The 54,853-nt window shown below is 39.7% G+C and overlaps 8 protein-coding genes across 12 annotated transcripts; 3 read left to right on the forward strand and 5 right to left on the reverse strand.

Moving 5' to 3' along the window:
- The first annotated feature begins 599 nt into the window (after nucleotides 1-599).
- Nucleotides 600-1,488, forward strand: LOC121775890 (ethylene-responsive transcription factor 12-like). Its single transcript, XM_042172972.1, has one exon. It carries the CDS (start codon nucleotides 872-874, stop codon nucleotides 1,307-1,309), a length of 438 nt encoding a protein of 145 aa, XP_042028906.1. The 5' UTR covers nucleotides 600-871; the 3' UTR covers nucleotides 1,310-1,488.
- A 17,189-nt stretch (nucleotides 1,489-18,677) lies between these two features.
- On the reverse strand, nucleotides 18,678-19,351 carry LOC121776390 (ethylene-responsive transcription factor 11-like). The gene has a single exon (XM_042173564.1). It carries the CDS (start codon nucleotides 19,297-19,299, stop codon nucleotides 18,865-18,867), a length of 435 nt encoding a protein of 144 aa, XP_042029498.1. The 5' UTR covers nucleotides 19,300-19,351; the 3' UTR covers nucleotides 18,678-18,864.
- Nucleotides 19,352-25,536: 6,185 nt separating this feature from the next.
- On the reverse strand, nucleotides 25,537-25,917 carry LOC121777784 (glutathione S-transferase T3-like). The gene has a single exon (XM_042175143.1). The coding sequence runs from the start codon at nucleotides 25,915-25,917 to the stop codon at nucleotides 25,537-25,539; it is 381 nt and encodes a 126-aa protein (XP_042031077.1).
- A 9,432-nt stretch (nucleotides 25,918-35,349) lies between these two features.
- LOC121777500 (MACPF domain-containing protein NSL1-like) lies at nucleotides 35,350-38,804 on the forward strand. Its single transcript, XM_042174773.1, has 7 exons — nucleotides 35,350-35,718; nucleotides 36,571-36,809; nucleotides 36,960-37,164; nucleotides 37,275-37,358; nucleotides 37,442-37,625; nucleotides 37,723-37,889; nucleotides 37,963-38,804. The coding sequence occupies exons 1-7, from the start codon at nucleotides 35,440-35,442 to the stop codon at nucleotides 38,653-38,655; spliced, it is 1,851 nt and encodes a 616-aa protein (XP_042030707.1). The 5' UTR covers nucleotides 35,350-35,439; the 3' UTR covers nucleotides 38,656-38,804.
- Nucleotides 38,805-38,949: 145 nt separating this feature from the next.
- Nucleotides 38,950-40,657, forward strand: LOC121775963 (uncharacterized protein At4g28440-like). Its single transcript, XM_042173071.1, has 2 exons — nucleotides 38,950-39,346; nucleotides 40,294-40,657. Exons 1-2 carry the CDS (start codon nucleotides 39,064-39,066, stop codon nucleotides 40,485-40,487), a joined length of 477 nt encoding a protein of 158 aa, XP_042029005.1. The 5' UTR covers nucleotides 38,950-39,063; the 3' UTR covers nucleotides 40,488-40,657.
- A 102-nt stretch (nucleotides 40,658-40,759) lies between these two features.
- Nucleotides 40,760-43,342, reverse strand: LOC121775964 (protein NUCLEAR FUSION DEFECTIVE 6, mitochondrial-like). 5 transcript variants are annotated; one of them, XM_042173075.1, is made up of 3 exons: nucleotides 43,001-43,333; nucleotides 42,799-42,932; nucleotides 40,760-41,132 (listed from the first exon to the last, which is right to left on the reverse strand). In XM_042173075.1, exons 1-3 carry the CDS (start codon nucleotides 43,126-43,128, stop codon nucleotides 41,125-41,127), a joined length of 270 nt encoding a protein of 89 aa, XP_042029009.1. In that variant the 5' UTR covers nucleotides 43,129-43,333; the 3' UTR covers nucleotides 40,760-41,124. The 5 variants fall into 5 exon arrangements, with proteins under 5 accessions (XP_042029009.1, XP_042029008.1, XP_042029010.1 ...); XM_042173074.1 differs by lacking the exon at nucleotides 40,760-41,132 and adding an exon at nucleotides 41,134-41,352 and having other exon boundaries at nucleotides 43,001-43,297; XM_042173076.1 differs by lacking the exon at nucleotides 40,760-41,132 and adding an exon at nucleotides 41,134-41,352 and having other exon boundaries at nucleotides 42,799-42,923; nucleotides 43,001-43,253.
- Nucleotides 43,343-45,193: 1,851 nt separating this feature from the next.
- Nucleotides 45,194-46,224, reverse strand: LOC121777911 (protein E6-like). The gene has a single exon (XM_042175243.1). It carries the CDS (start codon nucleotides 46,158-46,160, stop codon nucleotides 45,423-45,425), a length of 738 nt encoding a protein of 245 aa, XP_042031177.1. The 5' UTR covers nucleotides 46,161-46,224; the 3' UTR covers nucleotides 45,194-45,422.
- Nucleotides 46,225-49,949: 3,725 nt separating this feature from the next.
- LOC121777785 lies at nucleotides 49,950-51,320 on the reverse strand. Its single transcript, XM_042175144.1, has one exon. It carries the CDS (start codon nucleotides 51,318-51,320, stop codon nucleotides 49,950-49,952), a length of 1,371 nt encoding a protein of 456 aa, XP_042031078.1.
- Nucleotides 51,321-54,853: the final 3,533 nt, after the last annotated feature.

Raw genomic sequence — 54,853 nt, forward strand, 5'->3', positions numbered from 1 at the left:
TTATCAAAAAGCGAAATGACTCACCTTTGTTGGGACGTCCCAAAAAGTATACGACTCAACTTAATTGGGACGGAATGAGTATATATTTATATGCATGTGATAGGGAGTTTTTTTCCATAAAAGGAAATATGACATCTTTTATGGAACAAACTAAAAAGAAAAATATAATAAGAGTTTCACTTGACATCCATAAATAAGTTATTGAGATACTTGTCGGTTATTTATTTAAGATATTCATCAACTGATCATAGCCATATATAGGAAGGGTAGCGATAAAATGCAAACTCATATAGTGTACAAATTCTAAACTTTTCAACACAATACAACACAATGTCAACATTGTATAAAATTTCATGATTTTAATGTTAACATAATTTCAACGCAATATCAACCGCTGACATTATGTTAATATTTTTTATTGCTATTATTTTATAATATCTTCCTACTTTATAATGGACCAACTCATGGTTTAAAGCGTGTAGAGTTTGCATTTCAATGCCTATATGGATGACTGTCGTTCTTCTACAAGAAATTTAGTTAGTTTTAAGTTGGCGCTATTAGTTATTTTGATGATTTGATAGAAGGGAAATGGTGGAGCGCCACATGAGTAATCACACACAATGAGTAGTAAAAAAGTCGCACGGCAAGAAATGGTCCCGCGCCGCACACGATAACTCGCAGTTGTTTATTTAAGCGGTTCGTGCCGTCCAGCCGACGATTACGGGAGACTGAGTGGGACCCCCTAAACACATTTACACGCACCACATAACATATAACTGATCAACTCTCCCTCTTCAGCTTCCCACACCTCATAAACCCAGCAGTTGCGTCACTCTCACTCTCTCTCTCTCTCTCTCTCCTCTTCTCCGCCATGGCTTCCACGCGCGAGGGCCACTACAGAGGCGTCCGGAAGCGTCCCTGGGGCCGATACGCCGCCGAAATCCGCGACCCGTGGAAGAAGACACGTGTCTGGCTTGGCACCTTCGACACCCCCGAGGAGGCCGCCCTCGCCTACGACGGCGCCGCCAGGTCCCTCCGCGGCGCCAAGGCCAAGACCAACTTCCCCCCTCCGCCCTCTTCCCGCCTCTCTGTCGATCTCAATCTCCCCTCCGATCACCACCACTGGATCGCGCCCACCAGCCGCCTCATCATCAACGACCTCCTCCACACCGCCGCCGTTTCCTCCGCCAACTGCAATGTCGCCGCCGCCGCCCCGCCTGCCGTTGGTGATGCTCCGCCCAAGTATTTCGGGATCGTGAGACGCGGCCTGCCCATTGACCTGAACGAGCCGCCGCCGCTCTGGCTGTAGAGACAGACATGCTTCCTATTTTGGCGGCGCTAGGTAGCGTTTTCCTCGTGTTTTTTTTCCTCCGACAACTGAGATTTTTCTGAGTTTTGTCGTAGAATCATGATAAATGTTCGGATTCGGATGAATTTTCTTCTTCGCCTGTGTATATTCTCTACCCTTAATTTGAATGTTTTTGATCCCTTGCATGTTGTTTAAGATTTTGTTAAAGATGGATAATTAATTTAATGTAGGTGGTGTTCGGTTTCCATGATAAAATAATACGAGATACAATCTAAGATTGAGTTGTGAGATTATTTTAGTCATAGGGGTTAGCTATTACTAATTATCTCATGATTATCCATCTATGATTGAGTTGTGGGGTTGAATCTCATGAACCAAACATACTACAAATTTAATCTCGGATACAATCTTGCAAACCGAACACCACCGTTGTGGATTAAATAATTCGATGGGCACCGCACGCGCCGACAAATGTGGGAATAATATTCACGGTGACGAGGATAGCAAGCCGTGTGGGCATAAAAATAAATAAAATGAGTTAATAATGGAGTAGTAGTATGTAACAAGGAGAAATTTATTTTCAGAGGATAAGTAGTGAGTAGTACTCCTAGTAGCTAGTACAGGATTGAGAGGCATACGATTTATGTGAAAAAACAGTATATTCATTGCGGTAGGATTTCTTTGGACGGATTAGGGTTATATTCACGTGGGCTTTCATGCTCGATTTGACCATTCAGCTGCCTGCTTTCTTTTTTCTAATTTTCAGTTTCTTGTATTCGTTTCTGTTTTTGCATGTCATCTATTATTGCTTTTACATCATCAATTTGTACTGTGAATTTATTTGGTGTCGAATAGACATAGTACTACTTCCTCCATCCCAGCTAAGATGATATTCGTCCTAGCCAAGATGACATGTGAAAAAATCTCAGTTAAGATAACACGTTCCTTTTTTTTACGTGTTTTGAAAAAATAATAATAAATAATTAGAGTGAAGAGAATATAAAAGAAAAAAGATAATAAAAGAGAAGATAGTGTCCATTCAAATGAAACAATCCGAAAAGAAATAATCCAAATGTTTCATATAAAGTTGCTAAAATGAAGTATTGGACAGCGATCATCGTATTGTCAACATAAGTAGTAGTACTAGTACTAACTAGAACTTAAAAAGAGTTTATTAACTCCAAAGAGACACTTGTTAACACTTTGGGAGTAGTATACTATAGATACTTACTGATTAAAGGTCAGCTACCTTTCGAAACCCCACACACCCATACAAAAGCAATTCGCTTTATTTGAAGCAATATAGTAGTATGAAGATAGAGGGAAGGAGTGGTTGAATAGGGTGATTGTTGTAATGTGAGGAAGATAGGCAATGGGTGAAAAGACGTGTGATAAGGGTGAAATTAAATTAGTGTAACGTGGGGGACCAAATAGAAAGAGAATAGTTGGTACCATATATATTAAATAAAAATTGTACATGCAATTGGAAAATGGACAAAGTCATGTTGATGTTAGAGAGCGGCGAAGTTATAGGATTAGGTATTAATGGGACGCGTGGGTCTTATGCCGGCTTTCAAGTTGTGTCCTTGCACACACAAAGGTGGAAAACTACTCTACCCCATCATCTACTATTACTATTATAGTCTCAATAGTGGATGATATAGTTTTAAGTCAGCGCTCTACTAGTATAAATTCTCATTTCACAATTATACAAGTAAATATGTATATACATATATAGGAAGTGGTCAGTTGAAACTAACTTTTAGTTGAAAGCACCAAATATGCTACTGGTATAAACTATATCAGTTAGAAACTAATATCAGTGTTTTCAACTATTATATTTTTTACTGCTAATATATTTTGTATTCTAATCTATAATTTTCAAAGTTTTCATTTTAATGAATATACATTTACATCATTTGAATTTTACAACCAATTGAACTATTGGATCAAATTATAATAAATAATAGTAAATGAATTCCGATCATTGTACGGCCAATAATATTTCACGAATAGACCGTCTATGGTAATTAATTGCAGTAAAAAAAGGCGATTCCGTCGCCTTGGCGGCCCTCACACTCCGGCCCGACATCATGTGAGGGGGTTCAATCAGGGTACGCAGTAGCCCGTTAAGGGGAAGTCCTTAACCCACTGGCTGCCAGAAGCCTATCTCCCAAGGCCTCATACTTGTGCCTGAGAGATGGAAGCAACTACATGATAGTAGTGTGATTCGAACTCAGGCTCATTACAGCAAGATATGTCCTTCCGTTGCCAACTGCGCTGCGTCCATGGGGGTATCTAATTAATAATTATAGATATGGGTGGGAAGAGAAAGTGCTTCTAAAAGGCGATGAATTTGTGTTTGGTGTCATAGTCTATGGGACCTGGCCTTTAACCATTATATACAGTAAGAATTTGATTGTTTTATAAGGTTAAATAAATACAGGAGATAAAGACTAATACTAGTATCATATAAGAGATAAAAGAGATTGGGCGGCCACCATTATACTCCCTCCTTTCTTTAAAAGTAAACCACATTTTTCATTTTAGAATATCCTTTAAAAATAAATCTATTCTCTTTAATAAATATTTTCTCTTTAATAAGATGAGTCACATTCTCCACTAATAATACTCCAATCACTTTTTCTTTCTATTTCACATTTTTTTAATAATCAAAAGTGCCCTTTATGGGCGGGGGGTTAGGCAGACCTCCAACCCGTGAATAAGATCTTTCTATTTCACTCTTACTTTGTCAATTGCGTGTATTAAAATTTGTGTAGTTTCAAATATACTTATTTTTTAGAGAAAGAGGGAGTATACCGTACTACTACTATTTTATATAGCTTTAATTTATTTAAATATTAATAAGATGGAAGTCACAATTATTATTATGTGTAGAAAATTTGGCCTTCAAAGTTAGGGTGTGGCTGTACCTATCTTGCAGGGCAAGACCCCATTTTTCCGAACTGCCCCATTAAAGAGATTGTTATGTATGATTGAGTCAAATTTTGTACTCCTATTTGCCTATTAATGATTAAAAGTACCTCACACTAACAGAAAGTTCTTTTTTTTTGTTATTGTCGTAAAATTATGTAATGTGATGGATAACTATATCTGTTTAATAATACTAATGTATATAAATTGATTTTATTATAAATGGGTCACTCACTCTTACCGATTAAAAGATTTTATATGGGGGAGGGTTATCCACACTTATATAGAGAAGCTAGGATCATCACCAAGTTGATGTGAGACAAGATTTAAGAGTTTTAACACGCCCCCTCACGTGGTGACCAGAATGACACATCGAACTTCCATCATGTGGACAGGCAAAAGAAAAGATAAAGAGATAAACCCCATCATCGACTTGGGCTCGCTCTAATACCATATTAGAAATTGACCACTCTCTCCTTAAAATGTCTTATAAAGGGGAGAGTTATCCACACTTATATAGAGAACCTAGGATCATTACCGAGTCGATGTGGGACAAGATTTAAGAGTTATAACAGATTTGTAAATAATGAATAGTACAAGAGGGAAGGGGTGCAAAGATAGCTCGGAAGGGTACGGTCTACGACATTCGAGTTGCAGGGCTAGGGTACACGGAGCGGTGGGCTGGGGCCTTTGGAGAAGTGGGAGACCCCGGCCTATCGTTGTCGTCCAACACATAACGCGGTCTGCCTTGTGGTCCTTGTGGATGCCTGGACCTGGCGCTTGGGGTGGGCTTGATAATATTTTTGGATTATAAAAAATGTGACTAAGCATAAAATTGAAGAGAAAGATGAGTTGAGTATCATACAGGGCATATGTGGTAAATGTTTTATAATATTAGATAATCTAAACAGTATTTCCTTTGGTTCATATTAGTGGAGATGTTTATTTTTGGCACAAAGATTAAGAAAAATTATGTTAAGTGCATTAAGTAAAAGAAAAATAAAGTAGGAAATGAAAAAGATAGAGAGATGAAGAGAAAATAAAGTAAGAGAAAGTAAAGTAAGAGAGAAGAAATGTGTTGACTTTTACAAAAATGAGAAATGACTTTACTATTACGGAACGTACGAAAATGGCAAAATGATTGCACTATTATGGAATAAAGGGAGCAAAAGTTATATGAATTGAGATAGAACATATGTATGTGAAGGTAAAATAGAGGATGGGTAAGATCATCCGCAATAGCCGACGTCGCAACGGAGTAGCGGCTCGTCCCACACGGACATCCGCTATTGGAGCCGGCGAGCGGGTGACGGACGTCCGCGACGGACAAGAGATTGTCCATCGTGGGAGGCGGTCTCTTGTCCGTCGTGGGAGGCGGTCGTCCGTCCGCTTGTCCGCTATCATGGTCTAGATTTTTTTATTTTCATTTTTTATTTTTTAATTTATACTCAATATTTACAACTCATTGCACTTCATTTTTGTATATTTGATAATCACCAACAATTAAAATAAATTAATCGTATTTTTCAATTTGTTTTATTGGCTAGGGCGTCGGCAGAGTCTTAGTGCTAGGCTATTATTGTGCAGTGGGATGTCCTAGTGGCGTGGCAATGCAATAGGATGTCCTAGTGACGTGCCAAGAGGTGTTTTTGGGATGTCCAAGTGCTAGGCTATTGGGATGTCCACACTATTGTGAGTGATCTAAGAGTGTCCACAATAGCGAGCCGCGACTCTCGGGCAGGGGCTTGGACGGGCCGCGGCTCCCTATAGTGGAGGACAAGCAGAGCCGCGGTAGGGGGGAAGGGGTAACCCATGGGCGCGCCGAGCAGTCGGCCTGGCCGAGGCTCTTGGGCACGAGCCGCGACGCTCTATTGTGGCGGCCGAGAGCCGCGACTCAGCCCAAGTTTCATTTTTTCCCCTTATTTATTTCATATAAATATACCCATTCTTCTCAAATTTTACCCCATTCCAACTCCACTATTTTCAATTTATCTCAATTTTACTTTCAAAATATGAATACCGACGATGAGTATCAACATATGATGGATGGAGCGTTCGATGAACTGGTTGAAGAGGTGCAACGTGAAGCTGAGAAGGAAGCAGCGGTGGTCCTTCGACCGATCCATCATCGACGGACAATCTGTCGCCACCATGTCGTGGCCAATCGGCGGCTGATGGAAGACGACTTTGGCGATAACCCTCGTTATCTGCTAGAGATTTTCCATCGGCGATTCAGAATGTCGCAACGGCTCTTTATCCATATTGCAACATCATTGGCAGGTGGTTCAGGTGCTTCACCCACCGATGTGATGCCAGCGGCCGGCTCGGATTGTCGACGTATCAGAAGTGTACCGCTGCAATTAGGCAGCTTGCCTATGCCGGGCCCGCTGACATGTTCAACGAATACCTACAGATGGGTGAAACGACTTCCCTACAGGCGCTGAGACAATTTTGTAGGGGCATCCAGGCTATCTTCGGTTCGAAGTATCTACGGAAGCCAAATGCCGATGAATGCCAGAGATTGATAGATATGCACGGAAGTGTGCACAATTTTTCAGGGATGTTGGGCAGCATCGATTGCATGCACTGGGGGTGGAGGAACTGCTCAGTGGCTTGGAAAGGGCAGTTCACTTCTAGATTCAAAGGGAACCACCCCACGATGATCATGGAAGCCGTTGCTGACTACCGTTTGCGAATCTGGCATGCGTATTTTGGTGTTGCGGGGTCGAACAACGACATCAACGTTCTACAGTCGTCTCATCTTTTCAATGACGAGTGCCGGGGTGAGGGTCCGGAGGTCAGATTCGTGGCCAACGGCACGCGGTACAACATGGTATACTATTTGGCCAATGGGATATACCCTCGTTGGCCCGTGTTTGTCAAGACGATCCGACAACCGATTGGGCCGAAGCAATCCAATTTCGCGCGAAAACAAGAGGGTGCTAGGAAGAATGTTGAGCGAGCTTTTGTTGTCCTCCACTCGCGATGAGCCATTCTACGGTGTCCGGCACGAGTTTGGCATGAAAATGATGTCACCGACATCATGTATGCATGTATCATATTGCACAATATGATAATAGATGATTAATGATTTGCTGCAGAGCACTGGGCACCGAAAGAGGGTGCTAATACAAGTCACGGTATTGCCACTGACCTCCTACAGATGGGTGTACCACGAACTTATGAATACTTGATCCAACGGTTCACCAATATGCAGAGGGAAATATCTCATACGACATTGCAGTGTGATTTGGTTGAAGAGCTCTAGGCACGTAGGGGAAGGGGTACAACGTGATATGCGTTGGCGGTGTTGTTTGTGTGGTGTCGATAATTTTCGTTGTATAATTTTTCTCTTTCTATAATATAACGGAGATTTGGTTTTATTTTTTTCTTAAATTATGCATTTTTTAAAAATTATTATAGTCCGATAATTTTTATTCTAATTAAATTCAAATATATCAAGAATGAAAAAAATAATTAATTTGTGACTTGAAACGGTCAACTATTAGGGTGAACCAGTTTTTTTGTGGTTCGGGACAAGTTTTCTTTGTCTAGGCTAAGTTTTCGTGGCTTGGGATTGGGCATGTCCTTTCTATCGTGGACATCCTAGAGAACGTGGACCTTGTGTGCTGATTAAGGGGAAAAAATCAGTGTTGTCTGAAAGGCTTAAGAATGACATGTGGGCAGCTAGCTTCTGCATAATTTGTGTAATAAAACACGCAAGTCCCCACTCTCTTTCCCCCAAAATAAAGCGTCAGCAGCCACACAGAAAAGTCGTGTCTCAGATTCTTTTAGTAGCAGCCTCAAGCCTTTCATTTGTGGAGTACTCCTAATTTGTATTGCTTCCCACCACATTAATTGCTTCCATTTTTAATCCAAACTACCAAATTTCGCCTAAATAGTTAGATAGGAGTAGTTTTTATTCACAAAATGAATCTATATAGTATTGATATTAAATAATTTCACATCTGCTTTCTAGATAATGTATGTAGTACTACTTATATTTAAATCATGGTGTTTCTTTTATTACCTACTTTTAAGAAGACGACACGGGAATATTTGGTGGTGCCGGAAATGTTGAAAATTGAGCAACATGATAACGGGGGCTGGGGTAACACGTGGCAGATTCTTGATAGAGTGAATTGATGTGGGTCACCACAAAGCAGCAACTTTGTCGGTAACAGTATAGGCGTCACGGCGGCTTATATCCGTAAATTAACATTTTCTACTTTTATATTGTTAGAAACACATTTAAAAATTAAATACTACAGCGGCTCTGTCGTTGGCGGCTGCCTCCACCCGTGGCGCATTTTAGCATCCCTTGTCAATCATTGCGCTTACAACCCTCATGATAAATTATGGAGTATTCTATATTTTTATATTAATCTAAGTCATTTTTTAATTTTAAAATTTTTAAATTTAATGAGTGAACTACTTCAAAAGTCTATATCTTTTCGGTTTGTGACACTGCAACTCCCTAAAAAAAAATTCATCAGATGATCCTAACGTTAACCATAATCACGAATCATGTTTTTGGCCACTTTTTGGACGAAAATGCTCAAATGGCTTGAAGGTCATTTTTGGCAATCCCTAAATTCGCTGACATATGAATTCCGTGACATTTATGTCAGCAACTTGTTATGTGATATCCTAATAAGTTATGATACTTCATACGTGATTAAAGTTTTGTCAATATTTGTACACAAAAACAACTTCTTGTATTCCTCTATTTCTAGTTAGTGGTATCAATATACTAGTTATATCATATAGAAAATTCTTCGAGAAACAACAAAAATATGGAAAAGTGAAGTTATTTATGAAATAAAATCTGAATCAATAATACACAAAATAAAAAATCTTTCATATTAAATTAAATGATACAATATTATTTTCTTGAAACACTGACATTTAAAATATTTTTTCATTATATATCATCGAAACTAATTTGTTAATGTAAGCCTAACTTTAAGATGATTTTATATTTATTACGAATTTTAATTTAGCTCAAACTGAAATTTTTAACACCATGTGAATATTCAATCTTTATATATAAATTTGCATAGTTTCTTATCATTCATGATAAAATCGAAACATGAGTAATATTTTAAAAATATTCAACCATGTGACATTAGCTATTTAATCCTTGTAGATTTTTTTATTAATAATAGTATCTGAAATTAAGATAATGTAAATTTATAAATTAATACTGCAAAATTGGGAAATTATCATAATAAATAAAATTGATCGATAAATCAAGGTAAAAATACAAATAAAAATTAGTGGAAATAGAAAACATCGAAAAATACCTGAAAATGAGTTTTTTTAAGGAAGAAAGGGCCTCATTTTATTATTTTCATATTAATTAATGCAGATAAAGATATATATGTATATTATAAAAAAATTAGAAAGTGTAAATAATGACAAAATTTTAATTACGTATGAAGTACTAGAATTTTTTTAGAAAATTACATAAGATGTTGCTAAAAATATGTGGCAGAAATCACATGTCAACAATATAATGGAGTGACAAAAATGCTCTTTTAAGGCCTAAGGGTATTTTGGTTCGAAAAAATATGATTCGTGATTATAATTAATGTTAGGGTCAGCTGGTGCTATTTTTTTTGTTAGGGGCATGCAGTGTCACAAACTGAAAAGTTAGGGACTTTTGAGGTAGTTCACTCTAAAATAATTGAGTTATTTTTATTTTTGATAAAAAAGTACGTGATATTCTTTTTTATTTTATTTTTTTATGTCTCTTACTTTATTCACCATCTATTTATTATAATATTTTTAATCTCCATGTAAAAAGAAGTGTTTCTATTAACAATGAAGGGAAGGAGTAGTGTAATGAAATTGAAATCTTCAGTTACAATTTTGTTGCACCGTTGGAAGAGTAAGTTTTCCATTAGACGGACATAAATTGTTATTAAATTATTTTGCTATTTGTGAAATTTTGTAATGCTCAACGGCTTTAATACATTATGGTCATACATAAATTGTTATTTAAATTATTGTGCTATTTGTGAAATTTTGTAATGCTCAACAGCTCTAATACATTATGGTCATATAATATTAGTGACTAGAATCCGTTATAGTTATATAGTAGAAAGCCCATCTTAAAAGGCCCACTGCCATATACATGGGTTGGTAGTGACTAGTGAGAGCATACAATTTATTCATACTGGACCACTTTGTTTTGATTTACTAAATATACGTACATTTAAATGAATCCATATGGTATTACTAGAGTATGCATGCATGCATGTATATAGTATCTTATGATATATTCTTATTAACTGCTATGGTATTACAAGCGTGATTTGGAGATAGATTTCTTAATTCTTATTATACCTTTTATCATGAGATGTAAATAATATATTTTATTATTAATTGCTAAACTTATAGTCTGTCAAGGAAGAAGACCATGGATAATTTTTTTATTCTTATTTTCAGTAATGAAATTAATTGATGATGGTGATGGGGTACGTACTAAACAAGCCCAATAGCAGTGACGGCCCATCAGCCCAAAGCCCAAGGAAGAGTATCAGTTCGGCATTACCAAAGAGTTCGGCCCCAGCCTACAGCTCGGTAAAAGCCGACCAATCAAGCTCTACTCTCAGATCGGCAAAAGCTGCTCGGCAATAGTTCAGCAGTTCGGTCTCAGTATTCGACCGAACTGGGAGATAGTGGACTCATGCAGAACCTCCACGATAGTGGACTCATGCAGAACCTCCACGACCTCCACTACACGATCTATTTAGTGGTGTCAACTCATGCAGGATCTCATGCAGGATAGCGGACCAAACAAAGAGATAGTGGACCCATGCAGGATCTCATGACCTCCACGACATCCACGACCTAGTTAGTGGTGATGCAAGCCACGATCTTAGTTCAATGTATAAATAGAACTTAGATCAGACAGACTAAGGGGGAAAAAAGCTCTCTAGACATCAAATAACATATAGCAAGTCTGTATTTGTAAGCTGTAAACCAGATCAAGCAATACAATCTTGCCCTCCTTTCTTCCCGTGGACGTAGATTTACCTCAGTAAATCGAACCACGTAATTCCTTGTGTCGTGATCTATATATTTTTTACCCGCATTTATTACTATCAAAAATTCGTCCAACCATCACTGGCGCCGTCTGTGGGAAACAGAGAACCAAATTTGTGATAAAGCGAATTTTTGACCCTTTTTCCACCCCAAAAAAAAAAAAAAAAAATGCATACCAGATCACGTAACACCCATAATACCGTTCGTGATAACCATGAGGAAGCTAGTCCAGCCCGCAGGTCTGGAAAACAGCCTCGGGAGAAATCTACTTCCAGTTCTCACGGAGAAGGAACAAGCCGCTCAAAGACTCATCGCACCGAGTCTTCCCAGCAGCCCAATTTGAACGAGGCTGTCAAGTTGTTTTTGGCCGAGAAGCAGGAAGAGTTCTTAATTTTCCTGCAAAAGGGCCAAAAGCCGGAGACGAAAACGGTGGATTCTCCCTCCTCATCCAGACATGAAAGTCACTACCGCAGTAGTGCCGTGTCTTCCAGGAAGAAGAATCCTCAACCCCGACATGTTCCTGTTCCTCCTCGGTACCGGAATCATAGGAGAACTCCATCTCCTCCATACCGAATAGATGTCGGGTTCGCCATGTACGGAGCATTGAAGACTCCGTTCTCGGACGATATCACCCGAACTCCCTTGCCACAGAACTACCGAACTCCGTCGATGACTTATGACGGGTTAGTGAATCCTCATGACTTCCTGGGACGCTATCAGTATAACATGGCGAACCAGGGTCTCAATGAGGTCCATATGTGCAAGCTGTTTCCCGAGCTGCTTATCGGGAACGCAAGAAGGTGGTTCGATAGCCTCCCCCAAGGCAGCATTAGATCTTACCGAGATCTAATGGATGCTTTCCACAGGAGGTTCTTTCAGAAAGCGGAAGCCCGAATCACTTCGGCTCAGCTGCTTTCTATACGTCAAGGTCGCGACGAAAAGATCAGCGACTTTATGACGAGATTCCACAAGGAATGCCTACAAGTAGATGATCTCAATGATCTACTTGTCATTTCGGCATTCCAAAATGGAATCCTGCCCGGAGCTCTCTACAGAAAGCTCGTGGAATGCAGTCCGCAAACAGCTCAAGAGATGTGGGACATTGCGGACCAGTCTCTCGTGCCGATGAGGCAGACCGTCGAAAACGGTCTTTAGACAGCTCATCTGGAGGAGACAAAAAGAAGCCCGATCATAGCGATCAGAGGCTTCCTCGCCGAACTCCTTTTGAAAGAATTCAAAGGGCACCGGTACAAGGCAGATTGGGACCACGTCTCGATCTTGAGAAACCGCCCGCTCAGTTCGTACCATTGAACAAGTCGAGAGCGGAAATTTTCGAACTGCATTCCGATATGTTCGAAAAGCCAAAGCGGATGACGAAATCGGCCGCGCGCCGAAGTCAGGATAATTATTGCTCCTTCCATCAAGACCACGGTCACAATACCGAGGAGTGCCGACATTTGGCTGCAGGTATTGATGTTCTTGTGAAAGCAGGGACGTTAAAAAAATACCAAAGCAAGCAGCCGAAAAAGAATAAGAAGCAGAGAGGTGCGAACTGCGCTCCTCAGGATCCGAAAAGGCAACAGGATCCCGAAGACGATGACGAGCCGCAATATGATGGAGTAATCCAGACTATTGACGCTCTCCCAGCCGGGAAGTAGCGGTCATCCGAGGTGATCAAAAGAGAGCAAAAGAGTGTTTGCAGATTGCGCTTAAAAGTGCTGAGCAATCAGATCGGCACCATCAAGCATAGCAATCACAGCAGCCGGAGTCAGAGGCAGGCGAAATGACCGAAGTCACACCGGAGCCGAACTCGATGGTGTACGGCACTGAAGCCGTGATTCCGGTTGAGATCGGCATACCCAGTCCCCGAACTCTTAATTTCTCAGCAGAACTGAATGAGGACGGACTGAGAGCCGAACTAGATCTGGCCGAAGAAAGAAGAGAATTGGCCTGCATAAAAGCAGCCAAGTACAAGGAGCAAGTAGCCCGGTATTATAACCAAAGGGTGAAAAAGCTGCAATTTCAAGTGGGAGATCTCGTCTTGAGAAACAACGAAGTAAGCCGAGCAGAAAAGCTGGGCAAACTCGAACCCACATGGGAAGGTCCATATCAGGTGTCAGAAGTCCTCGGCAAAGGGTCGTACAAATTGACTCACGTGTCAGGAGAACAAGTACCCCGAACATGGCACATTTCCAACCTCAAGAAGTTCCATTTGTAAGAGACAGTCCGGTCAGTCAGTCTTGTGTCTAGTTCGGTCCTAGGGGTATATGCTTTCTTTGTTTTTTACTTGTTTTTCATGTTTGTCTATGTGCGTTTTGTCTGTCTATGTGCGTGTCGTCTCTTACAAATGTTACTGAGGTATCTTGTTCTTCGAAGGCTGATCCCCTTTTTAGAACATATATAAGCCAACGATTGTGAGTCCAAGCTTCTAAGGAGGATACAAGACCACAATTCAGCTTAAGAAACAAGCAGTTCGTCTGAAACGAACTGCAACAAAGGGAAAGTCCGATCCACGCGATAAAACTCGCCGAATTAGGACAAGGGAAAGTCCGATCCCCAAATTAGGACAAGGGAAAGTCCGATCCGAGCGATAAAACTCGCCAAATTAGGACACAAGCTTAGTCCGGTCAAAGAAATTTACTTCATAAGACCAAAGACGAGTCCGGTCAAAGAAGTTTACTTCATAAGACCAAAGACGAGTCCGGTCAAAGAAGTTTATTTCATAAGACCGAGGACCAAGTCCGGTCAAAGAAGTTTACTTCATAAGACCAAAGACGAGTCCGGTCAAAGAAGCTTACTTCATAAGACCGAGGACGAGTCCGGTCAAAGAAGTTTACTTCATAAGACCGAGGACGAGCACGATGAAATTTTTTCGCTGAGCTGTAAATACGCAGTGATAGAAGCGAAATGAAAATTTCATTTATTAAATCTTGTTCGGCATATAATTCTGCTGCCCTACGAGAAGGCGTTACGCCATTACAAAGGACTATTCTACTGTCCATGGTTGCTAAAGTTGAGCCATCTATTCACAAAATCCTCGTGAAGCCGAGTTCGGCCATTCCGGGCAGCTGAAGAATAAGCAGGTCGACGAGATGCTCTAATCGACCTACCGCCTCTTCCCTGAGCCCGGGAAGCTCTAGCACCTCGGCGGCGAAGAGTCTCTTCACGAATCATTTGCCGATCTTGCTCACTTATAGTCACCGCTCCTCTGCGAACTTCAGTCCGTCCTCGTCTTGACGTCTCCGGTTGTTCCTGAGTTCGTTGCTGACTTGGAGTAGGGTTTTGAGCAAGTGAATCAGAGGTTTGAGCTGGAGTGCGAGCATCTGTTGGCGGGAAATGCCTAAGGAATCTCTCGATTGAGGGACGCCGGGAAAGAATGATGTCGTACCGAGAAGCCCAGCGCCGCAATGATTTCACGACTTGTTGGCAAGCCGAGCTCTCCAGCTCATTGTTCCTCCGGAGTACATGATATTCCTCCCACAGTTCGTCAACTCGTTCCTGAACTTCAGAGATGGTCATTCCCCCGCGCCTGCAGATGAAATCCTCATACGCAGTCCTCTCAGCGACGGCAGTATTCAGCTCGGCCTCCAGATCTTTCTTTTCGGACTCTAAGTCCTTATTGTCGGCCTCCAGCTTCACTAAACAAGCCAAGAGTTCGTCATTCTTCATCTGGTCAGCTATGGCTTTTTTCTCAGCTTCGTCTAAAGCGGAAGAGTACAGCCGTTTCCAGCGAAGTACCTCCAGCTCCTTAAGAGTTAAGAATACAAAGCAGCTATGTCAGTTCGGCATTTCAGTTTACTGAGCAGGTAGTAAACCACAACAAGAGTAAAAGAGAGTACGAAAAGCTATACGAAGACACAAGTGTAGAAAGAAGAATTTTTTCATTCATAAGAAAAAAAATTTTTTACACAAGGAGGGCTTCAAGGCCATTTTACAACAAGGAAGAAACTAAACTAAGAGAAGGGAGACGAAATCATACTCCGCCAGCTTCGTCTCCGGCTCCTCGGTGAGGTTCAGCTTCCTTCTCCTTGTCTGCCTCAGCTTCAGCCTCGGCCTCCCTGCTCCCCCCAGCCTGCTCGGTGCCCCCATCACCGATCTGCAGCACCTCTTGCTCGGCCTGCCCATCTCCGGTCTGCTGATCAAGCTGCTCGGTCTCACCCTCTCCGTGGAAAATTGGAGCGGGTGAAACTGGCCCTAAGGAGGCAAAGATAGCCTCCATATTCTCGTACCGGTCAGCTCGGCAACTACGAACTCGGTCAGCAGAAAGCAGGACCGAGGACGAAGCAAGCTCCTCAAGGAGCGGCAGACTCTGGAGACGAGCTGCTATCTCTCGGCCGTACAGCGGCAGGACGACTTCGGGCCCCTGCTCGGCATTATCGGTCATCAGTTTCAGCAGATCACCGACAAAGGCCGAAAATTGATTGCTCAGAAAGAGTTTCTCCGCGAAAGCACGGAGAACCTCCCCTTGGGCAACCACGGCGGCAGCATCCCTCCGTTTCGTCTGCTCTCGCTGGATGATGAGCTGGTTTTTGGCAAACTGGGCTTCATCCTGGGCCGAGATCCTAGCAGCTCTGGCCTTCTCAAAGTCTGCCTTAGCCTGTTCGGCCTGGTGACGAGCAGCCGCCAACTTCCTCTGCATCTCAGCGTAGTCGCTGGACGCTTTAGAGAGTTCGACTGCGACGAGCTTGCTGAGCATGCTATTCCTCTGAAAATGGAAAAAGGAAAGAGTCAACAGAGGGGCCACCAAAAAAAACATAGGAAAGAAGCAAAGCCAAAGAATCAAGAAGAGAAGTTACCTCGGCAAAGTCCGTTGGCCATGCAAAAGGCTCACAGACATGCTCCGAAGGGGGCGCCAAGACGATGTCTCTCTCCGGCGCTCTTGGGGGCTTCTGGGTCTTCCCCTTCCCCTTTGCCGAAGTGGACTCCGGCTTTTTTGGATCCGAAGAAGAGGTCTTCTGCCTCTTCGGATTCTTCTCGGCATCAGGCGCCGAGCTGGTAGCCTTCTGTTTCTCCGGCTCCTTAAGCTCGGAGGATTTGCGGCTAATCTTATTTAGCAAGTTCACTGCCAAAAAGCAAGAAAGCAAGGTTAGTTTTCGCCACAAAAGCAGTAAGGCACAAAAAAGAATTCCTCACCCTCAGTCTCTTCGTCCGAAGACGAGGAGTCGAACACGAAGTCGCCCTTGACGAGCTCAGACTCCAGGTACTGCTTCCTAATCATAGGAATCTTATTGAGCTCGCCCTCGAGCTCGTCCAACGGTTCTAACCGAGGATGAGGAATCACGGACTTCGGCCCTCTCCAGGGAAAGCCCGGAGCCGCTGTCCTATTATAAAAAAAGAAGCGATGTTGCCACTTTGGCCACTTGGTTTTGCAGAAGGCCCTAAAAGGCTGTAAAGGGATCAAGTAAAACCAAGATCCTTTTCTCTTAAACTGGAAAAAATTAAGGATTGCCCTCAGAGACAGATCCTTATCTAGCCTACGCAGTTCGGTAGCAAAGGCCGATAAGTGCCTCCAAGAGTTCGGAGTCACCTGACCTAAAGGGAGTTGAAAAAAATCAAGCAGCTCTACAAAGGCAGGGGGAAGAGGGAAACGAAGCCCGCATTCCAAGCCGGCTTCATAAACGGTGGCGTAACCCTCCGGCGGCGAGTCAGCCCTATGAAGGTCGTCGGGAATCGCAACCTTCCCCCCAGGAAAAAAATATTTTTCGTGTAGGGATATCACAGTATCCTTACTCAACATGCTGTGAAAATACTCTACGGTCTTCTCCCCGGATTCTTTCCGGCTAGAAGACCCCTTACCCCTTTTCCTACCGCTACCTGACTCAGAAGAAGAAGAAGAAGACATGGTTCTTACTCTTTGAAAGTCTGAAGAAATTCTGAAGAAATTCTTGAAAGCGGAAAGAAATTTTTACGCAAAAGAGAGAGAATGCAGAAGAAGCAATAGCAAAAGTGTTCAAATGATGAAGAAAGGACGTATTTATCAGATTCGGAGAAGATTTCAAAATCATCGCACCGTTTCGAATCCCACCTTTTCAGGATTCAACGGCCGGATTTTACTGTCGCATTTAATGCAGTCACGCGCAAGGCACGTCCCCTGACGTCAGCCTCCCCCGTACCTTTATCCAGAATGCCGAAGTGACTCGCTTCGCCGAAGTGATTCACTTCGCTTTTCGGGGGGGTAGTGATGGGGTACGTACTAAACAAGCCCAATAGCAGTGAAAGCCCATCAGCCCAAAGCCCAAGGAAGAGTATCAGTTCGGCATTACCAAAGAGTTCGGCCCCAGCCTACAGCTCGGTAAAAGCCGACCAATCAAGCTCTACTCTCAGATCGGCAAAAGCTGCTCGGCAATAGTTCAGCAGTTCGGTCTCAGTATTCGACCGAACTGGGAGATAGTGGACTCATGCAGAACCTCCACGATAGTGGACTCATGCAGAACCTCCACGACCTCCACTACACGATCTATTTAGTGGTGTCAACTCATGCAGGATCTCATGCAGGATAGCGGACCAAACAAAGAGATAGTGGACCCATGCAGGATCTCATGACCTCCACGACATCCACGACCTAGTTAGTGGTGATGCAAGCCACGATCTTAGTTCAATGTATAAATAGAACTTAGATCAGACAGACTAAGGGGGAAAAAAGCTCTCTAGACATCAAATAACATATAGCAAGTCTGTATTAGTAAGCTGTAAACCAGATCAAGCAATACAATCTTGCCCTCCTTTCTTCCCGTGGACGTAGATTTACCTCAGTAAATCGAACCACGTAATTCCTTGTGTCGTGATCTATATATTTTTTACCCGCATTTATTACTATCAAAAATTCGTCCAACCATCAGATGGTTTAATTATTTTAAGACTAGAAACAGATTTGATCGTGAAGACATACTTCGAGTCTACAGTCTACACAACTTAGAGAACACGTATTAGTAAATAACTCAACCTTGGTTCGGATCAATAACATTAAACATTAAATATTTTTCGCGATATGAACCAATAGAAATGATGCGCTGAATTTATGATTGACGTGATTAATAATTAAAGAGGTATATAATACCATATAATCATGTACTTATAAATATTGTAGAGGTTTGACTGTTTCCGTAAGCTGTCATTGTCATGAGTCATCAAATACACACACTATTTTAAATATTATACAGTAAGTATGGATTTTTCAGACGCTTAAAATAAGTATTTTCATGAATTGTATTTGTACGTGAAACAAAAATACTAGTAGTAGTAGTATGAAAAATAAACGTGGCAGAAATCCCAAGCCACAGCAATTAGTGTCCGTCCGTACTGACACCACACGTGCCTTAACTGTAGCGCTTAATTAGCCCCTTTCCCGGCCAGTTTCCGATAACGGCGGTCAGCGAAAACGTGAAATAAAAGGAAGAGCTTGATTTTACTAGTGGAGTATATGAAATCACATTCCATTGCTAATAAAAAACAACAAACCCCAAATCCCGGCAAAGATAACTATTGACATCCGACGGTTCGATCTCATCTACAATTAACCATCTAAAATTTTTGTTTTTGTTTTCTAGGATTAGCTCAAATTCCTCCAGCTAAGTATATTCGGGAGGAGGGAGGTTGAGATCAAGAGCGATGCCTCTTCCCGGCATGTCCACCACGGCCGAAGACGAGTCTGAATCGCTCCCTAGGAAATCCACCGTGGGGCGGCGCATTTGGTTAATCACTTGTATAATTTCCTGCCGCGACTCGGGGCGGAGATTGAGCATCGCCGGGCGGCCGAGGGTGAGGTGCAGAAGGGTGGAGTCGACGGTGCTGGTGGGAGGAGGGAAGTTGGTCTTGGCCTTGTGGCCGCGGAATCGGCGGGCGGCGGTGTCGTAGGCGCGGGCGGCCTCCTCGGCCGTGTCGAAAGTGCCGAGCCACACGCGGCTCTTCTTGGCGGGATCCCTGATTTCGGCGGCGAACCGGCCCCAGGGGCGCTTCCTCACGCCACGGAAGTGCGAGTCGGTGAGCCGGCCAGCCGCCGCCATCAAAGTGGGTTGGTTGGTTGGGGGGAGAGAATAATGGAGGAGAAAGTAGAAATGGGAATACTTATTATATATAGAGAGAGGTTTGGGGAGAGATGTGTTACGTGGCAACCAGGATTTGCTGATTAGATACGTGGGAAGTGTAAACGTTATGCTATCTGGTTTGAATGGCATGTGTTTCTTGTTTCATCTTTTCAATCTTACTCCATAAAATTATTACTATAACCAAACGCAACATAACATTAATTAAATCTTTCATTCTTTTGCTAGCCACCGAATATTTTCAGTTTCAATACACTCAAGCACATGAGAAAACTCGAATCTTCAAGTATGGTAGTATAAGTTTTATTTGTAGCTATAGGTTACAAAAGTTTGCCTTTTTACGCTATATATTAGAGCACCCGCGACGCTGGCCGCCCGCGTTCTGCGTTTTGTGCCGGCGGAACGGAACCGTGTCGTTCCCAAGCTGTGCCGGGTGCCGACAGCACGACCCGCGGCACGGTCCGTGCAGCCACGCGCTTCGGCGACGTGGCTCGCCCTGCGTCGTGCGTGACGCCCACTCGCCGGCCCGCGAGTGGGCGTCGTCACGCTGACGCAATAAATTCATTTTTTTAAAAAATGAATTTTAAAAAAAATATTTTTTATTTATAAAAATTATTTTTTATATTTAAAAATAATTTTTACAAATAAATGAATACTAGAAATTCGTATTAGCCCATATATATTTGATGGGCTTGCGAATTTATGAAACTCATTCATGGTTGTCTCTCTTTTATAGAGACATCCTTGAATGTTTCATGTTCCACTTTCGATGTGGGACAAACTCATTCTTGGTTATCTCTATTTTATAGAGACATCCTTGAATGTTTTATGTTCCACTTTCGATGTGGGACAAACTCATTCTTGGTTATCTCTATTTTATAGAGACATCCTTGAATGTTTTATGTTCCACTTTCGATGTGGGACAAACTTATTCTTGGTTGTCTCTATAAAAATAGAGACATCCTTGAATGTTTTATGTTCCACTTTCGATGTGGGACAAACTCATTCTTGGTTGTCTCTATAAAATTGTATTTTAAATTATGTCATTTTTTATTTTTTTAGGATTTTAATTATGTCTTTTTCTATTTTTTTGAATTTTAAGTTGTAATGTTATTTTAATTTTAATGAGTGTATTTGTTTTAATTGAATTGGGTTGGAAATAAAAATAAAAATGAAATTGAATGAATAGTAATTTAAGGAACGGTTAAGGAACGGATACGAAACGGAGGGTTGCAGGTTTCGTTCCTTAGTTAAGGATTGGAGTAAAAAAGTACAGTGGGGCCCGCAAATAGTAGTTTAAGGAACGGTTTAGGAACGGTGGGGGAACAGCGTTGTGGATGGCCTTACACATATATGAATTATCAACTTATTAATTGGAGGGACCGATAATGTAATTCCCCCGTCCCATAAATTTTGTCACACTTTGACCAGACACGGATTTTATAAAATGTAATAGAAACTGAGTTGAAAAAGTTAGTGGAGAATGAATTCTATTTTATATATTAGTTTTATAATAAAATATGAGTTGAAATGAGTTACTGGAATATAATGTTCAATATTAAAAATGATAAAAAAAAGTGAAACGTGACAAATTTTGTAGGACAAACGAAAATGGAAAAATGTAACAAAATTTAAGGGAGAGTGGGAGTATCCATCTTAGTACAAGAGATAGATTGGTAGTATTATACTATGATTATTAACTAAATATATACTACTAATATATCCTCGAGTTTAGTTTTAGAGACAGATGTGAAGTGTGGAAGATGAGATGAGCGGGAGTCGAGGCGTCGATAATGAAGCGACGATGCAACCAATAAGAAAGGTGTGGGATGAGAAAGAAGAAGTGCTAAAACTATACAATGAAATAGAAGTGTTAACTTTGAGTAATTAAAAAACTTGGCTACTACGACTACTCTCAATCTTCGCATTCCATTCTATGCCAAAATTATTTATTGCACCCCATACTCAGAATTCTAGATGTGCCCTGTTACCAACTGATCCTATTTCGTTGCGGATTATGGAAAAATTATATGACTAATTCTACAATCTCACAACCACCTATAACTTTCTTATTTGTTTCCATGACAATATTTAAATGCTGCAAATATAATTTCATTTTTTTAGTAGCTTTAGCAATTGAATCTATAACATATGAGAAATTGATAGAACGAATATTAATGACCATAATTTGTGTATTTTGTAATCAACTTCATAACGTATGAGAAATTTATCCAACGAATATTATCTACTTTTAACAAACTATATTTTGGAGTAGTATTTCTCGACCAATGTCCGATATGAAATGGTTTACTCACGTGAACGAAATTTCCACGTGACAACCGCGCTACGACTTTAGCTTTTTCTTCTTCATTTCATCTTTTAAAAAGCAGATTCGTTAATTTATAAGTATATTCCAAATATGTTTCACAAACTTGTACATGTATGAATTTCCACAATGGCTGCGCTGCGTTGAAACTAATTTGATCATTTACTACAGCGTGTGGTCGGCGCAAGGCGCGGCTGCGGAGAGCCCGCCGCGGTTAGAGACGGGAATATTAACCCTACTTATTTGGTCGGCGGCATTATATTAATTAATTCATTATTATTACGATTACTTTTGTTACTGAAGTGAAATGAATTTCCCCAACATTATATTCATATCAAAGGTTACAAACTAGAAGAAATAATATAATTTCCCCGTTGTAAATCACATCAAACCTAAATACTGTTTTTAAAATTATTCGAATCCACCTCTATGCATTGCACACACCAAAAGCATTCAAATTCCATTATTCTCAATCAATTCTATTTATCTTAAATCCCATAATAACAATTCAAATAATAACTCATAACAAATGGCTACCCCAACCGGCATCCACTCTTAATCCTTACGTTCCAAACAATTAATCCCCACTCTAACTAGTTCGAGTACGAATGTATGATTAGTAGATGGAGGATGAATGAGTAATAATATAGTTAGAATAACTCTTGTTACATGATTAATGAGGTCACACTCAAGACACACACAAGAGATCTTATTTCATAATCATGACCATAGTTTCACAAGAAGCTGTGTAAAATCAACCCAACTGCGATGTTCTCATTCAATGTTCGCTGATCAAGTCCTATTGTTTGTCATAAATTTGTTGATGTAATTGGGATTAGGTTCCGAGTTCATAGGAATTCTTGTATTCATCTAATGAGCGCAATGGAAATTGCATACAAGTATAACAGATCTAGATTCATAATTATACTGTAAGTTGAGCACGTAATACACAACGGAACTAAATCTTACTTGTTGTGTTGTTTTCTTCTACGACCTGCAAGTTGAATCCACTACTATCGAGGTCCACGTGTATTCTGATCCGATGCAGGAACAATTCCTCGGTACAATCGTTCTATAGAGAAACTAGGAAATCTCTTGTGAACATAGTGCCGCTTTTCTGTATCTTATGTTCTCTACAATAGAGCATATATATAATAGAATAATTGTAACATTGGACCAAGCCCAATAGAATTATTTCCTATTAATCTAATCTAGCCCATTAATCTTTCAATATTCAAGTCTAAGTTGTGTGTGATGCATACACATGAACACAACTAGCATTTACCGATGCTATGATGTTTGAAAAATTACAAATATATAAGAGCGAATTCTATTGGCTCCGTTCGGTATCACGGAATTGGGGTTGTGGAGTTAGACTTAGAGCCTTTAATTCCAAATTCAAAGTTCGGCATCACAAAATATTTGGATTTTGAATTGAACTACAATTCCAATTTCTCTCAATTCCACAATTTGAATTCCATATCAAAAATAGAAAATTGAAATTTCAAATAATTATAAAATTGGATAAATTACCCACACCATGTAAACACAACACACATTGACACACATACACACACATATACAAACACACACATTTACACACAAACAACAACACACATAGTTAATATACACACACTCACAGTCACTACACACACCCACACACAATTACATCCACATCATTAACACATAGGCACGCACACTACACATACTACACATCATGTGAGTGTGTGTATTAAATTCAATTCCATGTAAATTACATTATTTTTACCAAACAAAGGATTTGAATGGAATTATAATTCAATTCCTTCCAGCTCAATTTCGTAGAATTCTAATTCCAATTCAATTTCAATTCTGTGTAGCGAACACACCCTTATTGAAGTTTATCTCTGGTTAGTGAAGTGTTTCCCTTGGACATGACCCTCCATTGAGCACCCAACTATATAAGTAGAGTAAGAAGTCTTCATTCTTTAGCTCTTGTAGCTAGGCATTTTCCTTAAAAGAATACTAGCAAGCTGCAACGATGCCATAAACCACATAATTTGCAGTTCAAAATCCACATAATACACGGTTGGAAAAAGCACACGGATTTAGATTCGGGCTTTAAAAGTAAACCAGTAATGAAGGTGATGTTTCCTCAAAAAATTTTATCATTTCAATATAAATTTGTACAAGGTGGAATATTATCTATAATAAAAACCATTTATTTTTATGAATAAAAGTACTCCCTCTGTTCCAACTAAGTTGAGTCGTATTCCATTTTTAGGATGTACCAACTAATTATAATCATTTCTTTTTTAATAAAAAATAAAATATTCAATAACTCTTATTTTATCCTATCACAGAAGTACTTTACTATTTCTTTATTTGTTCTATTTTATTGCTTTTCAACACAATTTATTAATTTCCATATCCCAAAATTTTAAGTGTAACTGGAAGAAGTTATTAATATTATTTGGATTTTCGTACACATCATATATTGCCAGGTGTCACAGGAAGAAAAAGTCGTCAGCCGCCGTATCAACTAACGCTAATTCACATTGACAAAAGGGTTTTCACGGTCAGAGAATAAATAGTCAAAGTCAACACCCCCTAACCCCCACGCTACTTCCGTCCTAAGACAGCCATTTGCCAAAAAATATGCTATAAATACAATTGATCAAATTAAATACATTTATAAATCATATCCTTCTCCGTGTGTGTCAACTGTTCACTATTTATTTTTTATTTTTCCTGCTCTAAACTGTTGTTTAGTTAATTTATTACTCAAACATGAAATTAAAAGGAAAAAAATATTAAGTATTACTACTGCAAAAGAGTGCCAATTAACAATATGTTTTTAACTGGCCAAGGTCATCGACTAACTATAATAAAAATAAAGGTACTGCAATATACTCCCTCCGTACCGCACTACTTGCACTTATTTCCTTTCTGGGCGTCCCAAGTTATTTGCACTCTTTCCATTTTTAGTAACAATTTATACCTACAGCCGTAATTGTTGACTTTGTCTATCACTAATTCCTTAATCTCCGTGCCCAAAAGGAAAGGTGCGAGTAGTGCGGGACAGAGGGAGTATCATTTTATAGTTAAAGAGTACCGTTCATGAAAAAATTATTAGACTCGTTTCAGGTCTATATATTCCTGATTTATGCATCAAGTTAGACCATCCACATCGGTGTTTCAATACCGTCTCTTAACCGTCTCATCTATCCACTATTCATGGGCCTCACTTCACTTTTTACCACATCTCTTAACTAAGAGACAACACCTGCATCCCTCCATCTCTTAACCATCTCATCCCTTAACTATTAATTCAATTTCATTTTTTATTTTTAATTCCAACAAATTCAATTAATAAAAACACACTTCATTAAATAAAAGAAAATTACAATTTAAAATACAATAAAAAAACAAATAAAACACATAATTAAAATCCTAAGAAAAAAACACATAATTAAAATCCAACAAAATAAAAAAAAAAGACATAATTTAAAATACTAGAAATTAAAAATTGCACCCTTAAATTATAAAAACTACTCCGCCGGCGAATCATCCCCCGAAGACGGTGGCGGTGCCCTCAAGCTAGGTGGAGGCGGAATACCAAGTTGATTTGCCAGATACTCAATGCCGGTGTCATGCGAGAAGTGTCAGCCATCGTGGCGGTGAAGTACATGGACATTAGGGAGGACAGCGGCCCTTGGGAGCCCGTCTGGCTTGATTTGCTTCAGCCCCTCCTCCTCCCTCTAGCCGCCTTCGCCACCTTGTTCCCTTGCGGCCGACGTCGTGTACCGGAGGAGCCCCCTGCATCGGATGTCGGGAACTCAACCTCTTGTGAGGCGTTGGCTTCCCCGCCCTCACTAGACGAGTACTGGCCACTAGCCGTATGCTTCGTGCGGTTCGAGCACGAGCCCGTGGAGGATATCAAGATGTTTGACCACCTCCCAAACATCGGGAAATATGAAATCTTTGCCGGTGTCGGATTTGAAGATTCGCAAAACCGCTCTCAGAATGTCGGATCCACTGGCTCCGCTTTGGTATTGCTCCGCTTCCCTCTTGTAGATCCCACAAAATCTTTTGACATCTCTGTCGGCTCGCTCAAAATGAGTTCGAAGCATCTTCAGGTTGCGGCGGAAGGCCCCCCTCGGCTTATTTGCGTTGTATACGACGATGACCTTATCCCAAAAAACCTTGCGGTTTTGTTGATTCCAGAGGATGAGATCGTTTGACGTACTGATCCAAGCGTCGAACAGAGCCATCGTCTCCGCTTGGGTGTATGGATGACGCCCGCTGTCGTCTCCGTCCAGCACCGCCTCCGGAGTGGGTTCCTCCGGAATATCCTCCCTAATTTGGGATAATCCCTGCGTTTGCGAGCTCCTCAGACCCAAGGGAATGGGAGGACGATATTATGCATCAACTGAAAAAGATGGTGTTTGGTACGCCGGCATCGCCGAGCCATGGGTGCTCGGCGACGAACCGGAACCGGAAGCACCAAAAACATTGTACATGCACCCCAATCGGCAAACACGTTCAAGTCGTAGCCGTTGCCCTCGTCGTCGGAGTTTCAGTCACCGGACATTTTTACAGAAATTGGAGAGGAAAGAGAGATGGTGTTTGTGAGAGTGTAGTGTTTGTGTGTGGAAAAAATGGTGGGGGAATTGTATGTGTAGTGTTATTTATAGATGAATGTGGGAAAATAATAATAATAATAATAAAAAGGTAAAAAAAAACGGGCAGAAAAAAATGGTAATTTTTTTTAAATTTTTTTATTATTCAGATTTAAAAAAAAATTTAAAATATCAAAAAATCGACGTCCACTCGCGTGCTGGCGAGTGGGCGTCAAGCCGCGCGCCATAGCTCGATACGTGGCACTGGCGCGTGGCGGGCTCTCCCGCCATCCCTCCCCCACGAGCTAAGTGATGAGACTGAGCATCTGCAGCGGCGTCTCGCTGCAGGCTCGTCTCGCCGGGACGAGACCGAGCTCACAGCGAGACGGCGCTGCGGATGCTCTTAATACCTCAAAATAATAGGTCTATATAATGCTAGCAAAATAACATTTGGAGCTAATTATATAATTTAAATGAAAGGGTAGTAGTAACCAAAAGAGCTATTAGTACCTTAGTTATGTCCGTTAACTATTAATGTGGTGTTCAGTTTGAAGAATTAATTAAGATTGAGTCTCACGTATGTTGTTCGGTTGAATAGATATGATTTGCTACTTAATATCGAGTCAAAGTCACATATCATTAGTCATTGACTTAAGAGTTTTCTCTCTCATTTGGAATGTTCAATTGTAGATAATTCAAGGACAAGTTAATCTTAAATATGCAAAAGGCCAAAAGGGTATATCATCGTGCACATATGTTGGAATCGTGTTTGGTCAATGGACTTTGACCAATAGTAAATATGACGAGACATTTAATTTTATAAAATTAAATGCAATAGCGACGATCTACTTTCGGAGTAGATGACTGTGATATATTCATTTTCTCCAAACCGATTCCCGGCGAGTGAGAAATTATGAATTAAAGATTGTCACAATTGTGAACTATAAAGGAGCTATGAGATAAAACCAAGGGATTAATTATAAGAGTTAATTATTCCACATTGGTGGAGAGAACCTTATTAAACATGTATTTAATAAGATGAATTATTACAGGTGATAATTATAGTGGACTAAGATGGGCAATAGAACCCACGCGTGGACGCTGCCTCGTCACGAGCCGCGAGCCGTGCAGGCACCGTGTCCCGTGCCCGGTGCCCCGTCTGCAGGGTGCCATGCATCAAAAGGTTCACAATGGACCCGATGCACAACGGGTACTAAAAGGTCCATGACGGGTCCTGACACATAGCGGGTCCCAAACGGTCCACGAAGGACCCCGACGCATAGCGGATGACAAAAGGTCCCCGATGGACCCCAACGCATCATGTGCCAAAAGGTCCACGATAAATCTCGTCGTGTAGCGTGTCCAGATGCATCACGACTCACATGATGGTTGTTGACTTCATCAATACAATTGAGTGGACTTGGCCTATAAATAGACATGCATCCATTACATTACATGCACTACATTGCAAACCATGCATATCATTTGCATAGTTCTCTCCCTCTTTTTGCATAGTCTTCCGTCGAAGCTCTGCCCACCATCATCTAGTTCGCCGGAGCTTGTTTTGTTTGCGGTGTTGCAACGAACAAGACAAAGTCATTTTATCTTTGGGGACGAAACGCCAATCCAAAGCACTACCGGGGCGTATCTCGTCTTGCGGAAAGATGACTCATCGACCCGGCTTACATCTTTACGGTTTATTGTTTCGAATTCCTCTTTGTAATTTTAATGTAGTTTATTTCCGTTTAATTTCTCCATTCTTAATTGGGCTGTATTACGCCCGGTTAGTGTATCTTTGTATCACATTAATCATTTCACCAACAATCGCAAGACGAGATATACTTGCCGTTGAAGAAGGAGTTTAGATTTTAAATTAAATCTAAAACTTTCGAAACTAATACCTTAGCTTGGATATGGATCCCGTCGCTGCGTTCCCCGTTGCCATTTTCCCGACTCCAACACCGACGTGCCCACTGTTCTCCCGCTGGGTACCCGTCGGGTCCCCGCCGTGACCATGACTCCTGTCGAGTCCACATCATTACCTTTGATTACCCAAGCACCTTGAGCGCTTGCTAACCCATTTGGATCGACTGGTGCATCCACCTTGAGTGGCACCGATGGTTCCACACTAAGTGGCTCCGTAGGATCCTTGATTGGATCGGGTGTTGGGCCCTTCGGGGTCAACATGGGTGTTTGGGCCTTCAGGCCAATACTCTAAATGACGGTTCCACTATTAGTGGTTTTGTGAGATCCTCCAATGGATCAAGTGTTGAGGCCTTCGGGATCAACACGTGTGTTGGAGCCTTAGGGGCCAACACAAGAGCTAGTGGTTCCACGTTTAGTGGCTCCATTGAATCCTCTAATGGATCAAATGTTGGGACCGTCGGGTCCAACACGAGAGTTGATGCCTTTGGGATCAACACTAGTGACTCCAATATGGGGGAGAGACCTCGTGAATGTTTAATGACAGGGAAGTCCTATGGGACGTCTCCCGTCGTCCCCATGGATAGGGACGTTGGGCGTATCCCATTGCTCTCAAGGGACGCCTCCCGTTCTTCGGGAGACATGAGGGACATTCAACTGCCGTCCGTGGCATGGGAAATGTTGGGAGACATTTCTCACCCGTCCGCGTCTTCAAAATGTCGGGAGATATGGGGAGACATTTCACTCCCGTTAGTGCCTTAAAAAATGTCGGGAGACATTTGGCACACGCCAGTCCCTTAGGAAATGTCGGGAGGCGTACGACACACATTTGTGCATTGGGAAATGTCGGGAGCAAATTTTGCACCCGTCTGTCTCTTAGGAGATGTCGGGAGCAAATTTTGCACCCGTCGGTCTCTTATGAGATGTCAGGAGCAAATTTTGCACCCGTCGGTCTCCCGTTCATCGGGAGACATGGGGAGACATTTGGCTCCCGTTCGTGCCTTAGCAAATGTCAGGAGACATTTGGCACACGTCGGTCCCTTAGAAATTATCGGGAGATGTTTGACACCCGTCCGTGTCTTGAAAAAATGTCGGGAGACATTTGGCACCCACCCATTCCATGAGAAATGTCGGGAGACATTTGGCACCCGTCCAGATGTCGGAAGAAAGATGAGTCCACCAACCAACAAGCTTGGTGGAGCCAATTTTATCAAACATGCAAAGGGTAAAATAGCCGTCGTGATAACTGAAGAAGTCAACCATGTCGAGAACAAAGGCTGTTGGTATATCGACACGGCTATCGCTGCCCACGTGTGTGCCGATAGAAGTAAGTTCTACACTTACAAGACTCAACATGGGGAACCAAGCCTCGTCCAAATGTGTCGACGTTGGAGATGTGGTCCTCAAGATGACGTCCGCTGTGACAATCACTCTGAAGGAAGTGGCACATGTCCCAGACATACACAAGAACCTAGTTTGGTTCAATACTTGTAAATAAAGGTTTTAAACTTGTATTTGAGTCTGATAAGTTCTATGTGTATATAGTTTGGAAAATCCATCGGAAAATGTTATGTAACGAGGGTCTTTTTAAACAAAGTGTATCGGCTATTCGCCGTGTTGAAAAGCCACTGGCTAATAATAAAAATGCCAATACTTCCTCCTATTTGTAGCATTATAGATTAGGACATGTGAATGCTAATGCTATAAAAGTTTAGTAAACTTGGATTTACTAAAGACAACAGAAGTCAATACCCAAAACAAATGTGAGATTTGTCTTGAGGCGAATATGACTAGATTATTTTTCATTCTATTGAATGAAACATGAAATCCTTTGAAAATTCACATTGATGTATGTGATTTAAAATTCGTGCAAACTAGAAGTGGTATAAAAATACTTTATCACATTCATAGATGATTGCACAATATATTGCAATCTTTATTTTTTAAGAAGTAAAGATGAAGCAATTGAAGTGTTCAAAAATTATAAGAACGAAGTCGGGAATCAACTTGGATTGTAAATCAAAATGATTCAAAGTGATAGAGGAGACAAATACGTAGCCCCATTTGAGAAATTATGCAACACAAGTGGTATAATTCTTCAAACGGTTGCACCATATTCACCACAATCTATTGGTGCTACAGAACATAAGAAACTGAACTCTTAAAGAGATGATAAATGCGTTACTGATTAGTCCAGGGATGCCCCAGAACATGTGGAGGAAAGCTGTTTTGATAGCCAACTACATCCTAAACAAAATCCCACTCAAAAGTAAGGATGTCACTCCTCATGAGTTATAGAAGGGAAGAAAGCCATCTGACAAATACCTCAAAGTGTGGGAGTGTTTGGTCAAAGAGATGGTTCCCCCGCCCAAAGAAGTTACAATCAGTCCTAAAACGGTTGATTGCATCTTTATTGGGTATGCACTTAATAGTAGTGCATATCGATTTGTTGTCTACAAGTCTGAAATACCGACTGCGACCGTAGGAACAACAATGGAGTCAAGAAATGTAGTATTTCTTGAAAAATATATTTCCTCGCAATGACAAGGAAAATGCTGCATCCAATTCTGAGACGAGAATTGAGGATGAAGCCACTAGTTCTAAATCAGCAGATGAAGCGCCAGAATCGCACAAGCGAATAAGGCCTGATCCAACGATACAGTACTAAGACGTGGTAGTATGATCAGAACACCAAATACCTTTGGTCCTGACTACATTGTTTTTATGTTGGATGAAAAACCAACATTAATAAAAGTAGCCTTTGCTGGCCCTAACGGGTTGCATTGGAGAAAAACTCTTCAAAGCGAAATTGATTCAATTTTGCTAAACCATACTTGTGTGTTGGTTGATCTACCTAAATGTGCTAAATCTTTAGGATACAAATGGGTCCTTAAAAGGAAGTTTAAGGACGATGGAACAGTTGATAAGTATAGAGTCTAACTGGTAGTCAAAGGCTTTAAAGAAAAAGAAGGATACATTTTGTTCGATACCTATTCACCTGTAACGAGGATTACATCAATTCGAGTGCTTCTCGCTATTGGTTCTGTGAACAATCTTGAGATTCATCAAATGGATGTTAAAACTGCGTTTCTAAATGGTGACATTTAAGATGAAATCTATATGGAACAACTTGAATGTTTTATAGTACCTAGACAAGAGAGAAAGATATGCAAACTGGTTAAGTCCCTCTATGAATTAAAACAAGCGTTATTGCAATAACACTTGAAATTTGATAATATGATGTTATCAAATAGATTTAAAATCAACGAATGTGACAAATGTGTCTACATTAAGAACACTGATAATGGATACGTTATAGCGTGCCTCTACATTGATGATATGTTAATATGGGTAGTAACACCCAAGATGGGTAGTAACACCCAAGTGATTAACGATACGAAAACCATGTTAAAGAGAAACTTTGACATTAAGGACATGGGTCTAGTCGATGTGATTTTTGGAATGAAAATTCTAAGAAAATTCGAAGGAATCACTTCACACAATATCATTATGTTGAGAAAGTACTAAAGAGATTCAACTCCTATAATGGCATGTTGGCCAAGACACCTATAGAGCTCAATGTTCACTTGAGCATGAATAAGGGTGAGCCCCTTGCACAAGAAGATTATGCACGGATCGTTGGGTGCATTATGTATTTGACTAATTGCACTAGACTTGACATTGCTTGCATTGTGAACAAGTTGAGTCGTTACACGAGCAATCCAAGCAAGGAGCATTGGAAAGCCCTTTTAAAAGTTTTGAGGTACTTGAAATATATTCAATATCATGGGCTATAATTCTCGAGATACCCCCAGTACTTGAAGGGTACTGTGATGCGAACTAGATATCCGATAACAAAGACTTACTTTGAACAAGTGAATATGTCTTTATTATTGGGGGACACTGTCTCGTGGAAATTCATGAAACAGACATGTATAGCCCTATCAACCATGGAATTGAAATTAATAGCTTTAGATAAAGCTAGTGAGGAAGCCGAGTAGCTTATGAACTTCCTTGAAGATATTTCATGATGGTCTAAGCAAGTGCCTCCAGTGTTGATTCACCGTGATAGCTAAGCTGCTATAGGAAAGGCAAATGATGGCTTTTACAATGGTAAGTGTCGACATATTCGTCGACGATATAATACCATGAGACATTTGATCACAACAGAGGTGATTACAATTGACTATGTGAAGTCATTAGATAATCTAGCGGATCCGCTAACCATATGGTTAAATCGTGACAAATGAATAAGTTGCTAGAGGGAATGAGTTTGAAATCCACAAACTAAAGGATTGTCATAGTGGTAACCCAACCATGATGACTGGAGATCCCAAGAACTTGGTTAAATGGGAAAACTAAGCTATGAGAGTTCGTGTGAAACACTCATCCATATCTATTTCCTAGAGAGCAATAGAGTGTTGAAAAACTTGCCTAGTGGTGAGGTTAAGTCTATGAGTTTTAATGATTCCTAAAGGATCTCGAGGAGACTGAGTTCTCAAAGGAGACCGAGTATGGCAAGATACTCGACGAGAAATCACCTATGTAAGTGTGAAGTGGCGCCGCTTCAAATAATACACTTATGAATCCAAAGTGGTATCCAAGGCCGCAATGGACACAAAACGTGAGAACGAATGAGGTTGAGGTGTTTAAGTGTTAACATCATTGTCTCGATGCACGCCATGGAGGAATAGTTCAAAGCATCGCGCTACTAGTCCGCCTGTGTATCCGATGGTGTTGACTATGGATGGTTCAAAGCCAAAAACTACCTAACTTTATGCTTATATATATCTCTTGAGGGTTGAGCTTGTGTCTGCATACATATGCATTTGACAATTTTCACTCATGTGGGGGATTGTTGGAATCGTGTTTGCTTAATGGACTTTGACCAATAATAAATGTGACGATACATTCAATTTTATAAAATTAAATGCAACAGCGACGATCTACTTTCAGAGTAGATGACCGTGATATATTCATTTTTCCAAACCGATTCTCGGTGAGTGAAAAATTATGAATTAAATATTGTCACAATTGTAAACAATAAATGAGCTATGGGATAAAACTAAAGGATTAATTATAAGAGTTAATTATCCCACATTGGTGGAGAGAACCTTGTTAAACATGTATTTAATAAGATGAATTATTACGTGTGATAATTATAGTGGACTAAGATGGGCAGTAGAGCCCACGAGTGCACGCTGCCTCGTCACGAGCCGCGAGTCGTGCCCGGTGCCCCGTCTGCCGGGTGCCATGTATCAAAAGGTTCACGATGGACCCGGCGCACAATGGGTACTAAAAGGTCCACGACGAGTCCCGACACATAGCGGGTCCCAAACGGTCCACGATGGACCCCAACGCATAGCGGGTGACAAAAGGTCTCCTATGGACCCCAACGCATCATGTGCCAAAAGGTCCACGATGAATCTCCTCGTGTAGTGTGTCCAGATGCATCATGTCTCTCTAGCTCCCGTTACGGCTTGTAACCTCGGCGGTTACAGTCAAGCCATCATGACTCACATAATGGTTGTTGACTTCATCAATACCAATGAGTGGACTTGGCCTATAAATAGGCATGCATCCATTGCATTACACACACTACATTGCAAACCAAGCATATCATTTGCATAGTTCTCTCTCTCTTTGCATAGTCTTCTGTCGAAGCTCTGCCCTCGCCATCATCTAGTTCGCCGGAGCTTGTTCTGTTTGCGGTATCGCAACGAACAAGACGAAGCCGTTTTATCTTTGGGGACGACACGCCAATCAGAGAGCACTACCGGGGCATATCTCGTCTTGCGGAAAGAGAACTCCTCGACTCGGCTTACCTCTTTACGGTTTGTTGTTTCGAATTCTTCTTTATAATTTCAATTCAGTTTATTTCCGTTTAATTTCTACATGCTTAATTGGATTGTATTATACCCGGTTAGTGTATCTTTGTATCACAGTAATCATTTTAACCAACAATACGATCTAGAATAACTCCAAACTAATACACACGTAAAACCTAAAAGTAGTCCAATATTCCTAACTCGTTCATAGTGATATCATATCCGTACATCTACATTGCAAGAGGTGAGTTACATACTCTCATGTCACCATGGCTACTTTATATACCTAATCTTGTGAATAACATAACATATAGTCCTTAAAATAAAACTTATGAAGTGGGGAGAAGATTGATTTCTACGTCGGAAGATATAGACAATAACAATAAATGACAGGCATATCAAATAAAATTGTGTGCATAAAAATTAGATTGTACTGTATTATGTATTCCGAGATAGTATTAATAGGGATGTCAATCGGGCCGGTCCTACTCGGGTTGCGGGTCAATCGGGTGCGGGCTAATCGGGTTGTGAATTCTTTCGGGTTGTAAACGTTCAACCCTAACCCTAAAAGCTCGGGTTTCGGGCTAGCCCAGCGGGTTAATCGGGTTGCTACCGATAAGATTAACATGCGATCAATCCAATAAATAATGATGAAAATTAGTTATATTCATAAAATGTAAAATTTTTAATTATGATAAATTTGAGATATATGGTCAAACTCAATCATAAACATGACCAAATACTAATATTTGAGATATTTCGTTAAATTTTAATGCATGTTTTAGAAATTTAAATATTTTTTAAGTGAATTTGAAGTTTTTAATTTATTTATCAATTATTATATTAATAAAAATTCAATATATAATTTGTATATTTAATATAAAATTGGAAGTTATTTTTGTAGTTAGCTATATTATAAAATTAATCAATGAAGTGTCGAATTAGGAGTAAAAAATAGAGTAATAGAAATTTTATCGGGTTTTCGGGTCTAGCCCTAACGGGTCGCAGGTTAATCGGATGCGGGCTAATAATTTTATCGGGCTAGAAATTTCCAGCCCTAACCCTATAAATTTGGCGGGCTATTCAGACCAACCCACGGGTTGCGGGCTAAATTGACAATCCTAAGTATTAATATATATTAAAAAAAGTCATCTTTTATCCATCTAACAAAATATCAAAATCTTGTTACCGTAAGAAGAGGGGTCTAATAAATCCAATTCGGACAATACGAGTAAACAAGAAAATAATTAAATAACAGAAATACCCCCGTTTGATTAAAAGCAGAGTGAGGCTATATAAGTCATTTACAGGGTCCACCGATCATTGATTAAACACGACCGTATAAAACAGTCAACGAAAGTATTGGTTTCATCTCTCAGCTCCATTCCAAGTTTGATTTCCAAAGACCGAAAACAGCAGTTCCATGGCGTACAATCCGACCGGCAATGTTCGGATGGACGCGCAGGCGGCGGCGGAGAAGGCCGTTTCGGTAATCGGATTCGGATACGATCTGACGTCGGATCTCCGCCTGTCCGCCTGCAAGCACGGCCCCTCCGGGTCGGGTCTGATTGAACTGGACCGGACCCGCACCAAGGACTTAGTGGTTCCCGGTAACGTCGTCGTTTCCGGCGCCCCTTCTTCCATCAAGTGTGATAAAGGCGAGCGTACAAGGTTCAGCTCCGACGCCCTCACCTTCAATCAGGTAATTAAATTTCATCTTTTCTTGGAAAATTCATTTATTATATTGTGATTTCATATGGGGATGAATTATGATGATTTATGACTAAGTCAATTTTCAATCGTTTATCGTAAATCACGTTGATTTAATAATGTGTGTATGAGGTAATTAATGATAAATAGTGAATTTTAAAAGCATAAACGAAATGTAGGGTAACAAAAGGGTTTATTAGTGATAATTAGTTTGTTTCTATGCATTCTGTCATACTATTATTAACAAAGTAAAGACAAATAAATATTACCTTGTCATCATTTTCAGCTACAATTCTGTGCTACATTAAGAGCTAGTTGTTCAAATATGGCGGCTTATAACTTAAATTCAGATTTTAAAATTTATCTTTTTTAATAAAAAATCATTTTTTATATAAAATTTTTATCTTTTTTCTTACATCTCTGGGTCTAGAATTTGGTTCCTAATTCAAAAAGAGCTGTCTTGCATCTTCTAATCTTGAAGTCAACCGTTGAGCTAACCCTCATTGAATTTGAGTGGTTGAACAAAACTGATGGAATAAATTTCCTTTTTTTAAATGATAATTTTGTTTATTTTGTACTCCTATCTTAAATGGCATTATGATATGCTGTATAATGTTGACTTGTAGTTGTCATTCATGAATAAGGCTTGTACATATTTTTTTAAAACAGAGAATGATTCAGCCAATTTATCCAGCTGATTTTTTGTGATTTTAGTCATGAAAATAATTATGTTTTGATCCATGAATGGGAGGAAATTTTTGGATTATCATCTCTAGGAGTAATGTGATCATACCACATTGTCAAAACTCTTACACGGTCATTTCATTGACTTGAAAATGTTCAGATGTCAGCTCATTTTAACCAGGAGTTGTCTCTGTCGGGTAAAATACCATCTGGTCTGTTCAACACAATGTTCGGCTTCAAAGGCTGTTGGCAGAATGATGCGTCCACAACCAAAATTCTCGCGTTTGATGGTTGGTTCATCGGTTTGTACAGAATTGAGTTGGAGAGATCTCAACTGAGTTTATGTGAAAGCGTGAAAAAGGAAGTGCCGTCTACATGGGATCCTGTTGCTCTTGCTGAGTAAGCTCCGTTACTCGACCTTCATTTTTTCCTAATACCAGAATCTGTCTAAGACTCTTAGGTTATCAGGTGGTATTCTCAAGGAATGCATCAGATATTCTTGACAATGGTTTAATATGGCAACTGATCAGTGACTTCCTGAATTTCCAGGTTTATAGATAAATACGGTACTCACGTTGTCGTTGGGGTTAAAATGGGAGGTAAAGATGTAATTCACATAAAGCAGCTTCAAAATTCAAATCTCCAACCTGCTGAAGTACAGAAATTGTTGAAGCAGTTAGCAGATGAACAATTCCGTGAAGACGGAGACAAACTCTCTGCAGCTAACTCAGATATATCATCAAGAAAGCCGAAGGTACTTGGACGATTAGAGTCCACATCATGCTAATGCACTCGAAAACCATCTGTATTATCCGTAAATTTGATACTCGAATATTTAAACATGAAAGAATCCCATGCTTGCAGGTCGAACAATCCATAGTTTGGGATCTTCAGTTACCATTTGCAAGTACAGTGAGACCGCCCGTTGTTTCCCACTCCAAAAATGAAGTAAGTCTATATATCAGATTACTTGATAAGTAATTCTTGTCCAATATTTCTTAGCAACTAAGTATATCGATTTCTCTATGTAGGATTTGTTAAGCATTCATGTTGGACGAGGGGGTTTAGATATCTCCCAAAGCCATAACCAATGGCTTTCGACCGTGTCTCAGTATCCCAATGTCATATCGATGTCTTTTGTGCCTATTGTTTCCCTGCTCAGTGGCGTCCGGGGCAGTGGTTTCTTAAGCCACGCAATTAATCTCTACCTCCGATGTGCGTATGCTCGTATCAAGTTGCTATTCATAAGTTGGTAAAAAATGTGGTTATTTAACTATTTTTGACAGTTTGTAATATTTTCATTTTTGTGCAGATAAACCACCTCAAGAGGAACTGGCCCAGTTTCTGGAATATCAGTTGCCAAGGCAGTGGGCACCGGCATACAACGATCTTCCTCTCGGACCTCGTCGCAAGAAAAAGTCGTCTCCAGCTCTTCAGTTCTCTCTATTGGGTCCTAAGCTCTATGTCAATATTGTTAAGGTAAACATCACTCATACTGTTGTCCCAGTCTTCTGGGCACGCATGATTTCCGTTAACGACAACAAACGTGCAGGTCGATACGGGTAGCCGGCCTGTCACGGGCATCCGGTTATACTTGGAAGGCAAGAGGAGTGATCACTTGGCAATTCATCTGCAGCATCTATCAACACTCCCTGACTCTCTCCAGCTCTCGCCCGACCACAGTTACGAGCCAGAGGATGATTCTCTGCACCGTGGTTACTTTGAGCCGGTCCAGTGGAGCATATTCTCGCACATATGCACTGCTCCTGTTGAGTACCTTGGTGCACGGATTGACGACTCCGCCTCTATCGTGACGAGGGCCTGGTTCGAGGTCAAGGGGATCGGAATGAAGAAGGTGCTCTTCATGAGGCTTGGGTTCTCGATGGGGGCATCGGCAGTCATCCGTCGGTCCGAATGGGACGGGCCAACCGCGACGTCAAAGAAGTCCGGGTTGATCTCGATGCTGATGACCACACCGTTTAGTACTGCTCTGAATCAACCTCAGAAGCTCCCGCCGAAGGTGGATTTGAACTCGGCCGTCTACCCGGGAGGGCCGCCTTCGCCGGCCAGAGCTCCCAAGATGGCTCATTTTGTCGACACGAAGGAGATGGTGAGGGGGCCGGAAGATACGCCAGGGTATTGGGTGGTGACCGGAGCAAAGCTCTGTGTGGAGAATGGGATGATACGAATCAAAGTGAAGTACTCTTTGTTGACAATAGTTTCCGATGACTCTTTGTTAATATGAGGAAAGTGCAAGTGTTTGGAGATTTTGTTTGTACATGATGTGTACATTTGCCTATTCATATAGTATATTTTTTGATGTACACAACAATAAAGAAAATATGAGGAAATATTCCAAATCCAATTGACAAAAATAGTAGAGGTTTCGACAAATGCTGTTTAATTTTTTTTTAAAAAGCCCAGCTCTAGAGTTAAATCTATGGGTTTGTACAGGCCCAATATAAATCACGTGGCCAGAGTAAAGCATAAAGGCCCATATAAAACAGAGAATAAGTCAACGACGTCGTTCCCGAAGTGCTAAGGCTAGCCCCCTAATTTTCAATCGCGAATTTAGGGTTAGGGTTTCTCATTTAACCCCAAAACCCCAATAAAACATTCCATTTCCCTTTTGTCTGTTTCTCGCTCCCCAATTATGGCAACCAAATCCGCATCATCGACAACGGCGCAGCAAGATGGCGCCGCCGCCGTTAAGAAGACGGAGTTGCGGAAGCCGGTATTCGTGAAAGTCGACAGCTTGAAGCCGGGTACGAATGGGCACACGCTGACAGTGAAAGTAGTGACTGCCGAGACCGTTCTCAACAAGAAGCCACGTAATCCAACATTTCGCGGAGCTCAAAATCAGAACACGAAAATCGCCGAGTGTCTGGTTGGCGATGACACCGGAACGATCCTCTTCACCGCCCGCAACGACCAGGGTATGTCGTCATACGCACACACTCTCTCTCTCAGTCGCCCACATTCAGGCGGTAACTTATCTGTATTGTTTTTGAAAAAAACAAATTTCATCCCATTCGTCGATTATTTTGAGTAAGTGAATAAGTTTTCTGATATTTTTTGCGGGATTGCTTTTATTTAATGTTATGTGAAATTTTCATCTAGTTTTCAGCTAAAAGGCCTTCGTAGAACAATTAAAATATCTGCATTAAAAATAAATTGTCAAGTTGGAAAATTGAATTCTGAGTATGTATTCTATAGTGTCATCATTTAGTGTGATCTGGTCTGCAAGCTTCTCACCAGCTCACCAATCTTCTAGTTGTGTTACTCTCATTTCAAATGTTTGTTGTGCATTTTTTGTTTTAAAATGGTGGTGACCTCAAGTTAAGCACCCTATACCCAAACTGTTATGCTAATTACTCAGCCTTCCTTCTTTAACGATGAATAAATGTTTCATTTCTTAAAGTGCTTTCAGCATTTACCAGAAATTTGCAAAATCTTGTCAGTTTGAGATGTCTACAGATTCTCATGAAGATGTATCCTCGTAAATTCTGTTAATAGCACTGTAAATACTTAAACTTTTTAACTTTAATTTTGGAAAACATGTTCTTTTAGCTGTTGGAAGTTACGATGAAGATTTGAGGCATTTTAGCTTTGGGTCTTGCTTGCCCCCCAGTCTTTGGCTTGTGTGGTGGCATTATCAAATACGTTCCAGAAGCATGTTTAGTGTGCACATGATGTATTTTACCCTTTTGTAGTTTTGTTGATTGAAATGAATATACAATATGCAAACTTAGGTGCTTGTTGAAGCTGTTTTGAGTTGCGTTTCAGTCTTTGGATCAGTTGTTTCTTATTTTCTTTATGAGTGTTATGAATTTGAAGATAAATGTAGCTGTTTTTATTGATGAAAAGCTTACTTGACTTGCAGTTGAGATGATGAAGCCAGGTAACACAGTGGTACTCCGAAATGCAAAAATCGACATGTTCAAGGGGTCAATGAGGCTGGCTGTGGACAAGTGGGGCCGCATTGAGGTAGCTGAACCAGAAAAGTTTGTGGTCAAAGAGGACAACAACTTGTCGCTTGTGGAGTATGAGTTGGTTAATGTTGTTGAAGAGGCTTGAACATGTTGGGGTTCAGTTTAGTTTATGGCTGATTTATCTGATTAGCTTGTCTTTTGTTTCTCTCCCATTAAGGTAATTATCTCGTAGGACTGAGTTAGCTTGGTTTTAATTGTTGATGTGTAAAAAGATCAGCCTTGGTTTATATCACATCTCTATTAGATTTTTGTCTATCGATTGAGTTTCTTGTCCAGCTGCGTATGTAAGAAAATATTTTGAGAAACCTCTGAAAATAGGATCGGGTCTCAAAAAGCAAATCAGATTCTTTCCAGTCATGTCGACCTCTAATTGTTGGGCAAAGAAACATAAGTATTATCGTATTGTTACAAATCTTATACCAACTATTTCCCAAACAAAATGAGCTTAAAATAAGTACAGACAGTTCTATAAACTTCAAGAAAAGAACTTCAGCAATTACACATTCCTGATTGCCAAACATCAGAAGGTAATTTGAGTATCCAAATGGAAGAATCTACGATAAAATAAAAAAACAAAAAAACAAAAAAACAAAAAAAAACAGAGCTATAAACAACAGCTCAACATTAAGACTACAATTGGACAAAAGCTAAAAAATGTCACTGAGAGCGGTATTATAATGTGTAATGACAGCAACAGAACAATCATGCCCACTTTGTAACAATCATCCATCTACAATAAAGAACAAGAATTCTTATAGCCAGTAGTTAAAATGAACAAGAATATTTGCTACATGCATTGAAAATTCAATCATAAAGAAAACCGATTAACAAGGTTCCTTGTTATTAATTATTTGGTCTTTTAATAGTAATACAACTTCAACATAAACTAAAATAGCACAATTTGGAATCTCTTCAATCCGAATATCACCCCATGAGCAGTTATCACAATCCTAGAAAGAAAAAGAAGCCCAAGTTAAAAGGTTGTTAACGAACAGATAGCAGGTAGTGCATTTATCATAACCTGTCAGTGTCTGGCTACGATAGGTCAGTGCCTTAAGGTAAAGTATGACGAAGTTGCATAATAATAACCACATCTCAAGGAATAGATGCCACAGTTTTACATAATTCAGTCACATGTCAATACAACAAATTAACAAGCAACTCTTATCGCCTTATTTCACAATCTAGTAGACCACAAAAGGAAAATCCACAAAAAACGGTCATCTGATGTGCTGAGCTCTAACCATATGACTATTTATCAGATGTACTATTCTAGTGCACATGCGAAAATACTTCTTGGAACAATCCAACAGTCATCATACCCCATCGATGCAAGCTGATGAATACAACATATTATCAGCAAGATATTTACACGGCTAATTAAGCAATAACTCAGCCAAACAGGTTCTAAGCAGGGTAATCGATGAAACGACCTAGTTCTGCAGATTATATGTAACAGATGGTAGGCATCAAAATCCCCAATGAACAATAATTGGGAAACTCTAGTAAAACAATTCCAAGGAAAAAAACATGAAAAATAGGCCAAAATTGTTAACGGTTCAATATTACGAGGAAAGTGATAATATGCACCCATATTCTAATTTAGAGCTACAGCTATAGTATTTCCTAAAGAAAGGAAATAATTTATGTCTTAAAAATCAGCAATTTTCCGTCTATCCTATGAGCCTGCAAGCTAAAGGTTATTCTGAAGATTTTTTTTCCTTCTATCCCATCTCCCATGCCTCTAACTAAGGGGATATTGTATACAGTCTACAGATATAAGGTTTAAGTACCTCATCTATAAATTGGAAGGCAGAACATACTACATTATATTAATCAGATAAAAGAATAACATTTCTTCACCTCATGTTCATGACCGTCATCTAGACCTTTCTAGCCCTACAAGATGGAAAGAATACACCTCTTTCATTTTGAGAGCTTTGTGCTAGACCTCAAATAGAAGAATGCATGAATTGTAAAAATAGAGGCTTGAATGAGAGAAAAAATGTCAAAACTAATACTTTAGTTGATTGCGTCTCTTACTCGTTCCTACGATGATTTATTATTGAGCCAGAAAAGCACTATTTATGTTCTTCGAGGAGTATCAGCTAGCTACTTCCTTTTAATGGGGGTAATTGCTCAGGAAACAAATATAGTTTGAGCCTAGTATATTAAATAGAGTACTTAATAAAACACCGCCTAACAATCCGATTTGGGGGAAACATATGCATACTATATAATCATACATCAATAGGTGCTATTTGATTAAGTGGTGGACACATACAGCAAAAATGATAGACATCATACGTGGATAATTAGAATAAAACTCAGTATGATTATATCAGAGTCACAACAGAAAACATCAATATGTGCACCGAGGAAAATGAAGAATTTACCCTCGATAGTCCAAGCGTGAGTACGCGGAGCGACGGATAGCATCGAAGTAAGCAGAGCTGAGGCAGTCGCGGTGTGGTACGGCAGAAACGAAGCCACGCTAACACTGCTCATCTCCACGGGTGACCTAGCGCATCTCAAACACCAAATCGTCGCAATTGGAATCACATAAGCGGGAAGTCGAACTCAACCGACGTTAATTACCTGAAAATGCGAGCTGGGAGCGGATTTTGGGATGAGAGGCGAAATGGAGACGGAGAAGGCCTCGGCTTGACGCCAACAGATACTCTGGCGGCGGAGCGCAAGACAGATCTAGCGGCGAAGGAAGCCATCTCAGCTCAGGTGCGGAATACACAGTACAGAGGTAGGGTTTATTGGGGTTTTAGATTTTGCTCAGAGATCAGATCCTCTTTTTCGAGTAGTCGTTTATTTTGTAAGGAAGAAAACGAAAGGAACAGTGTATTAGTTGTGTTTTAGCCCAAATAAAAATTCTCTTAAGCCCAATCTATAGGAAATAAGTAGAGGATACCTTGATAGGCTATAAGACCATTTATTTTGGGCCCAACAATAGTTCTAACACCATATCTTAACGCAAACCAAAATACTACACGACTGTTGTTAGAATGGATGAATTGGACGGAATTGGGTTTTATGAATATTGTTCGGTGATGTGTATATGATCTAGCAATTAATTTCAGATGTGGATTAGTCTTGACTTGCAGGTCATGTAAATTTTTTTTGTGACAAAATTAATTTCAGACCTTGGTATATGATTGATGCACACACACTCCACATGGCTGAAACTGATGGAAAATTATGAACTTGTCAATATATGAGTTATTAAACAAACAGATGGATGGAGAGTAGAATACGGACCACACATATCTCACAAATGAGCCGAATTAGGGTAGCTGTTAATTCGTTATCCAGCCAACTCAACAGAAAGTGAAACTTTCCTCTAAATATTGAACTCATCCTATTTTTTATTTACAATATTTCAACTTATCAAGAAAGAAAATTTAAATTCAAGTAGCATGTGACCTTATGGAGTATTATATTTTGTTCTCACTTGGAATTTGACAGCAAAATATTCTTTCTGTTTTGTCACTAAATATGTGCACTGTTTGTTTCGTTTCACTTCTCATCCTTCTTCTCTCATTAACATTATGCATCAACTTCAATTAAAAAGTACTATTAGTATAATAACCCTATCAAAAAGATGCGATATAAATAAAGAACAAATACATGGAGTATATTTATATAGAAGCTAGCTGCGTTAAGAATTTATTCATGATTAAGAAGATGGAAGCTATGATTAATTACTCAGCGCAATGTGATTATGCAAGGTTGCCAAACCCATGAGAAGATGGAAGCTTTGATTATTTACTGCATTGTCACACCTTGATCTCTACCATACATTCTGACAATTTTACCCACAACATCATTACACTACAACTCTCGTGACATGGGCCTCCATTCTAAGAGTAATGCCTTTCAATATTAATACTCCCTTCCTGTTTCTTCTCTTTCACTTTTTTAAAGAAGAAACAAATGATAAATTTTAAATTGATAGATCATGAAAATGTGGCTGGAGGTTTTAGTACATTTACTTGACATGTAACAATTTAAAGACTTGAGAGAATTTTAAAAAAAAGTGACTAAATAAAGATTGGCAGTCTGCCGTGATAAGCGGGAGAATTGGACCGTCATGTGTAATTAATTATCACTTTTTAAATTAGTATCTATCTTATTCCAAATTGAGAATAAAAAAGGGGAAAGACTAGTGAAAGGAATTACTTTGGGGAGTGGGCTATTTTTGGATAGTGATCAATAAATTTGATTTTGCCTTGGAATATTGGGCACTCTATTAGTATTTTCAAATTCCCCCTCCACTCCGTCGACGTTCAAAATCATAACTATACTAATTTCTTCCAGAAATTTTATTTCAGTTTTTCAATGACCGGAACTAAAAGGAAAAACAAGAGTACGCTTGGAGAAAGCACTTATAGTTACACTATACTTTTACTTTTAAAAGCGATTGTAATGACAGTTACATTCCCCCTTCAATAAATAAATAAAGTAAATAACAAGAATATATAGAAAATACTACTAAATATAAGCTACCGACAGAAAATCATTTTGGAAGTTGGCAAAAACAACAAGTAATGCGACCACATAATTTGAAAGTTTCTCTCATTTATCTATTATTTTGAATTTTATTTATGACAATTATCGGTGGCGTTTGCTTCACAACTTTACAAAAATCAGCCAAATGACAAAAAAAATAGGACGAAATTTGCTTTAACCATATATCAAAAATCAAATTATAACACTTTTTGTGGTATGTCTCAAGCCTTTAAAAAAGTGGTTGTCACCAATCATAATTAACCACGCCAGTTAAAAGAAATGTGTAATTATATTGAATAAAACAAACACACAAATTTCAATTCCCAAATATAGCATTTAATATACAAATTATTATACTGTAATATTTTAGAGTCGAAAACCGTAAAAATAGAAGCATGAAAATAAAATAAAATGTGTGGTTTGGTTTTCAGTAAAAACCATAACTTAAAAACACCATGACTGTAAATTAAAGTAAATATCTCCTTCTCCTGATTAAGTTTCAAGGCATGTTTTCCTCATCCTGGAAGTGTTGTTCAGTGTTGTGGTTGAATTCATAGGCATTGTTTCCATAGAAGTTTGTGTTGGTGAAATCATTCTGCGGGCGAGCAGCTTTCAAGGTTTCATAAGGGTGATTGCTGCTGTACTTGTCCGAGTTAACATCATAGAAATACTTTCCGTTTTCCAAGTGGCGCGTGTCGCTCATTCCCTGCGGCTGGAACGTGTTGGCGCGGTTGCGGAAGGCTGGGCCGCTGTTGAAGCTGCTGCCTAAGTAGAAGTTGGCGACGCCGTTGTCTCTGTTGGTGGTGGTGCTGAACTCGGCTTCATCAAGCGGCTGCTGGTTGTTGTAGTAATTCTCCTCGCCACTGTAGTAGCTGTTCCTGTTCACCTCTTCATTGTAGTAGTTGTTGGGGTTGGTGGTGAAGGTTCTTTCTTGTTCAGATTCGGGCTGGGTGACGTAGGCGACGGGGTTGTAGTTCTTGGGGAGGTATTTGTTGAGGGGTTGTGCGGCGGTGGAAGGGGGGTTTTGGCCGGTCTCCTGGCTGTAGAGGCCGTAGCTGTTCTCGTTTTCGGGGAGGAAATTGGGTTCCTGTTGATTGGTTGGGACAACAACATTGTTGGTGTTGGTGGTGCTAGGGATTTTGTTGAATAACTGGCTGTCTCTTGCATGAGTGGGGAGAGAGGAGAAGAGGGTGAGGAGGAGGAAGAAGATGGAGAGTTTCATGGCAGGGGAAGCCATTGCAGATGAGACAAATGGTATCGTCAACTTTGTTTGGTTTGTGAGTTTTTATAGAGGGGAAACTGAGTGTGAGTGAGTGAGTGTTGAATTTTAACTGATTCGGTGGACATGGGGACATAAATTAAGTATAGGTCAGGATTAGGTCTCAATGAAATTACCTATTTATTTCCATAATTTCGTCTTTAATGGGAATTAATTATATCTGCACCTAGTGTAAATATGGGCGCCATCAATAAATTCAACTTTTATGATATAAATATAACGTACAATGGATGGTTGTGTGTGAATCAAGCATACTACAAAAGCTTCACGTTTCATTATTATTATTATGGTTATGGTTATTATATGTATTAGGATGCACCCTATATCAATATAGTTTACCATGTTAATCTCTCTATTTGTATAAGTTATTACGATTCTTTATAAGATACGGAGATAACATTTATCATAGATAAATATCGAGTTTCATAAATAACTCAAAAAGGAAAAAATAAAATTCCAAAAATTAGGGAAATGTGGGTAGAATAGTCATGCGTGGATTGTGGATGGAGTGGGTGGGACATGAAAAAATATTGTTCTACACTAACCATGTGCCCTCTTCAAATATTGAGAGTTGCACCAAACTCTTCTTTACACTTATTGAATTTATTTTGATGGGGGGCCTCCACTCATTCACAATATTCAACTTTACATATATTTTTTAAATTCATTCTAATATCTCAGTCCTAAGACTTATAGCCACTACATTTCTAGAAAACCCAATTTTCGGTATGCTCAACATTAGCATTGTGAATATTGTTTTTTTTTTGAGGAAATGATTTGATGAGTTTAGATCGATTTCTATATAGGACAAGATCCATGTTGAAAAAATTTGAGATACAAACTTGCAGGGCGAAAATTACACAATAAAAACAAGGAGAAAATTACACGATAAAACTTGTGGAAAGCGGTAAGCCGAGTCGAGGAGTCCTCTTTCCGCAAGACGAGACACGCCCCGGTAGTGCTCTCGGTTTGGCGTGTCGTCCCCAAACATAAAACGGTTTCGTCTCTGAAGTAGCAGCACCGCTAGCAGCAGAGCTCAGGCGAACGGGAGTAAGGCGGGGGCAGAGCTTCGACGGGAAGATTATGCAGAGAGGGAGAGAGCGTGTATGCAAGAATGCTTGAGTTTGTTGTCTACAGAATGCAATGAATGCATGACTATTATAGCGTGGAGTTGGAGGTGGTCTAAAAGGAACAAGCGGGGCTTGAACCACGCTCAACGACCAGCTCCAAAGAACAGCCCAAAGACCACCCAAAGACCAATTGCCAAGATCCAAGGCATACGGGGCACGGGTCACCGTGCGCGATGCTGGCGCTCGCGGCTCGCGCGTGTGGGCTCTGTCGCCCATCTTATTCCACGATAATTATTACACATAATAATTCATCTTATTAAATACTTCATCAAAGAAGTTTATCATCCCCGATGTGGGATAATTAACGCTTAGTTAATTAATCCCTTAGTTTTTTTTTCTCATAGCTCATTTCTAGCTTTATTGTGACTAACTTTAATATATTATTTCTCACTCACCGGGAATCGGATTTGAGAAAATGAATATGCTGCGGTCATCTACTCGGAACTTAGATCGACGCTATTGCATTTAATTTCACAAAATTAAATGTCTTGTAACATTTATTATTAGTCAAAGTCGTTTGACCAAGCACGATTCCAACAATCCATATACTTGGAAACTATATGATTATGACAAATTTCGAAAATCAACTAGTACTAGTATGTCAAAATCAAAAACATATTCTAAATTTGATTATCAACATATGCTTTAGCCTAAGAGTATCAGCAATAGCGGACGTCGGACCGGCGTGCCGGACTTCCGCGTGGGACGTCCGCCATTAGGCGTTCGAGAGGCGGACGCGGACACTACAGATCCGCCGCTTTCCGACGACGTCCGTCGTGACGTCCGCCATTGCGGTGCCACGACGGACGTCCCGATTTTTTATTTTAATTTTATTTTTTTAAAAAAAACTCTATATATACGACTCGTTGCAAACTCTATATATACGGCTCGTTGCAAACTCTACATTCAAGGCATAACATGTAACTTTGTTTGAATCGTTTTTTGGTTTGGGATGATTTTTTGGGTGAACTATGTATTTTTTTAAATTTTAAATATATATGTATTTTTTTTTAAATAAAATCGTTGCATTTTCCCCGTATTCGTGTCAAAATTTTAATTCCGTAAATTGCATATTTCTGAATTTGTGAATTTTTATTATTGTGGATGTCCGCCGTGATGTCCGTCATTGTGCAGTGAGTTGTCCTTATGACGTGGCAGTGTAGTGTGAGGTCCTTATGACATGGCAGAAGGTATTTTTGGGAAGTCTATCGGGATGTCCGCCGGAACATCCGCACCACTGGATGCTCTTAGGTGCATATAAACAAATTTCCCCTAATATTTCATACTGTATTAATTTAGTAGAGTTGCTACACACCAACTCTACCGGCCCCCCTCTCTCTTCATAGACCATTGTGTACTCTATTTTTTCTTTTATTGGGCACAAGTAATAAATGTTTTCAACCATGATTTTTGACTTCTTTATGTTTTTAATTTAATGCCTTTTAATTTGATGGGTTGCATCTTTTTATGTTTGATGCTATTATAGAACATAATTGGTGGGTAGTATGAGAAATTTATATTTCCATCATATTTAATAAATACCCAACAAATTATTTGACGGTTTGTTACTGCCACTTTATGTAGTTTTCGTGCTTTGATGAATTGCATGTGGCGATAATAAATAATAATAATTCCACATAATGAAAACGTCAAAACTTTGGGGCTTTTTTTCTTCCATTCTTAATTATTTGGATGAGGTTGAAGCATCGTTAAGGAATGCATACATGGTGGCGTTTAAGGTCTCTATAATTGCATCTATTTTTTGCATTTTGTGGGTCGTAATTGTTTATACGGGGTACTTGTTTTCAGCTATAATTCAATCTCAGGATGCACAAATCTTTATTTCTTGATATTATAACTTTTTTTAAAAAAATTATACGTAGGGCAGCATTTTGGTGTGGGGTTGGAATGGGAGATGGATAGCTAATCAAATTACCAAATCACATTAGTTAGTAAGTGTTTGACCAATCAACCTTCCTAATTTGTCGAACACCCTTATAACAATCACATTTGCCTTCATTTTTCCTTGGGCCAAGAGAAATTCTTGCGCGATTATCGGAAAATATTAAATTAATTGAAATTGAAAAATAAGGGCAATAAATATTGTTTGAAATTGTCGACATGTCCTGCCCTTTTCCTCCCATTCCTGCAACCAATGTTTTGAAAATCGGACCGGCAAGTGAACCAGCGAAGCTACTGATTCACAGTTCAACTAGTCAGACCGGTCCAACCATTGGTCAGACCGTTTTACTGTAGCAAATATAATTAAATATATATTATATAAATACATCATTTTTTTAAAAATCAAAGACGCCCTTTGTGGGCGGAGGGTTTAGGCAGACCCCCAACCCGTAAATAAGAACAAAATATAATGTTCCGACAACATGATCTTAGCCCAAAAGTGACTAAGATCCAAAATAAGAACATGAAAATATAAACCAGAGGTCCCACAAGCCAGGATCCTCCATGCTATCAAGATGAAAAGAAGTGCCAAATAAACAAAAGAAAGCGATGAATATAAAGAAAGGTAAACCATCATGAGCTCAAGATCAATCCACATCTCTACGTCGGAAGCGGAAGTTAGGATATCCCAGCTGGTCCATCCTAACTAGCGCCTTCAGGTACCGAGACGCAGAGATTGGATCAAAGTATGTAAGGGCAGGGGTCTAGACCCCCTACCTGCCAGAAAGTCGGCAGCCCGGTTCCCTTCCCTGTAGATGTGTGAGAAGCGAACGTGCCGTTGAGATGTCATGCTCCGGATCAAAGCCATATGATGTCTAAAATTTGCGGAGCCAAGATGTCCAGCTGACAATAAACTAACCAGAGCCGCTGGGTCCAGCTCTATCCAAATGTGAGTAGAAAGCTCCATAGCCATCCCTAAACCCCGAATCAGAGACAAAAGCTCAGCTTCAAAGCTCGATGATGCAACAACCGGAGCACAGAAGGCCCGTAGGAGACCTCTATCAGATCCACAAACCAATCCTCCCTCCCCCGCCTCCAGTATCAATGTAGAGAAGGCACTGTCAGTGTTCAGCTTCACCCAAGGTGCATCAGGGGGATGCCATAAGACCACGAACGACCGCAGAACACGTTGTCTGGGGGAGAAAGACATGAAATCAATTGACGGCGCGCATCCCCTCCAATGAGTCGGGGCGAGCTTGCCGGCCAGAACAAGCACATGCAGGTGATGAGTGACCTGCCAAATAACATGTGAGTGACGAAAAGGACGGCCACCATATTTGCAGTCGTTCCTCTCCGTCCAAAGAAACCAAGCAATCAAACTAGGAACCAGAAAACTAATATGCATGACAGGAGCCCTCTGGAAAGAAGACCTCCGCCAGTGACCTAGTCTAAGTGCAAAATCGGTGCTCGTGTGAATCAGTGTGTGCGAGGAAGGAAACCAGGCATCGAAATACTCCCATGCAGAAACCGCCGACTGACTCGAAAAGATGACATGACTAAGAGACTCGACCGAAGGAGACCTACAACACTGACACCTAGACGCTAACTCAATCCCCCTCCTCTGCAACTTCTCATCCACCGGCAGCCTACCAAACAAACGCCTCCAAATGAACACCGAGATGGTAGGAGTCAACCCCTGATTCCAAATGAGGCCAAAAATCTCCCTCTTTGGCAATCTAGTCCGGATGCTCTCCCGGGCTGAGGTCACAGAGAACTCGCCATGGCTAGTCAGACTCCACCGCCTCACATCCTTCGCCCCCAACTCGATCGACGTGGCTCTGATCTGGTCTATCACATCGGGAGGTAAGCCAAACCAGAAAGACAAACTATGCAGCATATCCTCATCACATGCAAGCTCATGCCAATATGATGCAACGGCCTGAGATTGAGGATGATCATTTCCCGGGACGCACAGACTCCGGATGGGGCTAGCCCCAAGCCAGATATCATCCCAGAAGCTGATATTCCCCTCACCCAAGGACCAACGAATTATTATATAATAAAATGTAGCTTTGATCACATTCATATATTTAAATATATAATTTAGTGAATAATAAATATTATTAAATTTAATTATGGATAAGTATAATTAAATTTTAGTGAAATATAAATATAATTATATAAATATGCACCTAATATATTAAAATTTATATTTAATTAATTATATATATATTAAAAAAAAAAAAGAATGACACGTGGCATCAATCTAACCGTCGGATGACAAAATCGTGGGGCTGAGATTAAAAAGAATAATAGAACAAAAGATACAAAAAGGAAATGAATACATCCCTATATATAGGGAGGTGATCAAAGTATAACTAATATTAAGGGTATAACTAGAGAACAAATCTCAGCCATTCATTATCTTAATCTAATGACTAAATTAAGAATTTATTTTCTATTAATAAAAATTGCATGGGGTATTTTGGGAAATACATGCTCCAAGCTCCGGTATCATTCTCCATGCTCCAAGCTCAGCGTGGCGCTTCATCTCCATGCGCCTCCGTTTCCCTCTCACCGTTCTTCTATTTTCCTACATGCTCCAAGCTCTGGTATCATGATTTGTAGCTGCACCAGCGGTAGACAAACGATATTATCTCACTCAGTGGATGGGATGCGTCGGCAAGATTAATTTTTGCTACTTTTTGTAAATTGAAATTTCGCGATTTCAGTTTAAGTTAGTCTTACAGATGCCTCTCATACCCATGGTTGAGTTTATGTCTTCGATGATTCTGTTTTTCGGTACCGAATCTTGGATTTTAGCTCAATTTTGTTTCGTTGTTTTATAATTGGATTATTGGTTTAAGATCTCAGATTTGACCCACACTATCGTAATTGATTTATGTCACTGGATCTAAATTTTTATCAGATCTAAAATTTAGTCTCTGATCTTTTTCTGGTGTTCTGAAATTGGATTTTCTATTCCAATTCTAAGCTGTACATCGAGAGTTTGAGAGGAAATTCAGTGGACGTTTAATCAATTCTGTACAATTATATTTCTATCTACTTTTCGTTTATTTCTTAAACCTTAACAAATTAATTTCTATGAAACTGATTCTTAACTACATGCTCCAAGCTCCGGTATCATTTTCTATTAATAACAATTGAATGGGGTATTTTACTTCACTCTTGTTTACAAAACACATCACTCTTAGCATGATTTTACTTCACTCTTGTTTACAAAACGCATCACTCTTACCATGATTTTACTTCACTACTGTTTACAAAACGCATCACTCTTATTATGATTTTACTTCACTCTTGTTTACAAAACACATCAGTCTTATTATGATTTTACTGCACTCTTGTTTACAAAACACATCACTCTTATTATGATTTTACTTCACTCTTGTTTACAAAACACATCACTCTTATTATGATTTTACTTCACTCTTGTTTACAAAACACATCACTCTTATTATGATTTTACTTCACTTTTGTTTACAAAACACATCACTCTTAGCATGATTTTACTTCACTCTTGTTTACAAAACACATCACTCTTATTATGATTTTACTTCACTCTTGTTTACAAAACACATCACTCTTATTGTGATTTTACTTCACTCTTGTTTACAAAACACATCACTCTTATTGTGATTTTACTTCACTCTTGTTTACAAAACCCATCACTCTTATTATGATTTTACTTCACTCTTGTTTACAAAACACATCAGTCTTATTATGATTTTACTGCACTCTTGTTTACAAAACACATCACTCTTATTATGATTTTACTTCACTCTTGTTTACAAAACACATCACTCTTATTATGATTTTACTTCACTCTTGTTTACAAAACACATCACTCTTAGCATGATTTTACTTCACTCTTGTTTACAAAACACATCACTCTTAGCATGATTTTACTTCACTCTTGTTTACAAAACACATCACTCTTATTATGATTTTACTTCACTCTTGTTTACAAAACACATCACTCTTATTGTGATTTTACTTCACTCTTGTTTACAAAACACATCACTCTTATTATGATTTTACTTCACTCTTGTTTACAAAACACATTACTCTTATTGTGATTTTACTTCACTCTTGTTTACAAAACACATCACCCTTATTATGATTTTATTTCACTGTTGTTAATAAAATACATCACTATTAGAATGATTTTACTTCATTGTTGTGGCCCCCACATTCCGTAGATCCGATTCATCGGAAGCATCTGAGGCCGGAAATTAGTCGAATCAGCATGTTTATAAATTACTGGAAATTTTGCCAAGGGTTTATTGTGGATAAATTTGTTTACTTGCGGATTCAATTGACTTGCATGCAACATAGTTTGATTCATGTTCATCAGCTGCTGCTGCTGTTGGTTCATCATTGTTCCTTTCTCGTTCATTTGCTTTTTCTCAGAAAACTATTAGTGAAATGAAGAAAGCTAAAGAAAAATAACAAATCAGAAACTAGAATCTCGATTGAAATATTAAATCTCCAAAAGAATTGAGAATCGGGAAGCCTAGAAAAGAGAAATCACAACACAGCTGGAAGCTTTTCAGAGGAATTTGTACTCGCGAGAATTGAAAATTGGAGACGATTAATAATCGCGACGTAAATTGAATCGCGACGAGGAGAGGAGAAGAATAATACATAACCTAATCTCAGCCATGCAATGACCATTATACCCCCGCCTTGTTTTTGTGGAGTAAATTTGTGATTGAAGGAACTAATTTCTCCTTAAATTCAAAAATTACATGCATTAATACTAACCCTTGATTTTTTTAATCTTGTGACTATGATTTGTTCTCTAGTTATTTGGTTAAGCGGTATTTGCCATAGATCACTACCCTATATATATATATATATGGATGTATTCATTTCCTTTTTGCATATTTCCTCCTTTTTCCTTCTTAATCTCAGCCCCACGATTTTGTCATCCGACGGTTAGATTGATGCCACGTGTCATTTAATAATGCAGATTTTCAGTTGAATAATGCACACCGATTAATAATGCACCATTATAGTGTAATAATGCAGATCATCTGGACCGTTGATGAACGTGATCTAACGGCCCATATTAAGAAGAATAAAGGATATACGAGATGAATAGGAAAATAACGCTCCCCTATATATATATATATGACAATATTCAAATTTAGTGTAATAAATTACTATTAAAGTTTATTAAATAACAAATATATAACTAACATATTTTATTTACAATTAGTCATAACTAATTTATCAATTTATAAAAATAATAATTAATCATAGAATGAATGAAATTTATTCATTGTTTATAAGAATAACTAAAGTTATTGTTATATCACAACAATTGAAGTGGTGGAGTGGTAAAGGAGTAGGACTTATACCCATGAGGTCTATGTTCGAGTCCCATTGGCCTCAAATGTTAGAGAAATCATTGAAAATTTTGAAAACCGATTCAACCGGTTGGCGGTTCCCGGTCGAACTACTCGGTTCATCCGGTCCAAAATGGATCAACCTTCCGGCGGTTTAAAGTGGTAAACCGGACCGGACTGAGCACCGGTTCACGGATGAACCGGTCCGGTTTTCAAAACACTTCCTGCAACTATATATAGTTTG

This window comes from Salvia splendens, chromosome 18, assembly GCF_004379255.2.
Source record: "Salvia splendens isolate huo1 chromosome 18, SspV2, whole genome shotgun sequence".
Classification (NCBI taxonomy): Eukaryota; Viridiplantae; Streptophyta; class Magnoliopsida; order Lamiales; family Lamiaceae; genus Salvia; species Salvia splendens.

Excerpts from the sequence above, each read along its gene's own strand:
- LOC121777911 (XM_042175243.1), bottom strand. The coding sequence starts at position 46,160 with ATGGCTTCCCCTGCCATGAAACTCTCCATCTTCTTCCTCCTCCTCACC.
- LOC121775890 (XM_042172972.1), top strand. The coding sequence starts at position 872 with ATGGCTTCCACGCGCGAGGGCCACTACAGAGGCGTCCGGAAGCGTCCC.
- LOC121775964 (XM_042173072.1), bottom strand. The coding sequence starts at position 43,128 with ATGGCTTCCTTCGCCGCTAGATCTGTCTTGCGCTCCGCCGCCAGAGTA. Across the intron at positions 42,933-43,000 it reads CTCCCAGCTCGCATTTTCAG|ATGCGCTAGGTCACCCGTGG; the intron begins GTAATTAACGTC and ends TTGGTGTTTGAG. Across the intron at positions 41,739-42,798 it reads TCACGCTTGGACTATCGAGG|CTTGCATCGATGGGGTATGA; the intron begins GTAAATTCTTCA and ends TGTATTCATCAG.
- LOC121775963 (XM_042173071.1), top strand. The coding sequence starts at position 39,064 with ATGGCAACCAAATCCGCATCATCGACAACGGCGCAGCAAGATGGCGCC. Across the intron at positions 39,347-40,293 it reads CACCGCCCGCAACGACCAGG|TTGAGATGATGAAGCCAGGT; the intron begins GTATGTCGTCAT and ends CTTGACTTGCAG.
- LOC121776390 (XM_042173564.1), bottom strand. The coding sequence starts at position 19,299 with ATGGCGGCGGCTGGCCGGCTCACCGACTCGCACTTCCGTGGCGTGAGG.
- LOC121777784 (XM_042175143.1), bottom strand. The coding sequence starts at position 25,917 with ATGGCTCTGTTCGACGCTTGGATCAGTACGTCAAACGATCTCATCCTC.
- LOC121777500 (XM_042174773.1), top strand. The coding sequence starts at position 35,440 with ATGGCGTACAATCCGACCGGCAATGTTCGGATGGACGCGCAGGCGGCG. Across the intron at positions 36,810-36,959 it reads GATCCTGTTGCTCTTGCTGA|GTTTATAGATAAATACGGTA; the intron begins GTAAGCTCCGTT and ends CTGAATTTCCAG. Across the intron at positions 37,165-37,274 it reads TATCATCAAGAAAGCCGAAG|GTCGAACAATCCATAGTTTG; the intron begins GTACTTGGACGA and ends CCATGCTTGCAG.
- LOC121777785 (XM_042175144.1), bottom strand. The coding sequence starts at position 51,320 with ATGAATGTGATCAAAGCTACATTTTATTATATAATAATTCGTTGGTCC.